The 71,323-nt window shown below is 42.1% G+C and overlaps 4 protein-coding genes across 11 annotated transcripts; 1 reads left to right on the top strand and 3 right to left on the bottom strand.

Annotated features, from left to right (window-relative positions):
* Window positions 1-12,159: 12,159 nt before the first annotated feature.
* Window positions 12,160-29,461, bottom strand: arfip1 (ADP-ribosylation factor interacting protein 1 (arfaptin 1)). Of its 3 annotated transcripts, XM_083980805.1 has the most exons (10): window positions 29,196-29,461; window positions 27,535-27,923; window positions 22,704-22,805; window positions 18,829-18,937; window positions 18,192-18,293; window positions 16,857-16,969; window positions 16,305-16,526; window positions 15,587-15,744; window positions 14,432-14,606; window positions 12,160-14,335 (listed from the first exon to the last, which is right to left on the bottom strand). In XM_083980805.1, exons 2-10 carry the CDS (start codon window positions 27,919-27,921, stop codon window positions 14,180-14,182), a joined length of 1,524 nt encoding a protein of 507 aa, XP_083836931.1. In that variant the 5' UTR covers window positions 27,922-27,923; window positions 29,196-29,461; the 3' UTR covers window positions 12,160-14,179. The 3 variants fall into 3 exon arrangements, with proteins under 3 accessions (XP_083836931.1, XP_083836932.1, XP_083836933.1); XM_083980806.1 differs by lacking the exon at window positions 18,192-18,293; XM_083980807.1 differs by lacking the exon at window positions 27,535-27,923.
* Window positions 29,462-30,499: 1,038 nt separating this feature from the next.
* Window positions 30,500-55,408, top strand: fam193a (family with sequence similarity 193 member A). 5 transcript variants are annotated; one of them, XM_083978951.1, is made up of 24 exons: window positions 30,500-30,913; window positions 32,614-32,688; window positions 34,324-34,566; window positions 37,222-37,397; window positions 37,514-37,681; window positions 38,103-38,349; window positions 38,955-39,079; window positions 39,256-39,403; window positions 39,533-39,607; window positions 39,706-39,780; window positions 39,872-39,984; window positions 40,782-41,024; window positions 42,361-42,523; window positions 42,734-42,886; window positions 43,613-43,891; window positions 44,244-44,466; window positions 45,491-45,850; window positions 47,690-47,972; window positions 48,649-48,835; window positions 49,389-49,628; window positions 49,741-50,734; window positions 52,620-52,701; window positions 54,310-54,411; window positions 54,987-55,408. In XM_083978951.1, the coding sequence occupies exons 1-23, from the start codon at window positions 30,677-30,679 to the stop codon at window positions 54,401-54,403; spliced, it is 4,983 nt and encodes a 1,660-aa protein (XP_083835077.1). In that variant the 5' UTR covers window positions 30,500-30,676; the 3' UTR covers window positions 54,404-54,411; window positions 54,987-55,408. The 5 variants fall into 5 exon arrangements, with proteins under 5 accessions (XP_083835077.1, XP_083835080.1, XP_083835078.1 ...); XM_083978954.1 differs by having other exon boundaries at window positions 42,740-42,886; window positions 45,491-45,802; window positions 54,310-55,408; XM_083978952.1 differs by having other exon boundaries at window positions 42,740-42,886; window positions 54,310-55,408.
* A 4,558-nt stretch (window positions 55,409-59,966) lies between these two features.
* tnip2 (TNFAIP3 interacting protein 2) lies at window positions 59,967-63,274 on the bottom strand. Of its 2 annotated transcripts, none has more exons than XM_083974827.1 (6): window positions 62,579-63,274; window positions 61,958-62,260; window positions 61,759-61,848; window positions 61,393-61,656; window positions 61,167-61,283; window positions 59,967-61,049 (listed from the first exon to the last, which is right to left on the bottom strand). In XM_083974827.1, exons 1-6 carry the CDS (start codon window positions 62,894-62,896, stop codon window positions 60,741-60,743), a joined length of 1,401 nt encoding a protein of 466 aa, XP_083830953.1. In that variant the 5' UTR covers window positions 62,897-63,274; the 3' UTR covers window positions 59,967-60,740. The 2 variants fall into 2 exon arrangements, with proteins under 2 accessions (XP_083830953.1, XP_083830954.1); XM_083974828.1 differs by having other exon boundaries at window positions 59,967-61,046.
* Window positions 63,275-68,379: 5,105 nt separating this feature from the next.
* sfrp2 (secreted frizzled-related protein 2) lies at window positions 68,380-69,768 on the bottom strand (the record flags this gene model as incomplete). The annotated part of the gene is made up of 3 exons (XM_083974899.1): window positions 68,380-68,684; window positions 68,891-68,971; window positions 69,264-69,768. The coding sequence occupies 3 exons, from the start codon at window positions 69,766-69,768 to the stop codon at window positions 68,380-68,382; spliced, it is 891 nt and encodes a 296-aa protein (XP_083831025.1).
* Window positions 69,769-71,323: the final 1,555 nt, after the last annotated feature.

Below are 71,323 nucleotides of genomic sequence, written 5' to 3'. Positions count from 1 at the left end.
TGAAGAAATTTAGAGACAATGTCAATAAGAAACTTGTAAACAGCTCTTTGGTTGCATGAATGTCTTACAAAGATGATGGAAGTGTTGCTCTGTCATTGTTTGGGCTGAGTGTTATTATCCTCACCAGGTTTATTTCAGACAGTCCTCAAATCCCTTTTTGATTGATTGATTAGTTAATGCACGTTTATTTCAGGTTAGTCTGTTGTCAGGTCTAAAGCTGTTAATCTGAAGACCTCTGATCTTAGAAGCTGTGCCATAATTAACAGAATAGAAGTGTAGAGAAACTATATATGCAATACTATTTTTTTGTTTTGTTTTATTCTCCTGGCTTCTGAACATTTGTCAAAAAAGTAAAAATCCCCCTGAATCAGCTAGTCAGTGTGTAAACTGAAACCTGTATGAGCTTCATTTCAAGGCCTCAGAGGTAACAATTGTTGGGAACCACCGTTCTGTGTAATAATAATAATGTCACTGATTAAAATGCTGATTATAAGGTCCAGCAGCTTCCTTCCTGCCCTTAAGTAAACACTCTGGGAGAAATCTCTATAAATGAGTTTCAGAAAAAGCTTTCATACAAGATAAAGTGTCATTGAATGGTTTGTTGTGAATGGCAATGATAAGGTAACAGTCAGGAGATCTCAAACCAATAAAACACTAACGGGAAATGTCTGTGTCCAAAAGCACCGAATAAGAAGTCCTTTCTGTAGATGTGGAGACGACAGGGAGCACTGCAGCTGTTCTGGCCCGAAACTTTCACGTCATCCGCTGTTGGTTTCATAACAGACAAAAGGTGATAGACAGAGACCTCTGGCTGTGTGCAGGATTTTCTTTTTTCTTCCTGTTCTTGTTCTATAAAAAAAAATCCATTCTGCAAAACTGGGAAGGATTTAAACCGGAGGTAACTGTCAACAAGTTTCCAGGGAGCCATCAAGTCTAAAACAAACACAATCCACTTTAAGTCACAAATTTGTAATGCTGAAGGTCAAGGCGCCACCGCCCGCTACAATAATCCCCTGTTGCTAACTTCCAGTTCAATTTCCTGAGGGACACTGAAGCCCCCGCGGAGCCGAGGTCTTTCACTCAACACCGTAGGGGCAAAGAGGCGCGTTCACGGGGATTTGGCCGATCCTGCTCCATCATCGTCACCATGGGAACGCTCGTTAGCAGAGAGTGGTTTTGCGTAAGGCTCGGCGGGGTGTCGCTGTCAGACCTGTTTGTTTTTGATCCCTGCGACCACCTTGATCCCAACGCGTCTCAAACAGCGGTGAAGAGTGGACAGGTAGTGACGGGGTTTCAGAGGCACTGACACTTTTTTTTCCCACTCATGACTTTGAGTCTGCAACTAGGTATGATTTCTGAAAGGATTATGTCTTCTTGTTCTGGCAGTCCAACTTTAAAAAAGGTGATATTATTGGTGATATTAAAGGGATACTGCACCCAAAATCGAGAATTCACCAATTTTCTGCTCACCGTCATACCAAGGAAGGGTTTGGAGAACTTTCAGAGTCATCAAAACGCTTTTGGAGTTCCAGGGGGGGTCCGACTGGAAACGGATTTTCATATAATGGCGGCGGATAGAGTTCACTTTTGAATCGTCCAAAACACACACTATGAAACATCCAAATACCTCCATACTGCTCGTCCGTACTGACCCAAGTGTCCTGAAGATGCCACATGAAAAAGTTGCGTGGAAAAAATGAATTTGATCTCTGTTTTTAGCCTTGTTGTAGTAGTAGCTCCCAGTGGCTCTGTTGATGTTTGTGCGCATGCGCGAGATTTGCTGCAAGATGTTCGTTCGTCGTTGTAAACCATTGGATGTATGAAGTAAACATGGAAGAACATCTTGCAGCAAATTTCGCACAGCCAGTGGGAGCTACTACTACAACAAGCTAAAAACAGAGATGAAATTATTTTTTTACGAAAAACTTTTTCATTTCACGGTTTCAAGACACTTGGGTCAGTACGGACGAGCAGTATGGAGGTATTTGGATGTTGTACTGTATAGCATGTGTTTTGGACCATTCAAAGGTGAACTCTATCAGTCGCAATTATATGAAAATCCGTCGCCAGTCGGATTATTTGTGCTCCACGTATAAAACAAAATGTACAACATCTAGTTCCTGTTGGTCCATCATGGAGGAGGGACCCCTCGGCATCTTCTTCTAATTGAAACTGAGGGTATATGGAGAGAGGATCTTGAAATGGATTTAGAAACGTTGTCAAAATGTATAAAACTTCCTGAGGCAGATTTGTGATTTTAGACTGTAGACATCTAAAAAGCTGGAACCATTATTAGCCATGGCAGCAAATCACATGGTTGTAAAGCGGGTAAAATGTTCACATCTTGAGGTTTCCCATTGAAGAAATAACCAAAACAATCGTCAACATGTGCTTTGTGGTTCAGAGTCAAATATCTTGACAACCATTGGATGAACTGCCCTGAAATTTTATGGAGATATTGATGATCCTTATAAAATAAAATGTGATATCTTTGATCGCCTGACCTTTCATATATTGCCATCATCACATCAGCATTTCAATTTCTCTAAGTATTATTGGTTTATGCAAAACTCCAGTGCTGATTAGAAAATGTGGGTGGGCATGCTAAATACTAAAGCAGCATAAGTTAAAGTTGTGATCACCCTGAAGCTTCAGTGGATTTGTCTGTGGGTTTGACTGCCAAGCAGCTCAGAGACTAAAAACTGCTTAATGCTTCACCCCGACACCACCAACAGCAACACCAGTGTAGGTCCACACACACACAGGGAGGTCACAAAGGGAATAATATCCAAACGGCTGCTATTTGAGGGCTTTTGTGTCTAAAAACTGATTGAATTGATCAAAGAATTATAATCAAACTAGATTAAATGTTTCTGTATCATGCAGCAGCTCAGTGGTCTGTGGGACTCACTGGATAAAAAGGACTTTGTGTCCATTTGGGAACCCTCTTCACAGCAGCAGCTTATCTCTTCAATTTCCATGTCTTGTTTACAATGGAGAGGAAACACAAAGGAGCTGAGCATGATCTCAGAAAAAACACACACAGATACACGCTGCCCGGGCTACAACTGCCCCACCGACACCAAAGACAAAGGAGTGGTGCTGCCAAAAATTTTCTGTTCACACACACAGGGGAAATGAAATGACACCTTTTAGGTGCGTGTAGCAAACAGTGGCAAGCGTTTACTGTACGGCAGCACTTGGCAACAGCACAGGGACTGCTGCAGTTCATCACTCATTCAGCAGCACAAGGTGACAGACTGCAGCAGGGTCACTAATGTATTCAATCCATATAACTCAGGCCTGTTACGTAAATCACATTAAGCCTCCCAACAAAATGTCTCCATGTCAAATGCGGTGTATGTCAAAAAAACTGATAGGATCTGTTTGACAACTTCATATAAATTTCACATCTCAAAGTTTGTGCTATCCCGGGGAAAAATATGCGGTGAACTGCAGGCTATTTATCACCGTGTGCCGGTGGTGGTTGTGTAATACACAAATGAGCAGCAAGAAAGCCATAACGAAACACACAGGGAAAACGTCGCCTCTGGTTGGGAAACACCGAGGACAAGGAAACCTATTATTGAGGAAAATCCTGGATTTATCAAATATTTTCAAAGACTGAGCGCTTGGTACCTTCATGACGGTGTTTTCTGACTGAACCCTGGCAGAACCTGGCTGAATAAATTATTCATATCCCACATGAATAAAGTAAACTCTCTCCCAAACCGAACTACGGCTGTCCTCCTGAGCAGATAGCCACTCAGGGACGCTGACCCAGAGTCACCTGTGTAAACTTAGTGGTTTTCGGGAGGTAGCCTATTGGATTGGAACTGAGGCTTTACACACAATCGGAAAAAAGAAACATAACTTATGGATTCTCCCCTTCTCTCTCTCTGAAGTCTTTAAAGGACACATTTTCTGCTGGGTGGCCATTTCACACAAATTGCTGTTAACTTGCTCTTTGCTCTTGCTTAATTAGCTCATGTGATAATCACCTTTGCCGGATCAATGGCGTTAAAATGCTCAACGCCTTCAGCTCTGGTCCCTCCATACAAAGCGATCAAGATGTGGACTCCGGATGAGCAGCTACATCAATGAACATGTTAATGCACAAGCTGTCAAATCAGATAATCCTCATCAATCCTGTATTCCCTCCACTCACCCCACCGTCTCTGCTTATCTCTAAACTTTTTTGTTCAAAGGTTGTGTGAGTTCATGACACAGCTCTGCTCCTCCTTTGCTCTTTTATCTCGTCCATCCCTAATTCAATCCACAGTAGAAGAAGCCAGAGACCAGTATTTGATGATTAAAACAGTACTGCCCGTGACAATAAACTTCAAAATATAGTTGCAGAGTGAATTAGGCTACATCAGCCTAATTTAGGGTGACAAATTCGCTGCACGTACAAGTTGCCAGCCTCCAAAACAAACAGCCGTGTGTGATACAGTAGGGCTCTGCCCTGAGGATTAACGCGGCTCAAGCAGAACAGAAACAGTTTCTTCATTCTTCAATCTGCAGAATCGGTTTTAAGGAGATTATTGCATGGTGTTTTTTTGTCTGGAGAGAGAGGAATGAATTCCTAACGAGGCCAAGGTACAGTTCACAGCACCTCATGCCATGTGAAACTAGACCTGAAACACTGGCACAAACTTTGCTCTTTCTAATCAAAAGTTTATCTGCTGCAGGTCAGCGGAGGATGCACTCGGTCTTCTCCTTCTTGACATCTGGTTATGCAACCGTGCTGACGCATGGGACACAAGAAATCAGATGAATATTCCTTGAAGCTCCGCTGCAAACAGCATCTTTGAAATGTCAGCAGTGCTGTGTCCTCTTAAATTGATTGAAACCCAGTTGGCGTCTTGCTCGATGTTCACCATGGCAATTAAATCCACCTAAAAACTGTCCCCGGTGTTACTCGACTGTGACTCAAAATTGGCCTGCAATTCACAAACCGTCGCTATAAATAGCTGCGCAATCTCCCATCCATCTCTCCCTGCATCACAGTCCCATTCAGTGTGAGAGGCTGGAGGTGGCAGTGATGTCTTTTATGATTTAAAAAGCTGTAACAACAGCTCAATTAGCAGCTTGTGTTGTTGTTCTGTGATTGATAGAGAAGAATGGGATGATTCATACGTCATATTGTCAATCTACTGCTGCTTAGTAGGTGTTTTTCTCTGTCAATAGATGAACAACAATGAAGACTTTTTTTTTTTAACAAACTGGCAGAAAACTGTCAGAAATTTGCCAACATGTCTGTGGTTACTTTGTGGAACCAACCAGGACTGAACCAGAGATTTATCCTCAGGGTCTTATGAGAGAAATGTGGGTTTCTGGGTTATGTAGTACAGCCTGGACCTTACAAAAACACTAAGTGGGATATTTGGGACACTTAACGTTCTGATTAATGATCATGTCAAATAATTTTGACATTGTGTTCTGCTGCTTTACCCTCAGCCCTGTCTAACGAGGCAGAGAAATTAGCTGCAGACTGGATTTCCTGGAAATAATGGTGCTGTCAAAGTCCAAAACGTGCTTCACCAATAGCATGTATAACATGCTTCAGCTGCTATGATAATATGTACTTAACACCAAGTTTCAGAGGTGGAGTGATGGTGCTAATATTTTAAGTTAATAAGGTTCACAGTTTTTCCAGTCTGTCTAAAGGTAAAAGGTGTTTCTTGGTGTAATCATTCCTCCTGGTTATACCGGCCAACTGAGGAACTGTATACTGTACTTTCAGTGTAAGTGATAGGAGCCAAATGCACGGTCTGCTACTTCCATGTCAAAAATATATCTGAAGTTAATATGAGACTTCAGACATCACTCTTTCAAAAACCAAGTTAATATCTGATATTTCAATTTCCATATAGTCCAATGACAGTAGTTTTGACACTAGTACGAATATATTGTTTTAAAGGGAGACTGTAACTTTCTGCTCAACTTTAGCGACAATTTTGCGATGTCAGCAAAGGCTAAAATACAGACAAGTACCAGTAACACAAATAAATAAGTGTCCTGACTCAGTGATGTGAGTTACATGATAATAGTTATCTGAGCTTTTGCTGATAGATGCTAACATTAGCCGCCGTGAGCTGCAAACAAGGCTGCAGCGGCAGCAGCAGCAGCAGCAGAGCCACTGAGAGAGGATCTATGTTATTGATTATGAATTTAACTTTTCATTTGTAAGAGGAAGACTGTGTTTGCTGCTGTGTGTGTGCCTTCTATCTACCAAACCAACCTCCTCTCTAATTACATTCTCAGCATTGTACATTAAAATCCTCTGCTTCCATACTCTCTGATGCGCAGAGAAATAATGTGTGACACTCTGCAGACTGCTGAGGCAACAATTATGCCGAACCAAGCGTTTTTATATAATAAGAAGCCTTTGCAAGTACAAAATTACTTACTGATAAAAACTGGGGGGAAATTATTGATGATTCATGACATGCTGGAAATAGAAGCTAGAGATTAACAAAGCTGCCAACACCATCACAAATCCTACTGTAGCTCACATCAGCTCTGAATCATAGGGTCACTGTGCAATATAACAGATGTTGTTGTTTCATGCTGAAGGACAGCCTGTAATGGAGATCAATAATTACTGAAATAAACAGACTGTGAACACCAAAACTGAGCAAACTGCGGCCGCAGTCCCTTCACTGTGCAATGGGTTTGTAACCCAAACACCTGCAGCGTCAGCGGAGGAGGGATTTTGTAAAGACGGTGTAGTGCAGATGCAGTTGCCCCCAACACAACATACAGTATCCCCCTGGCTTGGCATAAATCTGCTAATAACAGCCTGTGTCTGAAACGAGGATTTCTCATTTTAAAGATTAAAGCTGGCGGTTTTGCAGCGCACGCGAGCCTGCTCCGTCAATGACTGTTTGACAAAGGCTTCAGCTAAGACTAATATGAACGACCGTCTCAGCTGCAGCACAGGTTACATCACGCCTCGAGGGCAAACCTGTAACTGAGGAGGGAATTCACCTGGATATATAATCTGCATGATTCAAACAAACTAAGGAATCTGTTTATCCTCCTTATGACTGACTGAGCAGAAAAATGTTTTGAGCGTCCTAACCGGTTAAAATGTTGTTGGTAAGCAGCAGCAGGTCATTTTTTTTGAGCCACATTCTGTGTCAGCAATTAGACGAGGAAATCTGCACTGACACACATTAATCTTGATATAATGACAAACCAGCCTCAATTCAAGGAGCATTTCCATGGCTGCTGAAAAGCTTAACGGATTAACTGATTAGTTAATCAACAGATAATTAGTTGACAACAACCTTTATATGACTGATTAATCATTTCAGCTGTGTATTGTGGAGGAAAACACTGCAAAGCATGTGAGGATTTTCGGCTTTTCTCTGTGCTGTGTTTCTTTGTATCTTCAAGATTTGGGCTGTGGGTGGGACAAAAACATCAGCTGATAAAAAAGGGGTTCATTGATAATGAAATAAACATTAGTTGCAGCCTTTATTAGGCTTTAGGGATGTGGTGGTGATGTACTGGATACTGACATACAAAAAAAGTTAGTACCCCGCAGTTGGAAGCTTCACTTCACTGATATCAGATAACAAATAACATCATAGAGGATATTATCCAAACTGCTTCCTCCTAATAGGAGTGTGACCGTGCCGAGCCATGACACAGCATCTTCAAACATACTTCAGCCGCACATCACACGTCAGATTACGGAATCTCATAATCATAAAAAAAAATTACAAAGATATAAAAGTAAACCAGGCGAAACGAACCCCTCTGAGGCAGCCGGGTGATGACACTGCCTTGGTCTGCAGATCAAAAACAAGAGCTTTGAATCTTCTCCTGTTTGTTCTGGTGATCAGTGTCTGGCCTGTAGCAGCCCACTGCGACTCTATTACCTCTGCCTCTGAGCTCCAATTGTTGCTTCAGCAATCTGAGCCTCGGTGCGAGAGATCGGCTTCAGGCAAATCTCACTCTGCCACCTTTTTCTTTCTTTTTTTTGCATTGTGTGTATGTATAGTATACGTTTTAAAACCGGGTTAATCACCAACCAATTCCTTAAAAGCGACCGAGCCTGAGGATTGGAGCGAGGAGCAGCAGTTTGTTATCATACACAAAGGTGACAAATAAAGCAGGTGCTGCTCGTGCAGGTCACCATGGAGACACCAGCAGGAAAACATGGAGGGGAATGCAAACATGTTTACATGGCAGCGGGGGAAAAAGTGTTTGCCCAAGGGCACAGAGACAGAGCAGGCTTCATTAGAGGAGACCTTAATACCTGCGAAACACTACTTACAGGATCATTACAGACTGTGACTCTGCCAGTGAACTATGTACATAAATCCCCCCCAAAACAATGTTTATAAGGCACCACGTGTTATGGATATAGAGTTATTAGTTTGTTAATCCTTTTTTTTCTTCCTCCCTGCAGAAAACATTTCTTTGCTTTGTCTTTTTCTAAACATTCAAATGTGTTGAATGTTGTTTTCCTCAGTCAGTGGGTTTATAGCTGAGGGATCAGGGTGGTAACGCAGGGGTTGGGAGTGGGAGTTTGGGGCGTGACATATAGGAGACAGGCATGCAACTACAGACAGTTTCATTCTCTGCTTCATCGCCGTCTTTTATCTTTTCTCCATTCTTCATTGCAGGTCGGGATTGAATTTATAAGACAGGGACAGATTTGGAGGCAATAAAGAACTCTTGAGTTGACCCAAGTTTGCCAGCAGCCATTGAGCTCCTCCTTGCTCCCACACAAATAAATCAAGCCCCCCGATATCTTCCTCCTCGCGGTGACGTCAGAGAATTGAGTTTTCCATGTTACTCTCTGCCTCCACAGCAACCGGGGGTGACACCGCCCTCCCCCTTGACCCGACCCGGGGAGAAACCCTTTTTTTTTTCTTCTTTTCCACAGGGGTATTGTTCCCTATACACTTTGAATGGATTGCCCTCTAATTCATCTCAGCATGGATAATAGTGTACAAAAGCCAAGGAAGCCGGGGTCTGAGGTGCAGAACAAAACCGAGGGGCAGAGTTATAAAGCCATAGGCTACATGCTGAAGTAAAAAAAAGGGCCGGGGCAGTTAGATCTGTTAGGAAACCACAATAACCAGCACAGCATTAACACTGGGACTAACTCCTGTAATCACTAATGTAAAATGAAATAACGTCCATCAACATACGGGGCTGGAATTTAACATAAACACATTAATAGTCTTATTTGACAATCATAATCTGATCAAATAGTCTCAGTTTTCGCCAGTTTTATTTTTGTGTGGCTGCTTGTTGATTAAATTCGACAACTTTTTCTTACTGCTATCAGATAAAAACAGGGGTTTTGTAGGGAAACATGTGTGTATCGAGCATCAGGAAAACAATTAGTTTAAAACTAAACACTGAAACACGTAATCAGCTCAAATATTGAGATATTTTAAACTATACCCAGCACAAACACAACATTAACCTCATCATGCAAGTAGGTAAACTGCCAATTCATCAGCACTTCTATAGGCTACACGTGCAAAAAGAGTAGGACTGCAAAATGACAATTATAAGGATAGGCTATACGATTATTTGTGTGTTCATTAAAACAAACTCCAATGTGGCATAACTTTGCTTCTGTGTTATAAAACTATATAAATAAGTTTTCATAGGCATTATTTGTCCTGTACTAATATCACCCCATCACAATGTGTCGACAGACTTGAAAAACACTAATTTGTATGCACATTTAACACATTAGGTTACAAAATCTTTCATTTAATGTGTGGTAATGCACATGTGATAGTGTCCACTGTCCAGCACACACATTATCATCAGCTTTAGGTAAAGGCAGGTTTAAGATAGAGAGAAGAAGCTGACATTTCCTTTGTTTTCACTCTGGCATCATACAGTAAAGCAACAGATCCAGGCCTCAAACTACACTAAATCTTCACAGTGATGTAATTTTGGACGTGAACTGCATTGCAGGACACTGTGTGGTCACCTCACAGGCTCACACACACAGACAGATAACACCAATAAGGGGATTGGTCTTTGCTGTTTGGTTTAAAATGTCCAGTTTAGCTACATAAAGCAAAGACTCCACTTCTCACAGCTGAGTTACAGCATCGCACATACACAAAGGCAGACACACACACACACACACAGCATGATGCGGCGGCACCGTCCTGCTTGACTTACCGGAGGGATGAGCAGGCTCGTCGGGACACGTAATCCGCTCCGACGCCGTTTTTTGAGTTAGTGGGAGATACTTTTCAGAGGAGAAAATCTGTGTTGCGTTTCAAGTTATATCGGTGCCCGTCAGGTGCAGGCTGCAGCAGCACAACCACCGACACACACACACTCACACACACACAGTCAGACACAGACACACACCACCACCACCACTACCAGCAGCAGCAGCAGCAGCAGCGGCAGCAGGACGAGCAGGAGCAGGAGGAGCAGGCGGTGGCGGTGTTGCTGTTGTGAGCTTCCTCGTCCGTGATTGGGCCAGGTGGAGCAGGCGCGTTCACGTGCCCAGTAGCGCGCGCCACAGGGAAGCTTGTGACCACTGGTGCAATCACAAGGCTGCAACCAGTGGTGAGGAGAAGTAGGAGGAGGAGGTGGTGGCCAAGGTGAGTTTACTCTTTCCTGCACACTAGTAGGTGAGGACCTGATGCTTTTTGTTGCACATGACAGTGAACTCACCACACCCAACTATAACATCCAAATAATAAGGTGCTTAAATCACCGAACCCCCTTAATATAACATACATTATGGATTAAACATGATACACCTGTAATTTTCACGGCAAGTAGCCTAATATTTCAACTAATTGCTTATTCTTAAAGTATTAAAGTGTAGGACCTATGTGACATTCATACTGGGGCAGGTGCATGACAAAGCAGACACCTGAACACATCACCATACATCTAGAAATAATGACTGGCATTTTTTTTTCCCATTCATTTCTGGCATTTTATTGAGGAGTTTCATTGGGGATATAATAGGCAGATTATGAACATCTTTAAAACATTGCACTTTTACTCCACAACTTGGGTTAGTTTTGATATTAATATAAGATTAAACCTCTAAAATATGAAGCTACAACAGCAAAATGCTGAATAAATCGTTATCGTTCTTTACTAAACAGGTCTCTCTGGGAAACGAGACCCCATGTCTCAATGAGATAACCTGTACAGTATAAATAAAGGTTAAATAAAACAGTACAATACTTTAATATAAACACGCTCAAAGGCACCTTTATTAGACTGAATGTGCACTGAATCAAGGGTCTGATATTTCTTATATTTTACACCACTGCATTTCAGAGGGAAGTATCTGACATTTATCTGACAGCAGTTTAATGACTTTATATTCATCCAATAATTTTTCAACTTAAATAGGAAGAAAAGCTTTTTCACCCTGAGTGAGGACACATTGGATTTAACACATCTTAAGAGCTTTACACACTTTATTTCAACCTCTGTCTTGCTCCAAATTTTCACTTAATCACTGATTCATGTTTCTCTGTCCTCGGGTATTTTGTTTTATTCAAATGTTCTTAAAGCAAGAAAATTTAACCGGATTCGTCTGAGATTTGCTAGTGGACCGTGTCACTATAGGCAGAAACAAGGGCCATGATCTGTAAGAAGAAATTCACTAATTAGTTTGTTGGTTTTGTGTTGATCCACTGACAAACAATAGTAAATTTACCTAACCTTTCGTTTCTCTTCTGCCTTTCAATGAGCATCACTCTGACGTTATCTGAGCCAGATAACACAATCAGAGCCACAGTTCAAAGCTGGACTGACTTCAACATTTGAATCGAATGGCGTTAAATAAGCAGCAAGGCTAAAGATGAAAGATTACCAGGTTAAAAGTGCTGAAGGTAACTTGCCTTTTGTCTTCATCAACAATATCTGAAATTTTCTAATTATTATTTGGTAATTCTTCAATGCAACAAAATGTGCACAACTTTATTTGAAAAGGAACTAACTGATGAATAAACAGGATGAGGCAGAACAGATCTACCTTTTGTAAAACATCCTTGTGATGCTGTCGGTATCTTTTCTACTGCGGCCCAATGTCAACACATCAGAAAGCATCTTCATTAATGTTTCTTTGCCGATCCATGGTTGTGACTTACAAACAAGACAGACAAACAAAGACACTTAAAGAAAAGAAACTTTTATTTTCCCAAAGAGGTTACACAACATTCTGAATCCTTTTAAACTCAACATTTGTTAATGTTTCATTATTACAAAGGTAGAGATCTACTAGTACATACTAGTACTAGCACATCTTTCTGCAGGTCTTCAAGGGGAAACAAAATTGCTGCATTGGTCATCAACTACATATTCATGGTAAAATAGAGAAAAATTACAAATATATATCCACCTATTTCAGGGAAACAATAGGTTGTTGTACAAGAGTCACACTCTCAAACTGCTACAGTGAGCCATAGCAAAAGTACAAATCAACAAAGTGAGGACATGACAGCTGGTTCAAAACACCAGAGCACAAGAGTCCCCTTTGAAAAATATACTTTTATATATAGCCCAGTGAAGGAAACTGTTAGCAGCTCAGGTAAAGAATGCTGGTCTCTTTAAAATTTACAAAAAGACAAAAAGTCTCTCAAGTTAATTGTATTTTGGTTTACACCTTACAATATCATACAGTTCTTACAGTTCTCCTTGTAATTAGTCCCAAAAGCATACATGTGCATATGTGCAATATGGATAAATACCTTTGAGAACAGAATATCTTCAAATAGATTTACACTTTCTGAAGTTAATTGAGTTTTTTTTCACCTTTTTTTGTTTTGTTTTTCAAACACAGCTATCATTTTGTGTCATATGGAGTGTTTCAATGCGATATAGGCTTTGACTATATGCTTGGAGTGTGTGTCTGTTTGTGTTTTTGCATGCGCTTGGTCCATTCTCTCCCATTGAGAGTTGGTCCCGTAAACTGGTAGTGTTTCCAACAAGAAGACCAGTTAACATGGAGGGGGAAGAGAGGAACTAATGTACGAAATCAAGGCACGTTTAGTCACATAAGGCTGCTCCTTCGTTTTCTGTGGAATTTCATAGAATCAACACACTCATTCATTCATGTGCCGTTGATTTAGAAAAAAATAGGGAAAAGCTAAAAAAAACAAAACAAGAAAAAACCATAGGGCAATATTGATTAAAAAGTAGCATCTCTGTTCAAAAGGAGCTGTTTGACATTCTGGGAAAATTGGTTTGTTTCCTTACTTTCAGATCCACACCATACTCCATCGTCTGTCTGCTTAGTAAGAGGCTCAAGGCTGTTAGCTTAGCTTAGCATGAAGGCTGGAAACATGGGGAAGTTGGCAGCCTGGCACCGTCTCTCCCACTAAAACAACCTTTTTGTTTTTTTTACACTTTGGTTTTTGTACTCATGAGGTGTGTAGGTGTTGGTGTTGACAGTGCAAGGCTAGCTGTGTCGCTTTGCTTTCTGTCTTTATGCTAATTCATCTAGCTACGAGAGTCGTGTTGATCTTTTCAGTGCAATCAGACATGTTTCCCAAAATATCAAACCACTACTTCAGTCAAGAGTTTCCTCGTAAAACAAAAAGAAGGTCAATTTTGCATTTGCATGATTCAGAAATCTGAATGCAATTTTTTGCCCCATTCATCAAAACAGGTGTCATGTCAAATCTTCAAAGCTTGTGTGTCGCAAAAAGCATCTTCCTGATTAGACGTTCATAAAGCATTCATCCTCATCCCATTCAGCTGATTAGCATGATGTCAATAACTTGCGTGAATTCGTAGTTTGTTTTGATCCCGGTCGCTGCCCTTACACACCCAGCATGTCCGACGCGCTGGGATACAACATTCATATGCTGGAATATAAAAAGGCCATTTACAGTTTCCAGATGTGTTTACTGCAGCAACTCCTGTTCGACATTTTCGTCAAACAGCGTAAAAGTGCGTTTCCTATGATTTGAGTTAACGGCAACAATGTACAGATTTTTTTTTTTTTTTTCAAGATTGAGAGTAAAATGGATTGTGGGTCGTTTAATTTATTTTCCTTTTCTGCATTTCGCTAAAAGATTTACAATTCAAAGATTTTGAAAGGCAGTGACTGTGGAGAGGAGAGGGTTTTCCTGTAGTATTTTGTAGAATTTGACATTTCCTGTCAAAACCCCGGACTCGGCCTGTGCGGCTCTGAAAGGAGTGATTAGTGCTCTTCCAGCCAAGACGGACTGTCCCCACCTGGCATTTTCAACTTGATGTGGAACTGCTTGAGTGTCTGTTCCAGCTGCTGTTGGTTTCCAGCGTAGTATGCAGCTATGGCATTGTGGAACAGGATCAGCTGATTATGCAATACCTTCACCTGTTTGGGAGCAAGAAAAAAGAGACAATGAGCGCTTGATGATGAAAAGGTGCAGGTTTGTAAAGCAGAGCAGCAGGCTTTTGGGTTTCAGGTGACCTTGTTCTCCTCCAGGAACTTCAGCTTGACGGAGACGTCGTTGCGCATCCTCTCGTACTTCTCGCGGTGGATCTGGAACTGCAGCTGGGACTGCTCGATCTTGGGCATGGTGGTGGCGTCACGTGGGCCCAGATTCAGCTCCTCCAAATCTGTGCGGTACGCGTCATACTCCACCCTGGGGATGTGACATTGTGTGAATAAAAGCTTCACGAAATGCAAGGGCATGCACTGCAGTCACCAGAAAATGAACCAAAAAGGCAAAAAGAGTAGCTGCTGGAGCCTTGCTGCAGGGCCTGAGTTATCAATGTGTCACAGAAACTGCCTGCTATGTGAAAATGTTGCTCGTAATGAATTATCGGCAGACTCTGCAGGTCCTCTCAGTTTTTAAATGGAGCATTTCAGCATCTTTCAGATTTTTTGGTTTCGTTTACAGACATCCAGTGTTCACTTATGTGTTTTAGTGTCACGGCTCTCATCAGCATCACGCACCGGAGCAGGACCAAATGTCAGACACACACTTGGGTCATCTGACTGGTAAAAATGGTGGAGAAGGCGAACTATGCAAGTCCGGTCGCTTTTTCCCTGTTTTGCTAACCCTCCTCCCTCGCCATCTGGCCACGTGCATTTGTTTTCAATGAAGCTGATGAGGAAGCAATCCATATAAGTGTTACGATGCGTATATTTTTATTTGTATCATCTGTCATATACAAGAGATTAGGGGTTATGTGTCATGGTGCTGCCGAGACGAGAGCTGGGATGCGCTGATCTTGCAAGGTTGGTTTTCGGCAAACAGACTCTAGGTGGAAGGCAGAGAGCCTCCGATCTCCCCATAACAAGTCATTTAACCATCACAATTACTCCCAAACTGTCTAATAAATAAATAATTTAAACTTAATTAAGCATAGTTCCTCTTTAAAGAGTGAAACATGCTATGAACCATGAAATAAAAAATAATGCAGATTTCTGATATGGGTTGGGTGTTTGGTCCAGGTGGGCTGGGCAGAGAGGAATTCAAGCTGTGTGTAGTTCTCTGTGGGCTGAGCACAGATCAATATCCACACTGACAGGATAGAAATGTTTCCTTAATGAGTCTATACATTTTGTGGAATCGGGGCGTCACAGCAGAGTCATAACAACGATATCTGAACACATTACCTGGCTATTTCATATTGTTTGATGTTAAGCATGGTGTCTTCGATTGTTTTGTCCACAAGTGTGTTCACGCTGGCGATGAAGAAGTTGATGGCACCCAGCAGTGTCTCCCCATTTTTGGACAAAAGCTTTTGGGTGTCAGCATTGTAACCAAACTCCTCCTGAAGAACACAGTCAAACACACACATACAGGAATATTAGTGGGTTTAAAAACTTTATGAGTCCATATTCTCAGTACCACCCAAACACTTTAACCTGTGTGGAGGCCAAAGCTTCTATAGACCCATCCCACCTACTTGTCAAAAAATGTTCAGATACAACATAATAAAACAACAGTACAACATATAGCAAACCTATCTTTCATATAACTCTTGTTTATTCAGTTAAAAGTAAAAATAAAAAGGGTTACTGTATATGTAAATCCTGTAATACAATTACACGACTGAAAAGAAGTGGGAGAGGAAGTATAGTACCCATTAAGCAGAGTTGTCTTCATGTCCTTTGAATTCAATAACTTCCTAGTTTAGATTCCTGCATTGTCATGTGATGCTTCATCGAAATCAAATTACACAGTAACAATGAACAGCAGCCTATGGGATCAGAGCAGCTTCTTGGAAAACATAACTGTCCATTCGGCCTATAAGTCAGTACATATTCTACAGATTGTCTGCTGAGACCATAAGTTCAAAACGATGACAATGATCTAAATGTGTGGACTCACATGGAGTTCTGGCGACTTGAGGCTGAGGTCGGCGAAAGCGTCGCCCAGCTGCCTCTGCGTCTGCATCATCTGTGACAGCTGACCGGCCAGCGTCTGAGCCAGCTTGATCACGTTCTGGTACTTCCTCTTGTTGTCCCGCAGCACGTCGATCTGAGCCTCCAGCTCCAGGTCCACGGTCCTCGAGCCCCGTCCCAGCTTCTCTGACAGGATCTGCCTGGTGCACTGCAGCGGAGAGCAGGCATGTAAACAAACGGGTAAAAGGCTAAAACATTTTTTTTTCATACACTTTGGATGACTGTGGGGAGTTTGTGCTTAAGTCAAGACAGACAGAGGAAATAGGCTGTAAAAGAGACAATCAGAGAGAGTGGAGCCAAACCACAAAGTCTAAAAAGCAAGAGAAGATATCAGTTATTGTGGTTGTCAGTTTGGGGTAGAGTTCACTTTTTTCTGCCAACTTCATAACTCAGAGAAGATAAAGGTTGAAGCTAAGGCTGAGAAATGTAGCAGAATAAAGACGTGACATGAAAACAGATTTAGGACAGAGAGGATTACTTTATACGTGTTGATGCTCCACTTTCTCACGAGGTCCAGTTTTTCCATGGCTGGGTTCTTTAAATCATCCGACAGGACCACCGCTCCGCTGTTTGGCTGTGCTTGCATTGCGCCTGGACAATTAAAAGTCATTCACTTAGTGGGTGATTAAGTTATTGGATTTGAAGGCTAGACAGCTATGGTGAGATTTAGGGGAGGTACATTTTGAGTGTTAAAATGATCAAACAGTGTAATTAGATTGTCGTGTGGACACTGAAACCTCAGCAAGGACCAAATGCATTAGCTGACGCTGATGACATCAATGATTATTCAGTTCAAAATGAAAATACCATTAGTCATGACTAACCCATTTCAAAGTGCCAACAATCACAGTAAAAGTGACGAACAGTGCTTCATTGTGTTTTGGGCACAGAGGGGAAACACTGAGAGATATGGAGCCCCAAAACTGACAAAGTGTAGTAAAGGACTGTCTGACAAGTCAAAGACAGGACTGACAACATGAATAAATAATATTGTTAATCTTAGGATTTAGTGAAAAAAGAAATATGATCCTATAGTATACTTTTAGCCAACAAAGTAATGCTAGGAAAAGACAATTAGCTAAACTACAAAAAGTAGTTTGTTCACTTAATAATATCCAAAGCTTAAATGCTACAGCTACACTAGTTTGCAGCATATAAATGATTTACATTATGTATATCGGCTTTATAAAGATCAGTAACTTCAGTGAGGAAGCTAACATTAGTTAAAAGGCCTGATGCGACCAGTTTTCACCGTTAAATTTTCTGTTATGGTGACATAAAGAAATAGATTTTTAAAATGTTATATTATCAATTTCTTGCATCTTACTACATTTTATCACTTTTCAGGCTCCACAGAACCTATGGGAGTCTATGGGTGCCAACTTTTGCAAGGACAAAGGTTGCAAGCAGGAAAACCCCCTGAGATTAAATGTGAAAGCAGTTTTCTTTCAGGAGAAGCAAAAGGCTTTAGGCATCGAGAAGCTGCATCAGATCTAGAAATCTCGAACCTCTAGATCTTTAGGAAAGTGATTCTAAAAGACACATAAACAATTAGCCACTGCCAAGCAGAGAGGCTACTTTAGTTATCCCAGACTTATGCAAAAGGCAAAGTTTGGAGAACCAATAAACAATAGAGGGGAAGAAAAAGAAGAAGAAAGATTTGATTCGGGGCGGAGCACAGCCTGTAGGAACAAGGAGAGGGTAAGAAACTGATGAAAACCAAGAACGTTACAGAAGATTGTGGTTAATTTAGTGTGCAAAAATGGTTTGATGATTCAGTATCATCTTGTTCATGCTCCATCGCTGCGGGTACCTGTCTCAGCCTGACTATCGCTGAAGGAGCGCGCCAGGCGGCTAGCAACAGCCGAGCTGGGAGCTACAGGTTCCACGGGGGACGTGGGCAGGCTTGCTGACCCTGGGAGATATTCAGAGTTATGGTTCATTAGTATGTCACCAATCCCCGCCTACACAAGTGCAAAGGGGGTGGGGGATTTCTCATTGATGTTGATTTCCTGTGTGTGTTTTTTTAATTACGGTGGCTCACCCCACATTGCAGGATGAATGTTTTACTGAACAAAAGCCCCTACCTCATCCAGTGTAAATAAAAACGGAAAATAGCCATGGCAACATTGTGGTCAACGGGCTACAACAGCTTGCTGCTCTATGGGGAGATTTTTTATTTGCATTTGTAACAAGGATGTGATGATGAAAAGGAAAAGAGGGTTACAACCTGGAGATCAGAAGAAGCTCATTAAATTCAATTGGACGCCCACCTTTACAAATTCAAATGTCTGCCTTTCAAATATCACAGATTAAAAACCTAACGCAGCTCCACTAGGTTTGCCAACACGAAACGCTGCAAGCAACCGAATGATGTAACACGCTGACGAGGCCTGATCAGTTCGCTGCTTCACACAACACTCAACAACTTGGAGGAGAGGAGTCTTTACCTTTGTACGGTCCTGATTCAATGATGCCCTCTGTTGTCGAAGCAAAGTTGCTGGAGGTGACACAGGAGTCTGAGAGGTTTAGGGCTCCGGGGCCACCGGGGTAAGAGTCCTACGGAGATAATCAAACAGAGATTATGCCAACACTCAGCCATGGCATATGAAAGGTTTAGTGCACTCTGTGTATTTGGTGCTGGAGGTTTGTGGCCTGTCAACAATTCAAAGGGCACCCGCAACTCAATAATGTATTTATTCCAGACTGAGATATTCCTCATATTATTTGTGTTGACCACTCCTGATGCTATTTGTTCTATGTTATGGACTACAGATGGAAATAAACTCTCTGCTAAATCTGGTACACACATCTTTACATTCTTTTGTTTAATGTCTGTGTACACTGTCCATAAACCTAATAAAAGATTATGGAGTTAAGTGTGATATTCAAATTGCATGAGGTGCAATCTTTGTTGCATGTAATAAATGTCACATTATACCATAAATAAAGCACTGTGAGCCTATTATTCTATCATATTATTCTCCATAGCTGTTTGGTAGAGACCCCGGCAAAGAAACAAACATCATCATCTTCATTTATTCATTTTTTCCCCTTCTGTTTATTTGATTTGAAAATGAAATGTCAGGATTAGCATTTCCACTACAACTGTGACTCAGGTTGCAATCACAATATCTGTCAAAATAATCACATCATGATCTTTTTTTTTTCATTTTGCATATCAATCACCGCTGATTACGATAAACATAAACACAACTGCTTTCTGCCCTCTGGCAACTTTTCTATCGATTACATAGAGAATTCACCATTAACAATATCACAGAAAAGTCTATTTCCAGTAGTTCAACCCCAACCAAGTATTGAGTGCATATAGATGGACAGTTTTCAGAAGGCCAACATTTCTATATTAAAAATGCTTTAAAAAAATAAAAACCATTGCAATATTTCAATTTTGGAGATACTGATTTTTAGGTCTTCACTGTATGTTAGTCATAATTATTACTATTAAAATAAACTGAAGAAATAAACACATGGGATTTAACATCCCATTCAGTGTGTAATGGACATATAGGCCGATATAATGTGTTAGTTTCACTTTAATTGAACACATTCTACATCGCGGAGGCGACGTCTCTCCTTCACCTCTGAAACGGGGCAGAGCTCCGTGGGAGACACCTGCCTGACACAGCAACGGACAGCAACGGGGGGGAAAACGGCGGCGCCGTCGCACCGAATGCACGCGGATACGCGCCGCTTTGGGTAACGAGCGCGCACGTCGCGTCTACATTGGAGGTGAATAGGAAGGCTCTGGGACTGATTGACTGTGGACCACCACCAGTCTGATCAGGTCCATCACAGCACAGCAGCTGCAGCTCTGCCCCGCTGTCACATGACGCATATCAGCGCAATCTGTTTACAATTAAACCGACATCAGGAGAACAATGAGAATTATGATTAAAAAATATCTTTATTTGTTTCGAATTTTGGCCCCTGGATCATGATTTGGGCGCATTCTTGGTAAAAAAAAAAAAATCCTCTAAAAAAAAGACAGTTGGGATGCATAATGTGTCTCATAACAGTATACTGTGCGTCACGTTATCGCCCCCCCCCCCCCCCCCTGTACTGAGCTGGCCGGTACTGGGTATAGCGTCCTGCTGATCACCGCGCTGAGGCACCGGCCGGTCTGAGCTGCGTTCATGTGCCGACTTTAAAACTCTCCAGTCAGTGACCTGGTGGCGGCTGTTTTGGTCGTCAGCATTTTATCCACGCAGCGACCGTCCACGGCTAAGTGGTGTTTTATTCTAGGGGTCGGTGGCGGCTGTGAGACAGCAGCGGCTCCACGGTGAGGGGGGGGGGGGGGCAGCTTCTGCTCACCTGACTCTGTGCAACTTCTTCATTAAATCCAAACAGTCCGACACAGCGACGCACTGCTCCTCTTTGACTCTAGAGTCTCTGTAGCTCATCAGCCCGGAACTCGCCTCATGGACCAGAAGCGACGGCGTTTGGCCTCAGACGTCTCTGACTTCCAGAGCAGCTACAGCAGCGTTGTGACCTCAACCATGGTTGGTGAGAGCAGAAATGTTGTTGTAGGCCTGTGCATATTATCATTTGTCCAGGTCATAGTATTTCAAAGGAGGTTAAATCGAAAGCAACTGGACTTATACTGAGTCTCCACACCAGATAGTTGGACCAGTCCCAGCCTGGTCAGATGCTACATGAACTGATGAAGCCTCTTGGATGAAGGTGAAACGTCTTCCTAGACTTTTTTTTCAAAGGAGGTTAAATCGAAAGCAACTGGACTTAGTTATAATAAGTAAATAACTAAGTCCAGTTGCTTTCGATTTAACCTCCTTTGAAAAAGAAAAAAAAAAAAAAAATTGTTGTAGTGAAATTTTTTTTTGAAACGAGTGAAAACGAGCGCTAATTCGCGTATCTCGCGTATCTCGCGTTTGGTTGCGCGTAAAAGCTCGCGCGAAAAAAAAGCGTTCCTCGTGTTTGATGAAATAGACGAAGACGCGAGGGTCCCGTCGCCATAAAAGAATCGGGTGTATTGCGTCGCAAAAAAAAAAAGTCGCGTCTACCGCGTCTCGCGCCTAATCGCGTCTTTGCGTCACGGCCTTTTACACCGCGGACGTAACGAATAAACGGTGACGGTGTGAACCAACAACATAGAACAGGACCAGACGTGGCGTTGTTTCCTCTTTTCACCGACAGCTCCACTCTCCCTTACTTACACTAACTACTGTTATTGTTGAGGCCAGAGGATTGTGGGATTTGTAGTTTTTGACCAATCGCAGGTTGTGCTCTTTCTTTTTTGTGATTTTCCTGGTTCACACATGTTTTTTTTTTTTAGGGGCAAATGCGAGCGAAATGCTCGCCCATGGTGGGCATACGAAAATTTAAGAGCTGTCTTATTTAAGTCTTGAACACAATAATTCAACAAATTTAAGACATTTTAAGGCCTAAAAGTGTGTAATGGACATATAGGCATAATGTGCTATAACCAGAGACAACCATGAATGAGTTCGCCTCAGTTTCACGTGATTGTCACTGTCAGCCTGTTAGAAAAACATTTTACTGACCCCAGCTGAGACCCCCCCCCCCCCCCAGCTGAGACCCCCCCCCCCCCTCCCAAAAACAAAAACTCTTCGGATCTGAACGATTCACACAAGTCACCTAATTGGTCATGAAAAAAGCGAGTTTCGCTTTTCGGCGCGCTGTTTGCATCCCTGGAATAAGAGTCAATACTCTTGTATTCCCCGGGCAGTTTATGAATTCCCATCTGAACTAATTTGATAAAGATGAAACCTTTTGAAGCTGCCTACATGCTGCTGTGTCTACTCTGCCACAGACTGTCAGTGTGACAGTGAGCCATTAGGAGGAAACATCTGGAACCTCTGCCAGCTCAGACAGATGGATGAAAGAGGTTGGGCGAGAGCGACCTCCTAAAGTGAAAAGACTTTACAATGAATCGATCTCACCTTGAGCGCCCGAGTACATCACCGCTACACAGCCTGAAATTTGCCTAGATCTGTCTATTTATCATTTGCAACATATTATTATGCAAATATTTGAATAATCAATAAATAGTGAGTTGTTGTTCAAGCATACATCTTATGTCTGCTTCCTGTTTTCTAACATCATAAAGAGAAACTGATTGTGCAAACTGTTGGTCATTACAACCTCACTATTTTGCAAATTTGGGGTTCACTGGTAATTTTGAGTAGATAGACACCAGAACATCGAGTTGTGACCTTGAGGGTCTATTTTAGGTTTTATCTGGGAATCCAGAACTTTCGCTGTCTCTATAGAAGATAATCACATAATTTGAGGAGCAGTCCTCAAAAGTACCTATAAGTCTTACCCTCTGGAAAACTGTCTCAGGGCTCTGGTCCAGGTCTCCATTACTGGTGACTGGAATCTCAGCGGCTGAGCTTCTGATGGAGTCCTCAGCCATTGTGCTCTCCTATAATGAGGAAGGGGAGATGAAGCAGGTTAAGCAGGTGGTCTGAGCTTCCCCCTGTCAGCCTCAAAGAGAGGGATCACCTTAAAGAAGAGAGGAGTGGAGATCCACTGGTGGGCCACAGCAGCTGTGGACTGCCATCTTGTGGACAGTGACGTAGTGGGAACCAGTGGATTTAATTATGATAATTCTAGCTGCTCAGTGGAAATACAGTGATGACGACGTGGCAAATTTAAACTGAATATCTCAATAACCCTAAAACATAAACTTATGATATGACCTCATACTTAACGCACCTGAACAATAAGTATGCCTATTATACACACTATGCAGGACATAGATTAAAAAAAAGAGAGAGATTATGCAATCTAACTGTTCCTTCTATTCATTCACGGGACAGGATGAGGAGCTCAATAAGCTTTATGTCAGTAATGTTGCTGCATTACAGCATTTCCTGTAGCATGAGGTTCTTGAGCAAACAACTGCCATTGGTTTTCAACACAGTTTCACTCCCAATACAGCACAAATGTCACCATTCTCACACTTTACATACATTTTCCCTGGTTTGATGGAGTATTATAGACATTATCTTATATCAAGTGTGCTTTAAAGTTAAGGCGACACACTCATGATGCCATGGAAAAAGATTGTCTCTTACATCTGTTGCTCTCCATAACAATGCTCTTGACAGATTTCCTAGTATTTCCTATAAAACACAAAGCTTCTTGTTTTATAATGGCTCTGTGTCTTTAGTGACCACCGTGAAAGGTGACTGGGATTTAAATAGAGAAACAAGGAAATATGAAAAGACTGAGATCATGGTCCCTGTGGATTAAATGACACAGTGAGTCATTGGCCTGCTTAGCTACACATTTACATGTTGGCTCCTGACAAGCCACAGGGTGGAGACAACAGTTTGTGGCCACGTCGAGTTCTGTTTAGACTATAATAAACTGGCTGCCTGTTGCAGCGAGCTGAAGCTACAGCTGCGCTAGTTTTAGTACATTTTTTTGGATCTAATCACTGTGGACTTGGGAACTAGGGCAGTTACTTCACAACTATATAGCTGTGTGTGTGTGTGTGTGTGTGTGTGTGTGTGTGTGTGTGTGTGTGTGTGTGTGTGTGTGTGTGTGCGTGTGAGCCTTTCAAGGCCTAACAATCTAAAGCTGGTTAACACCTGGCAAAGACAGCACCACTGCGTTACTGCTTTTTTTTTTTTTTTTAATATAAATAAATCTTCATTTGCATCTTTGAACACGATCCGTCGCCTATGGACCTTAACCAGAGTGTAAATAATGCAAATAGCTGCCGCATCACCAGGTAACAGGATATTGGTCTGGTCTAAACTGACTGACTGGTTTCACTGTGTGAGCAAAAAAGTGAGTTTAAATCAGGGGGTTATAATGTACTGATAACACATTAAAAGTAAGCAAATTTACTTATTTAACGTATGACCACGAGGTACAACTCCTCACAGGAATGTGTAAAAAATACCTGATTCTTTTACAAGCCATGAATGAATAAAGTTGTCCAGGTATCATTAAACCTTGGATGATAAACAATTGGTAATGAGAGAATTTCTGTAGTAGAAGGTAGCCCTTAAAAAACAGGCAGTGTCACCTTCATAGGAAAATGTTAACAGTCCAATTGATTGAAAATGTATATTAATAACATAACCTTATAGTTTCTTTAAAAAGTTTAACTAAAGCATTGCATTAAAAGAGGGTCAAATGACTGATAATACAAACACACTAAAAAAGGATGAACTGGTCTTGTAAGACAGACAGCAGGATATAAAGAGGCTCAGTGTGTTTGGATGTTTGTGTCTCTGGAAGTCAAAACATCTCTTTCAAAGCCTGAGTCCAGAAGCAAAGATGTCTGATAAACTCAACCAGAATATTATACATTAAAAAAGACCAAAGTAAGTGGACCTTAGTAAGTGTTTTGATGGTTTTGTGTGTGATGAAAAGACTTTACTTTGAATGTTGTCTTGTAACAGACACATAAATACTTAAATGCCATATGACGCCGGCATGCAGGCAGGCAGGCAGCACAGATACTGCTAAGCTTGTCTAACCACCTACTGCAGATAAGACGGTCCTGAGTCCTGATAGTCCTCTCCGACACCAGGCCTGAACTGGCTGTCTGGCACGAGGCACATCTCTGATACAGGCACTTGAAAAATGGTGTAAATAAAGACTGTAACAAAGTTTGCTGACCGGCTTTGTTTTGCCTTCATCTGTTTAGCTGCTACTCATAAATCTGGATTTAAGAGTCTTCTTGTTTAGCAAAGCATAATGGATCTAGTTCAACAATGGCCAAACAGATGATGATCAGGGGTCTCTGAGCCAAAACTGATCCCACCCTCCATCTGTAGACATTCAGCAGGAACAAGCTTGCTAATAGTGTCGGCCTAGCGGAGCAGGGATAGTAGTTAAGTGGCTGTGAATTAATCAGGCGCATGATGAGGGAGAGGCTTGGTGTGTCGTGGTTTGCCGTTCCCCACAGTTCAGTCTCCTGGATACCAGCTAACCTGATGTGTGGGTGGGGGGGGAGTGGTGGATAACAACAATGAGCTAGTTGTGCAATTAGCTGCAACAGGCGAAGAGGAAAAACTCATGTGTTGCCTCTCAAACTATGAAAGAACATGACACAACCATGTTGCACAATGCTGGGTTCAAACCTGAAAAGTCTCAAATTGCAGCTGTGCAATATTTAGAGTTATAAAATCAAGTAAAGACAAGAAAGATACATTTTTTTTGTTTTGTTTTAAATGTGTCTGATCTGATGTGCAGCAGTGAGCCCTGAGCCCTCAGACCGAGGAGTCACATATTCCAGCAACACAAGAAATGTGGGACTGCCTGGGAATGTGCAGCCGGCAGTACAAATCCGCCTCACTTAACCAGTCATGTGCCTGACAGCATGTAAGTCAAGGGATATATGTGTACACCCGATTTACAAGCAGGAAAACATTATGGAGGAATGGTATTGATTGCATCACACACACATTCACTTACACAGTGTCAGTGTCCGACAAAAGATGGCACAAATGATTGAAAAGGAGTGTACATATATATGTATACTTACTGGAATCAGGAAACCAACAATATCTCAAACATGTCATAAACATGTCATAACAATGCATATTAACGAGCACTGAGCACTTTATTAGGAACACCTGTACACCTTCTTGTTCACGTAATTATTCAATCATGTGGCATGAATAAAATCATGAATAAAATAAAATGAGTGTCTGTGTGACACTGACTCACATCTCAGCACCTTGAACTTTGAGGTTGAGTGGTTTTATGACCACATCAGGTTCCACTCCCATCGGACAAAAACAGTAATATGAGGCTGCTGCAGTGTCACCACAACTGGATATTTGAAACCTGTAATAATCTAGTCTAATAGTCGGATCAGTCTGGATCTCTGCGGCCAGGCTGCAGATGGACTGGAGGTAGTAGTGGTGTAATAATCAATATCAATCAATCATCATCTTAATGTTGTAGCCAATCCAATGGCTACATTTTACTCTTATTTATCTATGGTAGTGTCTCATCTTTTATTCTAGTATTGTTGGCTCTTAATTCTTGTGTTGCTCTTACAAATTTTAGTATGCATTGGGTTTGTGCAATAGTGTTATTTATTTAGCCGACTTGTTGGTGCCGTTTATTGTCTCATGCTTTATATTGCGATGTCACCCTACGATTAGCGCTCTTGTTGTTGTCATGTGTTTGTACTGTGACGTGGTTTTGTCTTGTACTGTGTTCCTCCTTGCACTATTGCCCACAACGAATTTCCCCCAGGGGACAATAAAGTATATCTTATCTTATATCTTTCCAGGTCGCCCTTGAAAATGAGATCTCGATCTCAACGGGTCTTTTTACCTGGTTAAATAAATCTTATCTCAATATTAAATGTGCATCTCTGTATGACCACAGTTTATCATCTTCTATAGCCACTTGACTTCCAGAAGGAAGATGCTCCATGTCACAAAGCAGAAAAACCACAAAAGTTATCTCAGTTAGAGTAGTTTCATGCACATGGTGACAACAATAAGGTCAGTGTAGCGTCACCGGTCACCAGATCTAAAAATTCAACAGAGGGCCTTTGGGATGTGGTGGAACAGGACACTGGCAGCTGATAAATTAATTTGCATAAATGATAAGATGTAGAATCAATGCCACAGAAAAAAAAACAGTATTAGTATGGTGTTCCTAATAAAGTGCAGGATGAATGCATTTCGTATAGTAAAGATAAATCACTTTGCGGTAAGGCAGCATTAACACACGGCAGAAAACAGAGCAAAGCTTAGATAGGGAAGATCACAGAACAACACACTACCAAACAGGAAGAAAAACACTAACTGCACCAACAGCAGCGAGCTACTCAACAATTATTTCTCTAAAAACCTCCAGCAAAAGCTGAATTAAATATGACCCACAACAACAGCAACAACAAACACAAAAGGGAGAAACAAACACAAGCACTTTCTGGCTAATAACTCCAGTTCATGTTGATGATGATTAAATCAGATAAAGTTTCACAACAGAATTCAAACCAGTAATAAATTGATTAAATAAGAAAGAGACCGCCACCACCAGAGCAAGTCAAGCTCAAAAACAGCAACATGAACAGACGCAGATGCGGTAAAGGAAGTGCTATAGATGATTTGGCTAGAAAGGCTGGCGCTGGAAGATTGATTTACCAAAGTGAAGGTAAATATCACCTTTGTTTCAGTGTGAGAATCTCCACCTTCCACTGGTGTCTCTGCTCGCTCAACATGATGATTTGTCTCGTGTCCCCCTTCGCCTGCACTGACAGGCGCGTCTGCAGCAGCACCACCGTCCCTGTGCGTCACTACGCCCTCACTCTGAACAGCCTCATCCTCCTCCTGAACATCCTTGTCACTGTTTGCTGCATTTTCTTCACTGCTGTCTATATCAACGTCGTACAGCTCCTCATCTGTGTAAGCTCTTCCCCTGCTGTGGTCTACACTCGCCTGCTTTTCATCCTCGCTCAAACTCTCCCCCGCTTTGTCCCCATCCTCACAATCCACCTGAGGGTCCTCGGCTGAGGTCCTCTCCGGTTCAGCCTCAAGACTAACTTCAGACATACCTGAAAATAGACAGATACAGGAGTAATGAATAGATCCTATTAAGCTATCTGACTTATGATGATGCACTTCCACACAAGCCCAAGCTTGTAATCGTTACATTCAAGAGCTAGACTTTTCAAGTATTAGGCTAATTCTTGTTTAATAACACTGTTACTTATGTTATTATGATTTAAAACGAGTTAAATAGAGTTATAGTTATATAGTTATAGTGATAGAAACAGTGATATAGCATAACTGATAAAACATTCTCATTAGATTGAAGAGTATTTGTTTCTACAGTGTGTCCATTATCTAGGATGTATACACAGGCCCAAGTTGAGGCTATAGTATCTGTATCTGCAAGGCATTTAAGTGGCTGTGAAACTCAAATAGATCAAATAGAAGAACATTAAACCTAGCAGAAATCACAAACCTGTTATTACAACTAGGTCTGAGATATTACCGGTAGTGCATTGGTTTTGTCAATTTGTAAAACACAATTATGATTGTGCTGTGCAAACATGGTTTAACTGTACATGGCTTTTGAGAGAGAGAGAAAGCCATCACTTGAAATAAACATTGAAGCATTTTATCTATTCATGAACAGATGTGAGGCGTCTGTTGGCAAGGCAACAGCTCAGGTGTGCATTTCCAGGTTTTCAGCTGCTCTCTGCAGGAAAATATGACGCATTTATCTCGTAGTCACAGATTCAGGTTTGGCACCGTGTTGACATCATATAGGCGACAGGGTGGATGCTAATACCTTAAACATTATAACTGCTGCTGCTGTCACGATGTTTGCTCATCATTACCCCCACCCCCACCTGTAACATCATCACACACCGGGAACCTGCTATTGAGGTTTAGCAAGGTTAGTAAGGTGCATTACCTGTTGCAGCACAGTCATGTGACTAACGAAGGCATCCATCCAAAAGTATTACAAATAACTTTTAATGCTGGGCATGTCACATTAGTAAAACATAGTTGTGATGAGAAAGTCAAGGCATTGTGTAAATGGGTTCATCTCCCATTGAGTTAGCACCAGGTTAGCACACATACGGCTGACCATCACTAATTTGAGTGGACGTGAACGCATCACAGCCGTTGACGTGTTGTTAGCTAACGTTAACGTAGCTAAACAAGATATCACAGATGACGAACTGATGAAAAACTTCACCAACATCACTTTTAATGGTCAAAGCACCCTTACTATTTCTGTAGATGTACAAAAGGACGCCATAAAGAAACTGCGATGATCAAAAAGGAAAAAAAAAAACTTAAGTTAACGTTACCTTTCCGTGGCCGTGGCTAACTATTTAGCAGTGGACTGTTAGCCGTTGTAGTAGTTGACTTAAAATCCCCCCTCAGTTCCTCCGAGCCGTGCCGTGCCGCGCCGCACTGGACGTTATCTTGGATGTTAGCGCGCCTGCTGTTAATGCTGAAAACGATACATAGATAGACTAGCAGCTTGTCATCAGTGGTCCTCGACTCTCCACCACCACACCACCACCACCTCACTGGGCTTGATGATTGAACCCCGGAAAGACTGAACCACTCTGCGGGCCCTCCTCGGCTGTCATCTGGTGCTGCGTTCGAGAGAACTCGGAACTCGGAATTTTCCCACCTCCTACTTGAAAAAAAGAGCAATCGAACGCCACCTCATGTGAGTTGTCTGACGTCACAGAACAATCTGCACCCGCACAGAACCACACCATCATTCAAGAGTTCATCATTTACTCTTTAGATTCGTTTGGCATGTGTACAATATCTGAGGACAGACAGATGGCCGAGAACATCCTTAGCACCATAGTTCAAGAGATAACATCGAGTACATTGTGGTATTGTCACTGCAAAATGTGAGTGTGCAAACTTCTGTGCTGTTGTCAGTGAAGCAGGAAAAAAACACACCTTCAATGGTAAAACATCGATTTGCCAATGCCAAAAATACATTAAAACTTTATGAAATATACAATATTCATTTACGCTTACAGATTTCTTACTGATGTTGTGGAATACAGCAAATCCATGTCATTATTTCTATTCGGTTTCAAATTATCTGTTTAATTATTCAATTTTATTAAAAAAAAAAAATCTGCCCTTTGTAATGTTTTAATGCCTTTCGTGAAGCACTTTGAATGCAAAGTTTTTTCCCGGTCCGCCATGTTTTTGGTTATGGTCTTGGTGCATCTCTAACTCTATGAAGTCGGAAATCGGAGTTTTCAACAGGGACATTCCGAGTTCCGAGTTGCCTCGAACGCAGCATTAGCCAGCCCTCATCATTTGCTAGATGCGCTCTCCCCCTGCTGTTAAAGTACGGTGCTTGCACTTGTATGGCTAAAGTGTAGGAAAAAAGTCTGTTTGACAAATTTTTAGCGATCGAGTAAACATATATTACATTTAATAAGATGTCTTACATGCGGGGCAAGCATTCATCGCCATTCATCTACCCAACTAACGACAATTTCCCCCCGTGTGGCCGGTCACAGAGCGATATTCGACAACAAACTCCATTACCCATAAGCCCCCGCGGTTGTGAGACGCACACGTTCCAACGCAAGCTGAAGTCTGGCTGAGGCAGTAGTCCAGCTAGAGGCCATATTGGAATCTATGAAGTCGGCTTTGCACTTTGATGGAACTGAGTGTCTGTCGTTTTGGGAGTCTCTCTAAATCGCTATCCCCGGAGCCACAACCCGAGTGATTTGCGCCTGGCATTCCACCCGAGACCCTGCCAAGTCTGGACGGCAAGTTGTCTCGCTTTGTGTGTGTGGCAGAAATGAGTCCCACCGATGCTAAACGAGGGGCTAAACGCAGGAAGAACAAGCGGGGCGGTGGCAGTAGCTGCAGTGCTGCTGCTGTCTGCAACACCAGCGGTGGCAAGGCCGGGGTTGCCTCCACGGCCCTGGGCTGTGCGGGACCAGCAACAACACCTGCTGCCTCTGTCGTCAGCTTTTTAACACCTGGGAGCGCAGGCAACGGGAATATCGGGTCCATCACGGGCATAAACGGAGAGGTAAGCGGTGTCACACAATGTTAACCGGTGCATGTCAAAACTGGGGGAGGAGGGGGGGGATAGGAGGAGGAGGGGGTGCGGAGAGAGAGAGAGAGAGAGAGAGAGGGAGGGGGGGACGACTACTAGCTAGCAGCGTTATCAACGACACAAATCTGATCTGGGCCCGATACTGATGCGAGGAAAGCAGCGAGCTAACTAACCAATAACCCATACAACGTAGGTAGAAATGACCGTGGATCATCCTGCCAGATTATAAACCACATACGCCAGTAATGTAGTCAGTGTTACTATTATTATGTTGTAACAAATCGTCGTAAACATAAGGCTGTTTTCAACCCGGACCCATCATCATTAGCCTAAAGTAAGGTACAGTATCTTAGCTGGATCGCCTAGTTACCTACAACTTTAACACACCACGAAGCACATTTATTTTATTTTATTATTATTTTTTTAAGCTAATATTTATCCAGATCCATGAAGATTACATTTGCCATAGCTACATTATTCGCTTATTAGGACTGTTACGTTAAAAACACACAGTTACTTGGCTTATAGGCTGCTGCTGCTACTGCTGCTGGTGCTGGTGCTGGTGTTGGTAGACAGATAAACACTAACTAATGCTGCTAGCTAATGCTAACAGTTCAGGGTACTAACAACTCCACCTTGGCCGGGCCTCGATGTGTGTGTATGTGTGTTTTTTTTTTTTTTACAAGCTGATCTTTCACTTTCTGTTATTTATGAAGGTTTAATAGCTTATAGCGTGATCATTTATGATAGAGAAGATGAACAAAAATGTGACAAACTTCACCTAGCCACGTTAGCTTGGTTATACACCAGAAGTTGGCAATAATGCAACAACAGCACATTATTAACACTGTTAAAAATGATCAGTCTTCTTTTTAAGGGTTGTTAAAATCATAAACAAAGCCTATATATTGTGTAGTGTTCCTGTGGTGGTGAAATTAGTCCTTGTTAATATTCTGTAAATGTAATAATGTAACTTAACCACTTCTTGTATTTGCTCCTAGGATGTTGTGACCTCTCTCCACCAAGACAGATCTTTCACATCACAAGAATTAGTCACCCTTATTCATAAGAAAATTATTCACTCAGAAATGCTGCTTAAAGTTGGTATGTCACACTGACACCAAACTGTAAGATGTCTGTTTACCTACATTAATGCAGATGTTTGTCTCTTCAGGGCATTCATTTGATGTAGTTTTGTCTCAGCTGTTCACTTACTTGTGAATTTGTATATCATTTTAGGAACTGAATGACCATTTTAACGCTGATTACCAAAAAATGTACATATATAATAAGATATAAACTGGTTGCATGGCTGGATGCCACTAGGGGCAGGTGGGAAAGTGTTCCACTGTTATTGGGGGAATTGACTCAAATCCGCCGTGAGTCACACACACACACACACACACACACACAGCGTTTGCATAGTAGCCTACCTGTCTGCTAACGTAGGAATATCCAGGCCTGGCTGTACTGCTTATCAGTTTTCTGCCTTGCATGTGCACCACACACTCACACACTCACACATCAACACATGCAGTACCCTTAGTTCACACGCTCACCATCCCAAACTACTTTCCTTGTATTAACTTTTCAGCAGATGTAATAAATCCAGCATAATGGGCGTAAAGTGGTCAGTTCTTTGTAACCATTGCGTTGTGTTTTTTGTCCCTCAGGTCAACGTGAACAACAGCGTTACACCACAGTTTACAGAAGGACCAGTGAACGCTGACTTCTCCGGAGTCCTACAGGTACATTTATACTGATTCCATGAGAAAGCCACTGTAAAAGTGTACTTCTTAAGTTGTGCTTCTATTGCCAGACAATTAACATGATGACACTAAAGATACCAAAAGCTTAGGTGCACTAGGAGAAGCATCATACAGAATATATCTTTACTTAGCTTTAAATCATTTCATTGCTTCCTATCACAGGATTTTGTCCAGTACTATGACACGATTTTCACAGATATCCAGCAAATTAAATTCTGTGGATATCCAAAACAAAGTTGTGTGTTTGGCCACAGCAGAATATCAAGATGCTGCAGCATTTGTGTACGACTGTGCTACATATCTGGAGCAGTGAATCGCAGCTTTCAGTGATCAATTACACCACTAATTTCGGTGTTGGCTGCACTTTTTGTTTTCCTTGCAGCAGTGTTACAGTGTTGGGCACTCAGAAACAGCTGTCCTTTAGCATTCAACCCCAAGCAAACACGTGCCTCAAGGGGGTAAATTTGACATAAACAAAACTTTATACGATTGCTTTGATTCTGGACAGGGAACGTAATGGATTAATATATTTAGGTATAGACAGGAATAGTTAACCTGGAAACCACAGCCTCTGGAGGATTGCTGATGATATTGTATTTAAATATGACCTTTTCCCGCTAATATGTGTCATAATGTAAGGTTACATGATACATGAACCATAATGTTTTTTTCCCCCAAAATTATAATATCACAGATCTTAAGATAAGAACAGAAGTACTATCATATCCATAAGTGAGCATGTTCAGATACGTCGTCATGTTTACATACGATACAGTTAGTAAATAGGCTTTAACTACATTTGTGTGTGTATTTTTGAGAAAAACCTTGTGCTAAACAAATAATGATCAAGTAATTCACCTCAGGATTTTTCAGAATATACATGTAGCTACCTTATGTTTTGTTGTTGTTGAAATATGATGGTTGCTGCACTGCTGAACTCTGGTTCACACGGGTGAGAAGGCTCATTGTCGCAGTAACCTGAAAGTATAAATGTATTAAACGTTGTCAGGTGCTGCTCTTGTGGTATCTGTCACTGGGTCATTAATTACTACTGCTGGAGTGGATGGATTTGAGAAAAACCAACCACAACCACAGATTCAGCATCTACTGACACACCTGTAAAATGTTGCTGAAATGGCTGAAAAATCAACCCTTTTAAAAACAAAAAACAAATAAACATATTGCTCATTGATGCACAGTCAGTCAGTACGGCCGTCATAAATTGAAATGTCTAGCTGCTAATCGTGTTTGGGCCGCTCTGTGGTTCGCTCACTGAAAGGTCTGTGTGCATTAGGAGACGTGTGGAGCGCAATAAGGTGGTTTAGACGTTCAGAGGTCCCCGATTGTTAAGGGCTTCAAATAACGGTGTGATCTGGCTCAATATACAGTAGTGAAGCAGCTGTCAATCAAACCTAAATTCCTGTGAATGACAATAAACTGGGTAACTGACTCTAGAAGTTATATTGCCTTATAGACCTTTCTGTTATCCTTTCAAAATAAATTGTCAGGCCTTTTTTATGAACAGTAATCATATTGTAAATGTTAAGCTTATTGCATAGCTTATGGTGTTTCTTTTTCTCTCTCTGCTTTCCCCTGCTAACACATCCACCAAAGACCCCATTCACGTTTGGCTTGAACCAGCGGGCGCCCTACACGGCCGGCGATCGCTGCCTCTTATGCCGATGCGAGCGTAAAGACAGTGCGGTGCCTTCGGAGGCAGGGATCTCAGGCCAGAACGGTACAGCGCAGCCCGCCAAGACGCCCAGTGCCCTCCAGCTGCCTTTGTGGGTGTGCTCCGATTGCAGGCGCACGGTAGAGAAGGAGGACCGGCACACGGCGCTGGAGCAGTCATTGGGGGTAAGTCACCTGGGTATAAAGCATTTAGAAACTCTTTAATAGGAGTGTGTGAGGAAGTGTTTGTGGCTGCAGTGAAAGGATTGTAAATCCTCTGCTTCTCTGCATGATTACTGATGCTACATATCTGAAGTTTAACTCAGACAGCTGTGGCTGTTTGGTCTGCCAGTGGATGGTGTAACTCTTCTGTTCTCTTGGCACCTCTCGTCCTCTTGCCAGGAAGGTTAAAACAGATGCAGCAGTCACATGCGGCAGCTGTTGCTGTGCAAAGAATGCAATAAAGGACGTCATCAAATTAGATTTTTCAACTTGGCGTCATCATGTTGAACTTAGATCATGGTATCTAGGTTAAATATGCAAATGCTGTCAAGTTCAGAGAACAAGGAACACCGCTGCAGATCAGACACCTTCAATGCAATCTGACACAAATCCATTCAGAAATCCATGCTTCCCATTTAATACTTGGAGGATTTCCTTCACCTTTGCTGTATAGATACCATTAACTTATAAGGTTAGTACATCAGCATAGAACAATCTTTCTTCTTTTTATGTTGGGCAGCCCGTCATATGTGCTCAGCTGTGTCTCTGTAGCGACAGCACTAATTTAGCAGCGGAAAAATCTCGTGATTCAGCGCAGCGGTTTTTTTTTTAACGTGGAATACAAAGTCACTTCTATTCCTCGGATTGTGCTTAAGGGTGTGATTATTGGTCGTAATTGATAGGGGTATTTATAATGAATGATCTTTCACTTTTGTTTCCTTTTTATTGCAAATTGCTTCTTTTTTTTTTCTTTGTTTTTTAATACAATATCTGGTTTGTTGAACAGTGAAACGTAATGAGTAGGACAGGGAGTTATTTGTAGCAAGAATTGGTAATGTTCAAGCCCCAAAGCATTTCTCCCCCACTGGTTCAAAGTTGTAAAGCTAGCAATAAGATGTTATGTGCATTAGTTACAGGATTAACTCATTACTGTACAAATGCACACGTGCAAGTGAATACTTACAGAGCTTTTCAAAGTGCAGGAGAGTGAGCCTCCCCTCAGGGAATATAAAGACAGCCGAATCCCCGCCCCGCTCTACTAAATGCCTTCATACGTCTTTTTAAAACAATGTCTTTTGAACACGCAAAATTTCATATGATATATTGAAAGATGCCAAACGAAATCTTCAATGTGCACCAGTCTTCTCTCATGTTATGGTCTCCAATCGTGCATATATCTCTTTCATCCGTGCATCCATCCATCGGCTGCTTATCTGAAAAGGATTTTATTACCCTGATTGGGGGGGCAAGGACAGGCTGGTTGCCCTGTAGACAACTTTATAAAGAAGTGACTGTACAAATCACACGTGTCACAAAGAATACTCCTGTATTTTGTTCCACTGAACTCATCTAAACATCTAAAGCGTATTCTCAGCTCACTCTGCTTTTGTGCGTAACAGTGTGTTAGGTGTTGTGCACTGCTCTGCACCGGGGTGTGTCACTCTCTTGTTAATGTGCCCTTCAAATAACAAACAGTGAATAAATAACTAATAAAATACCTGCCGCACTGACGAGTCAATCACTTTCAAGATAGCTGGTTTGCTAACAACGTGCACGATCACACCTCAATTTGAGATCCACGCTCCCATGTTGCTATTAAAACAGCGTAGGCTGTGGATGTGTAAATGACAACCGTGTAGGCGTGAAACCGGCAAAAGCGTTAACACCTGGTGTAAGATAGAGCTGTGCTTCTTTGATGTGCACCGGTGCTCGATGTGAGGATGCACTGTAGAAGGAAATGTAGATAATTGTACTTCTTCCATTTTTTCTTGACTCTTGTCTCATTGTAGGTTCTAAAAATCAATCCATGTCGTTGCCACACGCATATCTGAGCTAACCAGATGTTTACAGCTGTTTTTGCTAGTTTATTCTTCCCCTCACTTTGTAAACTAAAGTAGCATAATTCAAATCCTGTTTTCAGACATCAAGTCGCTGTAAAATGTTAGGCTACCTTCCCAAGCTCGCTCACATCTTACGGATTGTGCTTTATATTTAGCCTTGTTGAATCTATGGGGGGTTTACGTTTCCTCAATAGTGGGCGTGTGATGTTTTACTGTTGAGCTTGGGTTTGGTTTCCTCCTAAATGTATTGTTCCATTGCATCCTCATTCACAAAGTGGGAGGGCACCGTGCTGCTGACTCACAATATCATGGCACTGTAGTAAACAAGGCCAAACCACTTGAAATCCTTCACGGTGATGCAGCTGCAGAAAGTTTGCATTAACAGACAAATGGCACATAATTATAGCATAGGTCTAGAAAGTAGCCTAGAAATAATTAGAAACCACTGGCTCTGTTTTTGAGTCATTGAGGTTAGCAAAGTCTCTTAATGCTGACTCTGGTAAATAAACCTGACATTTTTCAATATGTAGATTAAAAAAAGATGTCGAACCTTATTTACAGTACAGTATATGCTCTATTTTTGGTTTTCTGTACCTTCCTGTTGACATGGCCAGTGTCAGTGTGCTAGTCATATGGTTGCAGCGTGTTATAAAAAACACAGCATGGCCATTTATAAGTCTTTTTTTTTTTTTCTTTTTAAAAGCTTTGCTCACTTGCATCTTGAGCAAACTGAAGATTGTTTTGTATCTCAGACTGCTGTTTTTGCTATTTCACACAGAACCAGGACTTCCTTTTGCACATGCCTGTGGGTAATGGAAACCTGGGCCAGGAGGCAGCCACAGTGGACAGACTGACCGCTGCTGCGCCTACACTACCCATGCTCCCTGCCCCAGACCTTACCGCACCGATGCCTGCTGATACAGTGTGCAGCTGTGAAGCCTGCAACGAGAGACGGTCAGTTCAGATCGATCATCCCCTGAATGCGAATCCAGATTCAGTTGCATTTGTTTCATTCTTTTGCATGTGTGTGTGTCAGTGAAATCTTCATGAATCTGTATCCGCACCTACAGGGAGATCTCTGCTGAGTCAGAGAGGGAGTCACAGCAGCTGCAGAACCACTGGTCGGAGGTCCGCTACCTGGTGCGCTGCATCTACCGCCAGACAGGAACACCACTAGCAGATGACCACGACCAGCCCCTAGAGAGAGACAAGGAGGGCATGAAGGAGCTGGTGGACAGGTATGAAGACAAACACAGCTCTGCTTCATATTTTTTTTTAAAGGGTATGTGTCCACTAGGGGTCTCTCCTGAACTGCACAAGTCTCTGTGGATGGAAGAAACCAGCCTCTGTGAAAGCAATCAGAAACCTGTGATGTCAACAAACTGACACTACTGCTTTCTCTACTGTTATTGTTCAGCCTCATAAAAGGGACTCTTTACTTCCTTAATATGACGTTTCCTGTTGAAGCGACATGTTTCACGGTCATTCCGTGACTCATTGACGGGAACATTTTATACTGTAGACAATGGGGGATAGAAAAGCAATAAAACCTGTTTCACGCCGTAGGAACATCAGGGGACATTTCTGAAAGTTTTCTCGGTTGGACTTTTTAAAAATGTACACTCACTTACACAGGATTGCTTTATTCTCTACCTGTAGGCTCTGTGAGAAAGACCCCTATCAGCTCTATCAGCGGTTGGAGCAGCAGGCTCGTGAATACGTCTTGGAAATGAAGGTGCGGCTACTGAAGCACCTCTCTGCAGGCTCCAAGACTGCGGGACAATCGGGGAGCGTGGCTGCAGCCCAGGGTCCTCCTCAGGCCCACCAGTTCATCTCCCTGCTGCTGGAGGAGTACAGTGCCCTCTGCCAAGCTGCACGCACCATCAGCAGCTTCCTACTCACTCTGGTCAGTCTGTCCTCCAGAGATGACTGTTTCAGTTGTCCTGTAGGTGGCATCAAACGCTCACTTTTTTTTCTCTCCTCTGCCCTCTTAAAGGGATAGTTTAACATTTTTGGCAAATTGTCCCATTCCCATAATCCCTATAGTCTTAGCAGTAGGTTTGTTACCTTTAATTGTCAGTGCAAGCTATTTTTAGAACGGCGGAGCAGAGCCGCAAGCTGCTCAGAGCTACGCCACGGAGGCTAATGGGATTTCTTGGTTTCCCTCATCAAACTCATCAAATAAACAATCCAACAACTCCAAAACGCTCTGGTGGACAAGTTGTGATCTGCACCTTCACCACGCTATGAGATAGACAGAGTTGTTTTCGAGGTAAATTCATGCAAAACCGCTGATGTGCGTTCCCGTCGGGTGCAGTTTTTCAGCAAGCAGCCTCTGCATTTGCCTCGAAAACAACTCTGTCTCGTAACGTTCTGTTATTATCTCATAGCGTGGTGATGAATGAAACTGAACCATAACTGTCACATATATTACCATGAGATATCCATTACATTCGTAGCCTTTGTTACTGTCATTGTCATGACTGTAATCCAAACCTTTCTGCCCCTCAGGAGAATGAGCACCTTCAGAAATTCCAGGTGACGTGGGAGCTGCACAACAAGCACCTTTTTGAGAATCTGGTGTTCTCGGAGCCGATCTTGCACAGCAGTTTACCTGCACTGGTTGCACAGCTGAAGTAAGACATTTTTGTTAAAGGAAATATACCATTTACTTTGACTGAGACATTCATCATCGGGATTTCTGTGCCACTTTAGACCCACGTTGAACTTAAACTAATCCTTTCCTGCCCTATTCAGCAATGTCTACTGTATTTTTGTCTTATTTCCAATCCCCACTTCTTTTCTGTTACAGACATGGCACAGCTTCCCATGATTCATACAATGAAGACATGTATAGGACCTTGTTAGAGAGCTATCAGCAGCTACAGCAGGAGATGGCGTCTGTGGCTGCTGAATGGCAGGAGTGTGAGAAGAGGATTGATGACTACGTAGACGAACAGGTACACAGCATTCATAAATAGATGCATTTGTTACAGAGAATAATGTCGCCTTTGTTTTTTTTGTTTTTTAAATGTGGTTCTTGATCTAGATGCATCAGTTTACGCTACATGACTGTCACTGTTTTGCAGCTGCTTTTTAAGGTGGAAGGTCAGAGTCTCACCAACCAAAGAACAGAGCCACACAAGTCCTTGATAAGCAAAAACGTAAGAGATTTTAAGATCGTATCTAGATCCAGTCAGACAGTTTTTCTATTTATAATTTTTAGAAGCCAACGTTTCCTTCATTATCTGCTCATTTTCAGACTTTGAAGACTAAGCAGCGAATGCTGAAGGAAGACTGGGAGTTCTTTAAACAGAGGAGATTTATAGAGGAACAGGTACACCACAAGAAAATACAGATTCGATGGCTGACTTCAATGTGCATGTCTCTGCTCCGGAGCAGCTTTTTTATTTTTGTTCTATTTATAGTTACCCAACAGTAAGAAGTCGCCCAGCGGAGACAACAACTTCACAGACACTATGAGGATGCTCTCATCTCGTCTGAGTATCCCAGACTGTCCAAACTGCAATTATCGTAGACGGTGAGTTTTGAGGATTAGCTGTTGTGTTATTATCTGGCCTGGGATCAGCTGTTGTTCACACCGAGACCTTTTTAGAGGAAGTGGTCTGGAGCTAACAGGATCTGAGCTGAATCTGATACAGCTACAGGGCAGACTCTGCATGTATGACCTAATAGCTCCCAGAGCCAGGTGCTCTTTACAGGCCGGGGAGACAATCAGTAATTGGTAGCTGCTGGTCTAAGAATGAATCACCGTCTGAAGCAACAAAGTAGAGAAGTATGAGAAGGAGAGATACATAAAAATTACATTGTGACATGAAACTGAAAAAAGAAAGAAACAAAAACATTGATATTTGATATCGGCTTTACTTACAAATGAGAAGAAACTCTTTTTTCTCTTTTTTTTTTTTATTGTAATGAATATTTTGTGTCAAATGTTTTTCAGTTTTTGAAAGATCTCACCCCCCACCTGTGAGTTGACAGGAAACTGACACCGCTTAAAAAAATACATGTTAGTGTTTTTAACTAACGTGTGGGATGATACTGTGAACCAGGTGTTGGTGTACGACAAGCATTGTTGCATCTGTGATTCAAATTAAAATGAACTAACTCCGCCCCCTTTTTATTCCCAGCATTTCTGACTTGGCAATTACGCTATTGTTCTCTCCATATAATTGTATTAACAAAATAAAAAGTAACGCGTTGAAATGTGAATGAATGAGAGTTTATAAAGTGTGAATTTCAATACTACTAATTGACGCATCGCTGTGACGATTGTCAATATTAATGCTTGTCCTCATCGTCCACCCCAACCAACAGGTGCACGTGTGATGATTGCAGTCTCTCGCACATCTTGACCTGTGGCATCATGGACTCTCCCATCGCGGAGGACCTCCACATCAAGCTGCCTCTGCAGGGGGAACCTCCGCGGGACTACCTGGCGGAGGTTCACCCTCCCAGCCTCTCCTCCGGCAGCTCAGCATCTGGCTCCAACTCCAGCTCTCCCATCACCATTCAGCAACATCCCAGGCTCATTCTTCCTGAAGGGGATACCAACACTTTGTAAGTCGGCCGGTCACAATCACAAACTCTTTCAGCCACAGCTTAGTATCCTGTATATCATGTTGGTTGCATCTAGGCTCGTCACGATACCAGAGTTTCAGTAGTTGATACCTGTACTATACTGGTGAATTTCCTTGATTCTCGACACTCATTCGATACCACAATAAAAAATAAAAAAAAACCATGTACTTCTACATTTTCTACTTGATCAAAACAACAGTTTCACATCAAACTTTCTTGTATTTAATCTCCACTGTGCTTCAACAATTGCACAGGATTTAAAGAGCAGGCAGCAACATGAAGTAAGAACATTGTTAAAATGGTAAAAGAGAGGGTATCGAATAATTTATTAGAGGATTACATGATAAAAGGACAAGGACAACGTGTTTGGCTCTTCGTCAGGTCAGTCAATTAAAGCAGTTGCTTTCAGGTGTTCTTCATATGGTTTTCCAAGATCCACCCTCTTGGAAAACCATATGAAGAAAACCTGAAAGCAACTGCTCTAGGATGAAAGGGGGCAAACCTGAAGGTGACGGGCACATGCTCCGACTTTAAGTTGCCTCACTGTGCGATAAGACGGTGGAAAAATTTGACAACCATTCATAAATACAAACAATGACATATATTATTTGATAGCCCAAATAAATACATAATCACATAAATATACTCAGTGGGAACACCATTCGTAGTCGAAAATTCATCATTATGAGGAAATAGAGTAAAAACAACACCAAACCATTATCCAACATCACATAATTACATCATCAATAGACACAGAAAAACATTAAAATCCTGCTTCAAGCTTTTGTGAGGGTGACTAAAGAAAAAGTCTAATATCGTACTCCTAATATGACTTAACACAAAGCCATGGAGTCGTTACTGTGTCCTTCAATTAGTTAAACAACAGAACTGTTGGCTTCATTTCTTAACTTTCAGGGTCTTTTCACAGATGTGAAAATGCATTTCATTCTCCAGCCAGCACGGTTTCGCGTTTACGCCGCACCACTGTCAGAGCGCCATGTTTCCATGACGACTGAGAAAGAATAGATCCGTGAGAAAGACGCGTAGCACGTTATGTTCACATGAGCGTACACCAGGCATGAGGTCCGGTCGCGTTCACATAACACGCGGACCGCGAGTTCGAAGTTGTATATCCGGTACTTACAATACCGAACAAAAGCAGGTATTGATGTATTTCTTCGCTTGTTGGCATCAACTTGGTTGCGAATATCGGTTCTCATGACGACCCTGGTTGCATCTAATAAGTGTCTCTGCTGAAAAACAGTAATTTCCCCCCATAACTTCCCCCTAACTACTCATTTCCCTCCTCTTCCAGTATAAGCGATGATGACGAAGTGCCTCCATTGTCCAGTAAATTTGGGGACATCTACCCTATGACTGGTTATGAGGAGAACAACGTTGTGACCGCTGCCGTGAATGGTCTCCACGGCGACATTAACATTAACGGGGAAGGGGAAAACGTGGCACTAAAGGCAGGGGTAAGTTCTGTGCTGTCATGATGCTGTGAAGTAAAATTAGTCGTGAATTTCCCGGCAGGGTTTCTGGATGACGAGACCAATATTCATTATGAGTGGGTTACCGGCAATTCGGGAAATGTATTTTGTGTGTGTGTGTATCATTTGCTTATTCATGGTTCATTGTGATTGTAATTCACTGCATTTCCTAATTCTCTGTTTTACACACTCTAGTCTCAGTCTCCGCACATTACCAGCAGCAGTAGTTCATCTGAGGGGGACGAGGAGGAAGCTGATGGTGAGGTCAGCGGGGAGCCCCCAGGGCAGCAAGAGGAACTTTCCTCAGGAAAGACCAACAGTCCTCCACCCGCTTACAACCACCAACAGGTAATCGCACACTGTCTTTGTCATCGTTTTCCGGGAATGTTGTGAATGAAAAAGTTGCACACACACACACACACACACAGATGGTACTTACCAAGTCATATTTTTCCTGGTCCTGATCAGAGTGGTTTCGTATTACAAACTAGTAGTGAAACCTGCTGAGTACAGAAAGCTGCTGGTAGATGTCTCCCCAGGGTCATTATCTTTATTGTATTTGGTAACACTTTATAATAAGTACACACTATTAAGCATTAGTTAAGCATTCAATACTGGATTCATCATTTATAACACATGAATACTCATTAGTATGTAGTTTATAAACACAGTTAAAAATGTTTTACTCATCATTGATAAGCACTAGCTGTATTTATAAACTACATACTAATGAGTATTCATGCGTTATAAATAAAGAATTCAGTATTTATAAATGCTTAACTAATGCTTAATAAAGTTTTACCTATTTTTAATGGAAATTAATGAAAAAGTGAACAAATCCTCAAATTGAAGAAGCTGGAGAATATTTTGGCATTTTCTGATGATCGACTGAAAATAAAAGCCATGACAAGTTCGATCAACTAAAGGCTTTACATACTTAACAGCATAAATGAGAGATATATATATATATTTTTCATACATGCTGGGGGTGTTATTATCTCACATTAGGGAACGCAGCACACACTTCAGAGTGAAAGCAGACGACATGTTGTGAATGTGTGTCACCACCCTCAGGTAGAGCAGGTCCAGCATGCCTGCGAGTGCCACGTATGCAACCAGGACCCCGGCTCCTCCACCCTGGGCCTCGCCACATGCCTGCCCCCCAGCCGGCTCCACGCCGCGCCTCCCCCCGCCGTCGGACACCAGTTCTTCACAGACAGCAAGGCTCCCCCCGCCCACCCCGCCCTCCACCTCTACCCCCACATCCACGGCCACCTGCCCCTACACAACTTCTCCCGGCCCCTACTGCACCCCACACTCTACCCACCCAGTTCTCCTCTCACACACAGCAAGGTGAGAACGACACCCACGAGGCATAGACAACGTAATAGATTACTTTCTTTTTTTTAACATTGTGTAAAATTGGAGATGTCTCTTTAAGGGAAAATGTATTCATTTCCTTTTCACTGGGTTTTTTTTTTTTTTTTTTTTTTTTTAAGGTTCCTGGAACAACGCTAAGCTTAGGTGTATGTAGTTTCACTTGTCACTTGTTTCACTGTCGTTTTCATTGTCTGCCACAAGGGGTCAGACTGAACCCAACCTGACACAAATGGAAAGGAAACCACAACTGAATTGTTCATCCCATAAAACCAAGCTTTGTTTTGTAACATCTTCCCTTTTTTCCCCCTCCTCCCCCACCCTAAAGCCTTTGCCCCCAAACCCAACATCAAACCACTCAGCAGCCAAGCAGCCAGCCTTTAGCCCATCACTACCTGAGCACGTTTACCAGAACTGCTTCGGCAGCGCAGGTGGAACGGGCGACTGGAACAGCTCGCTGCAGTGCCTCTCGCTCAAGTTTGAGAATCTGTGGGACGCTGCTGTGATGAAAAGCTGGAATCCATCTGTGCTGTTGCCTGAGTCCCTGCCAGGTGAGACGCTCGAAAGAGAAATAGGTTACCCCAAATTTCCACTGGAAACAAAAAAAGGAAGACAAAATTAAAAATCATCTGATAGCACACTAGGGATGTCATGATGATTACAAATTTTCTTGGTACAATCACGTTGTTACGATTATCACGATTATTATGCATTAATTAATTTCACAACACTATGAATGTGTAAAATCAAATATAGCCACAATATAATTACATTACTCATTGTTTACACAAAATATTTCAAGTATCTATTAATATATGACCAATTATTAACCCCCCAGGGGAAGTGTTTTAAAGGGACAACGAGGAGTTTCTATTCGGTTATAAAAAAGTTTCACGTTAATGTGGATGAATCTCCGCTACCCACACTTGTTAATGGGCCCATTTTCGATAAATATATCGTTCTGTCTCTATCGTTATTTTGTTATTATTAGTGGTGGCGGAGATGCTGGTCGAGCCAACCAGCGTTTTTTACTTTCGGTTTCGCAACGAGTCATGAGAATAACGCAACTGAATCGCCGTTTATGGTCGGAACTACGACGGTATGTGAACCTCTTTGAACCTCTGACTTTAATTCTTGATGAATGAAAACATGAGTCCGTCTTGCGCTGGTCAAAGAATTTCACGGTGCGCGCGGAGGCTCATAAATGTAGTGTGAAAACGCTTCGCTTTTCCAAAACTCCTCGTTGTCCCTTTAAACATTTGGTGAATTTGCTGAATATTTCAGTTTATTTTAATCGTTTTTTGTTTTGTTTTGTTTTGTTTTTTAAATACAAATGACACGCTAACATTTAAATTCCTACCATTTCAATGTTACGTTAGTTAAATGGACCAGTATCTGAGCATTTACCTTTTATTTTGGTGCACATCTGCTGATACGGTTCCGACATAATCTTTTTGGGAAGTGGCGGTATTTAGGAATCTTTATGATTAATTAATTGTCACGTTTAATACTGCAAGTCATCGTGACATCCCTGTAGCACACGCAGTGTCTCATATATCTGCTGTTAATCAACAGGTGACATGCTTGGACCACCCCTCGCCGACGTCCCTCTCCCTCCCACGTCATCCATCGGTCCCCAGGGGGAGCACCCCTCGCTGCCCACCCCTCTGCCCCCTCCCTCCTCCTCCTCGTCATTGTCGTCGTCCTCTTCGTCGTCGTCGTCGTCATCGTGCTCCTCTTCGGAAGCCAAAGAACAGAAGAAGAGCGGCGCCAAGAAGAAGTGTCTCTACAATTTCCAGGATGCCTTCATGGAGACCAACCGAGTAGTGATGGCCACCTCCGCCTCCACGTCCTCCGTGTCCTGCACTGCCACCACTGTCCAGTCAAGTAATAACCCACCCATCCACCTAGCATCTAAAAGACCCAACTCTTTAGGTAATATAGGAGGGTAGGAGCAGTGTTTAGGTTTGTATTTTATAGATGATGAGCCCTTTTCTTGACTAACCAGTGGCCCGCTTAGAGAGAGCAGAGTGATAACTGGGATGTGTTAAACCGACCAAGGGGAAAGTTTCACAAACTGCACCGTAAGAATGAATTTTCAGGTCGTGACAGTGCAGATTTTTGGTTACATCATCAGAGTAATCATTAAAATTTGCAGTGGGTTTTTTTTTAATTCAGAAAAAAGGGTGAAGTCCACACACTGTTAAAGCTCCTCAAGTGTTTATAATAGGCTAGGGATCTACGTTAGATGGCCAATATACACATCAATTAAATCCATTTGATCCAACAAGTACACAAAATTACAGCCTCGGATTGTATTGTAACTTACTGTACTATTACTATTAATATTACTATTGTAATATTAACAAATTGCCATTTAAACTCTTTAAAAACCCAAACAACCAAAAACAACCTTGAACAAATACTGAATGAAATGATACATAGTGAGCTCACTTTAACTACCGTTCACAAGAAATTCACAGCAAGTTAAACACAGAAGTATGTGGCGACAGTGGCGTCAAAAGAGGAAGACAGCACCGTCACTCGTGGTGGACTTGCTTAAAGGTCAAAGTGAAATATTAATTTTATGCAATGAAATGTTAATAGTCTTTTTTTTTTTTTGCTAAATTTGAATTTGGATAAAATAACATGTGAATCAATGGAAACTATGTCTAAAGACTCACGCCCCCCCGCAGCAGCAGCACCACCACCACCCACATAGCGCTGCTTGAAGACGTCCCTCCAGTTACAACATGTAACGCCCCCTGCTTACCTTAGCACGCAAGCAATTTAGGCTAAAAGTAGAAGCTAGTTAATGTCACTCAGGAACACTGTTGAATAATAATGAATAAAACTAATACAAGTGAAAATCACAGTGACTGCTGCTTAGAAATAAAAAAAAGTTTTAAATTCAAACTTTAACTTAAAGGGATAGTTCAACATTTTGGCAAATTGGCCCATTGCCATAATTGCTATAGTCACAGCAGTAGGTTCGTTACCTTTAATTGTAGGTGTAAGCTATTTTTAGTACAGCGGACCGCAGCAGCAGGCTGCTCAGAGCTACGCTATGGAGGCTAAGGGAATTTCTTGGTTTCCCTCATCAAACTCATCAAATACAAAATCCCAAAACTCCACAGCGCTTTTGTAGACAAGTTGTGACCTGCACAATCACCACGCTATGAGATAATGACGGAACGATACGAAACGGAGCCGTTTTCGAGGTAAATTCATACAAAACCGCTGATGCGCGTTGCGTTCAGGGACAGTTTTTCAGCAAGCAGTCTCCGTATTTACCCTGTATTTACCTCGAAAACGGCTCCGTTTCGTATCGTTCCGTCATTATCTCATAGCGTGGTGGTTGTGCAGGTCACAACTTGTCTGCAAAAGCGCTGTGGAGTTTTGGGATGTTGAATTTGATGAGTTTAATGAGGGAAACCAAGAAATCCCATTAGCCTCCATAGCGTAGCCCTGAGCAGCCTGCTGCTGCGCTCCGCCGTACTGAAAATAGCTTACACCTACAATTAAAGGTAATGAACCTACTGCTATGACTATAGCGATTATGGCAATGGGCCAATTTGCCAAAATGTTGAACTATCCCTTTAAATATTTTATTTGAAAAGTGTGAATCCCAGTTAATTATCTGCTATTACATGATGTCAGATTATACGTGACAATGTTTTGTAACAAAGATTTTTTTTTAATAGTTTTTTTGTTTTTTTTGGCTTAAGACAAACTAGACCAAGGTCTCATCCAGTGCATCTTTGTCTCCTCTAGATGATGTATTTCACAATCTAGGTAAAGAGGACCACCGGCAGCCCGCCCCAGTCGCCCCCAGAAACGGCTCCACAGGCTTGACCTCCCTCCCTCCGCTCTCGGGCCCCGCCCTGCCCCCAGCGCCCACCACGCACCTCCCCACCATGGGATCACAGCCCTTCCCAAAGATGGCCGCCCCCGCCCCAGACTTCGTAGAAGCCCACCAGGGTTTGTGTCTCCCGCCTGCAGAGCCTCCAGCCTCGTCGACAGACGGTCCCGTCAGTGCCCCGCCCAGCGTCTGCAGGTAGGTCGTCAATAATAGATAGATAGATAGATAGATAGATAGATAGATAGATAGATAGATAGATAGATAGATAGATAGATAGATAGATAGATAGATAGTTTTAGGACTATTCTTCCTGGGGTCCAGACACTCATATATGACAATCAAAACATAATACAATAACTTACAGAATTAGATAAATGACAAACAACAAAATAAAACAAAATAATAAGAATAAAAATATTTTATATATATATTTATATATATTTTAGATAGATAGATAGATAGATAGATAGATAGATAGATAGATAGATAGATAGATGTACTTTATTAATCCTGAGGGAAATTCAAATGTGCTCAACTGCTCTCATAGAACCAGTCAGACACAGCACAACAATAAAAACAGATTATAAATAGCTAAAAATCTAATAAATAATAACAAGAGTACATACACACTCCTCATCCTCCCCCCGCCTCCTCCTCCCACTCAGGGAGTTGTGCAGTCTAATGGCTCGAGGGACAAACGACTTTGCGTATCTTCTTGTTGAGCAGCACAGTGACCACAGTCTGTTGCTAATGAAATGAAATAGAACATAATATTAACATCTGGCTTACTGTTTTGAAAAGTTGATTTTTAGTGATACTAAGTATATAAGTATCTGCAGGACTCAGTTTTACAAATCATCGTGTCTTTCAGTGATCCTGACTGTGAGGGCCATCGCTGTGAGGGGAACGGGGCGTACGAGCACCAGCCGTATGACGGAGAGGAGAGTCAGGACGAGGACAGTTGTTCTGAGCACAGCTCCTCCACCTCCACCTCCACCAACCAGAAAGAAGGAAAGTACTGTGACTGCTGCTACTGCGAGTTCTTCGGGCACGGCGGGGTAAGACACCTGTATTTATCATCAGGGCTTTAGTTTAATTGCTAATAATTAATTGAGTTCCTTGTACAATTTTGCATTTCAGTTCTGTCTTTTTTCAAAAATCAAAAGAAGCTCCAGCACACTGTCTCACTCTCGATTATCATTTTATTAAAGCAACGTTTCGGTCGGTGTGACCTTCATCAGGCATATTGAAAAACATCTCAACATTACATATATACATATATATTCCCGGTGGGTGCGACTGACCAATCAGAAGAGTGGGGAGCTCAACTTTTTGATGAGCATCACCTGTCGGAGGGCAACGACACTCAGTTAACATACAGAACACATCACAGAGTCTTACATGATATGAAAAATATTTACGACATTTAAAAAAAAACTATAGTCTCAAGCGACAAAGATTGGAAGTGTGTAAATAGGGGCAACTGTGCCAATTATTTAAGGATTAAAAAAAAAAAGAGTCTAGTTTAGTATATCGACAGTTCTACAAGTTCTGTCTTTTTTTTTTTTGGATGTACTAACTGATTGCATGTTTGCCTGTTTCTAATGCCAGCCCCCAGCTGCTCCCACCAGTCGAAACTATGCAGAGATGCGGGAGAAGCTGCGGCTGCGTCTGACGAAACGTAAGGAGGAGCAGCCGAAACGGGAGGAGCAGCAGCCGGTGATAGAGCGAGACAGCGGGGTGGAGGACCACAGGCGGGTGGAGGACCTGTTGCAGTTCATCAACAGTGCCGACAGTAAACCGGCCTCCAGTTCTAAGGCAGCGAAACGGGCCAGGCACAAACAAAAGAAGGTGAACGTCTCGGTATACGTCGACGCTATATCCATTTAGTAGATTATACAGGTGTCTTTTATTGTGTTTAAGTTGCCGTAATGCTAAAAGTGTCCATCTCCTTGTGCTCCAGATGGAGGAGAAGGCCCGTCTGGAGGCAGAGGCCCGTGAAAGGGAGGAGCAGCTGCTGTTGGAGGAGCAGCAGCGGCGGCAGGAAGAGGAGGAGGCGGCGCTTCAAAAGGAACTGCTCCGGCTGCAGGAGCTGCAGCAACATCGCGCGGCCAAGAAGAAAAAGAAAGAGAAAGCAAAGGAAAACACCACACCCCCTCAAAACAACCCACAGCCCCTTAAACAGACAGCGCAGAACGTTCTAGATAACCTTCAGAATGGAAAATCGCAGCTGCTTCAAACCCTTATCCGCCTCCCCGACCAGAGGGAGGCGAGATTCGACCCCGTACCCCAGCCCATCATCACACAGCACAGCCCCAAACGCACCGCCACGGCCGCCGACAAGGGGCTTTCCGCTGAGACCAACCCCCCAAACTCTCCAGCCAACCTCCACAACGGCACTTCTACGCCGCACCTCGAGGTCAGTAACAGTAAAGTTAAGGCCAAACAGTCTGCTAAGGTGGCCACTTGTGAGGCTGCAATAAAGAAAACCCCCGAGGTGCCCAGGAGCTCAGACGTGACTGCAAAGCTCACTAACGGCACCGCCCTCGCCGCCCTCGCCACCATCACTACGACGACAGACACCAAAGCAACACAGATCAGGCCCGCCGAGGCTCCGGCTCCTCTCCCGGCAGCCGAGCCGAGGAGGGAGGACAGGAGTAACAACAGAAGTGCCAGTGGGAAAAGGCAGCAGCAGCAGCAGCAGCAACACCAACAACCACAGCAGCAGCAGCAACAACCACAGCAGCAGCAGCAGCAGCAGCAGCCCCCGACCCAAATAAAGGAGGACAGGAGAAGTCCACCTGTGTCAAACCCCTCCCCGTCTCCCCCTCCGGCCCCCCAGTGTGAGCAGCAGACCCAGCAGAACGGCAAACATCCCAGTGCAGAGTCCCCACAGCCCAAAGGCAAGACCAAGAAGAACAAGAAGAAGAAGGGGGACAAGATGAACACTTCAATAGGTTTGTATTCTTCTCAGCATTCACACACTGGTTCAACATCAGTAGTTTGGTCTAGGGATGGACCGATTATCGACATGGCAGATAATATCGGTATCGGCCGTTTTTTCACCGATAAAATAAATGTATTTTTTAAACGCACTCCTTCGGCTCTAATGTAGCCGTCTCTCTGGCTGATTTCATGAGTCTTGGCTGTATAGTCCGAGTCGGCAAGCAAGGAAACGTCACTTCCGGTCAGGGCCGTGGGGGAAAACAAACCGTTTTCCCCATACACACTCATGCAAAAAGGCGGTATTTTAAACCTTTGTCAAACGCTTGTCCGCTGTCATTTCTTGGTTTGAATCACTTGTATATGCTGTCAAAGGGCTATATATTAAAAAACTTATCATGATCGGGTCGATTGTTGTCCGCATATTTTTTAAAAAGTGGATCTTTCACAGTTGGTCTTCCCCCACAGCGTTGAGTCTAGGTGGGTGTTCCCTTGGTCGCCGGCTGTAGACACTTAAGATAAAGCTCTTTGTCAGTACATACAAGTGACTGAAAGTAAGACATGACAGCAAGAGACAAACACTTGCCGCGTTTTTACGATATAGATCCGGCCGGCGACCAAGGGAACACCCACCTAGACTCAACACTGTGGGGGAAGACCAACTGTGAAAGATCCACTTTTTAAAAAATATACGGACAACAATCGACCCGATCATGATAAGTTTTTTAATATATAGCCCTTTGACAGCATATACAAGTGATTCAAACCAAGAAATGACAGCGGACAAGCGTTTGACAAAGGTTTAAAATACCGCCTTTTTGCATGAGTGTGTATGGGGAAAACGGTTTGTTTTCCCCCACGGCCCTGACCGGAAGTGACGTTTCCTTGCTTGCCGACTCGGTCTATAGCAATCTCCCGCCCACTCAACCAAGATCTGTGTTGGAGTTTAAGTATTATTCTACGAAAATTAAAAGTCTTTTTTATCACAGATATTCACAGTGTACAAAAAAGAAACAGTTTACTGTATTCAGTCTAATCCCAGGTGTGTTATTCTAAATTCTGACACCAAAAAGTTCATTTTTTACTGCAAATGAATATCCTTCTAAATATCAGTTATGGGTTTCCTTGATTACTACCACTACTAATAATAAATAATAATAAATATTTTATTGAGTAGGGACAGTGCATATTAATGAACATTGGTATAAAATACTGTTGTAAATATGCCGGATTGTAGCCGAGTCGCTATTTTACGTCCGTAGTCCTAATAAATAAATAAATAAATAAAAATACAACTAACAGTACACCACAAGGAATAAAATCAATACAATAAATAAAATACAAATGGCGATATACTACGCAAACAGGAATGGCAAAACAGCAAATAAAATATAGAACACGGTACACAGAAAGGGCAAGACAATGATACAGCATCCAAACAGGGCAACAAGTGAACAATCAGTCAAGTCGCCCCTACTAATAATCAATATCGGTATCGTCCCTGAAAAAAACATATCGGTCGATCCCTAGTTTCATCTTTTATCTCACTCGTGTCCAGCTGTTTAACACCACGGATGTTACACCAGCATCTATTATTTCCTCACTTGTGTCTTGTTGTGTGGCCTTTGTGTTACAACCACTGCATAACAGCGTGGTTTGTCAATGTGTGCACGCTGCAAACTGCTGCTCCCACTTGCTCTCACTGCTTCAGGGGCAGGAAGTACGACAAGTTGCTTAATGTAGATTTTGTTTTCCTTCCTCACATACATGAGTGTTGGACGGCGGCCCTGCGCCTGTGACCGTTGTGTCAGCGCTGAGGCCGCAAACGAAAACCTGACGAAACGCGATGTAAACACTCGAGCCCTCATCATGTCTGTGTTTGATTTGTTTTTATTTTAGATGACGTATTCTTGCCCAAAGACATCGACCTGGACAGCACTGAAATGGACGAGACAGAGCGGGAGGTGGAATATTTCAAAAGGTATGCAAACCACTTTTCTTATTATATGGGGAAATTGTGAAATGTCGTCCATAAGCGACTTTGTGGAGCGTGTGACCATAGCTGGTGCTGTTGAGTAATGTTTTTTGTGTTTTTTTCTTCACAAACAGTCCCTGTTCTTGTTTGTGTTGCATACGTGTGACCTCAAAAGTACATGCAGAAGAACAGTTTCCTCAGTTGTTACACTCTGACTGCTACTGACAGACAGTTGGATAGTTATGAGACACGTGTGTGTGCCAGCAAAGTCGAGGGAGAAGTCGTCTCCTTGGAAACAAACATGGATATAAACAATGCATGTTTTGAAAGAGCAAAGCCGTTTTCTTTAAGGCACCGTGTAGGAAATAAATGTATTCATCATTTTTATGAGGCCTCAGGAATTTGCAAAAATGTAAACACCTATGTAACTATGTAAGATTTTTATTAGGTTGAAATGAGTCATTTATTAAACAGCTTCTGAGTAATTGTGATGGTTAAAGGGATAGTTCAACATTTTTGAAAATTGGCCCATCGCCATGATCCCCCTAGTAATAGCAGTAGGTTCGTTACCTTTAATTGTTGGTCCAAGCTGCTTTTAGATCGGGGGAGAAGAATACCGAGCGGCGCAGCTACACTACGGAGGCTAATGGAATTTCTTGGTTTTGCTCATCAAACTCAGCAAATACACAACCAAAAAACTCAAAAACGCTGTGGTGGACAAGTTGTGACCTGCACATTTACCACGCTATGAGATAATAGCGGAAAGTTGCGAGATGGAGTTGATTTAGAGGCAAAGTCGGACTTTACACTCTAGACGGCTGCTCGGCGGAGTGATTTCAAAAGCGCCTGTTTACTGCAGATACGTCCGTATACTACGGCACTGGCTGAGGTGCGCACACTGTGTCCCTCCGACCAGTGGTTCACTGAAGAAAGTAGTTCCGAGTATTTGCTTCACTTCTCTTAACTTTCCGCTATTATCTCATAGCGTGGTAAATGTGCAGGTCACAACTTGTCCACCACAGCGTTTTTGAGTTTTTTGGTTGTGTATTTGCTGAGTTTGATGAGCAAAACCAAGAAATTCCATTAGCCTCCGTAGTGTAGCTGCGCCGCTCGGTATTCTTCTCCCCCGATCTAAAAGCAGCTTGGACCAACAATTAAAGGTAACGAACCTACTGCTATTACTAGGGGGATCATGGCGATGGGCCAATTTTCAAAAATGTTGAACTATCCCTTTAAACGACTTGTTACGGGGAGAATGGAGGCTCTCTGCCTTTCACAGAAAACCAACCTTGCAATGTGTCCCAGATTTAGTCTCAGCAGCACCACAACACATATCTTGTAATCTCTTGTTTGTGACAGATAAGACTACACACACACATCCTAACACATATATGATAAATCACCGCTCCACAGATTGCCTTCTCGTTTGCTTCGTTGAAAACAAATGCACATGGAAGGGAGGAGGGTTAGCAAAACAGCAAAACAGCAAAAAGCAACCGGACTTGCATAGTCTGTCCCCTTTAAAACTCCACAGGGCCATCATCAGTATCTAAAGCTCAGGTAGTGTGGCAGCTCAGTGATTCTTTTTTTCTTTTCCTTCTTCTGTCTCCTCAGGTTTTGCTTGGATTCTGCTCGTCAGACGCGTCAACGACTTTCCATCAACTGGTCAAACTTCAGTTTGAAGAAAGCTACGTTTGCTGCACATTGAGGGTGTTAGTGAGTGACTGTCAGGACACAATCAGTACCTTAACAGCTATACCAACCCACACGTTCCCCACTCCCCCCTCCCCCACCCGCCGGCCCCCCGCCTCTCTCTCCCCCGCCCGCCCGCCCTTGTACCTCCACCCAACTGTTGTCCTCTCCCACAACTTCTCTCCTGCTGTGCCCAAATCACACCCACGCTGCCTTGCTTTGTTCTCGTCGCTGTGTGGTTCCAACACAGACCCATCTGGACCGATCCACCCGCAGAACTAAAAACAAAAACGAAATGAAATGACACAAAAAGAATCACAAAATGCTACTTTACATCTGATTAATTTTCCTTGCGTGCTTGTGTGCTTTTAGTCTGAGTTGGGCATTTCTCTTGACTGAATAAGCCATGGTCTGAAATTATTTTCTTATTCTGGCTTACCTGTAGTCAAAAGATGCTTACTATGTCTGGATGGTTTCCTTCCAAGAAAAAAAAGAAGAAAAGAGACAATGGAAACTACTTTAAAAAATGAGAAATGTAATGAATTAAAAGCTGTATTTGAGATATTGTGGCTTACTATCCCATTGTTTCCCGTTCCTAGCACGGCATCTCATCCACATGATTGACAAGGGAATGGGCTTGGTCAGCTGGTTTCCACTCCCTGATCCCCCCCCCCCCCCTCCCCCTCACCACCACCACCACCACCACCACCACCATCACCACCACCCTATTTCACAGAAAGGAGGAAGGCGTAATACTTGACAATGTTCTTTTTTGGTTTTTAAGTTCTGTTAACAAACTGTTGAGTAAAAGTGTACCAGTTACAGTTTTTGTTTTCTTGATTTTTGACCTGTAGCCAGCTTGTATCAGAATACTTTCAGAATGAAATTGAAAAAGAACAATACTCACACTATCAATCTGTTATAGAGTGTATATTGTATTAACACTGAAGCCAAACTGGCTACTTTTAACATATTGTTAAGTAATATTAAATCTTGTCTTTCTTTTTTGAAAGATGGAATACAGTAGTATGGCAGGATTATGTGTCTTGTGTCAAACCTTATTTCCTACATGCAGCAGAAATTAACAAAGCACATAGACACTTGAAAACTACACATACATTTAAACACATATTCACTTTCAAAACCAACACCTCTCTAATGTCTGCCCATGAAACGTACGGCTACAGGAAGGAGCTTGATTAACTTCGCATCGTAGCTGGGTTAAGGTCCAGGAGGCCCAGGGGCAAAGATTTGTTGATGGGCCAATACCCAACCCTACTATACACTTGTGTTTCCTTTATTTCACTTATATTTCATCAGGACTAAACACCACATAATAGCTGAAATAATTTGTAAATGAATTAATAGTAATGATGGTTTTGATTGAGCAATAGGTCATCTTGCAAGCAAAAATGCAAAGATGCAGCTTCTCAAGTGGGAATATTTTTATTTGTTGTGCTTCTGGGAACAATGACAAGTATTTTTCCATGTTTTCTGTTATTGATTTTTTTTTTTTTAAAGCCGTTTGCAGCCTTTAAATACACTTTCGATGTTTTAATAGTAGCTTGCACTTGGGGGATAATTGCAAGACAGTGTAGCTCAACTAAAACGGTGAAGGTATCCTGGCTGTCCAACTGTTACTAAAACTAAAACCAATCCACCCATCAGCTCCTCTTAAGTTCACACATAAACCCCCCAACACAGTGTAGAAATAATATATTTTCTGCTCTGAACCAGGCTGCTATCTTCTCTTCGTTCACAGCCTTTGTGCTAAGCTAACCTGCTGTTACCTTTGGTTTCATTTTCAACAGACAAATGTGGAAGCAGTATAAATCTTTACATCTAGCTAACTTTGTAAGCACACAAGTGTATGTGTGTATTCCCAAAAAAGCCTAAATGAGACACTCATCAAAGCCATTTCACTTCAACATGATCTTTCCTGTGTGACCAGACAATAACATGAAGCATTTCCACTGTGGCAGGAATTTTACCTTTTGTTGTTGTTGTCTGCGGCTGCACAAGGTTGCAGGGTGAGTCACACCCTCGGATATGTGTTCCTTATGGGAAATCCACTAATTGATAGTCATAATCAGTGTCGAGGGCTAGCGTAACTTGAGTCATGTAGATCCTGAGCTTGTTTCAGTTCTACGTTAGTAGGCCGCTACCACTTAGACTACTTAAGACATTTACATGTAGCTCTTATTTCATATATGTACATGAAACTCTAGGGAAAATTGAACTGAAGCAGTTATGAAATCAAGTACATTCCCTCAGGGTGAAGCGAGTGTGAAATGAGGTCATGCTTATCTAGATGTAGATGAGTTAATACATACCTTTCATAGTGTACATCAGCTGTGGTAATTCAGCTTATAGTGTTTTTCCACCACTTTGTTTTGAATGAAAAAAAAGGCTTAATGACATTTTTGTTAACTTTTTAAAAGTTTTTAATCCCTGCTGCTGCAGTATAGCACTAAAACCTTAATTATGCAAAACTTCACTTTCAATTTGAAGCTCATTTTATTATGGTAAAATGATCTGGTTTCATCAAGAAAATTAGATTCTTCTTCTTGATTTTTTTTGTTTTGTTTTTAATTGTCCAAATATTGTGCCTTGAAAGTACTGTAAGTTCATTTGTTATATCTAGAGGCAACTGGATAATGTGGAAGAGGAAGTGAGTTACTGAAATGTTCTTCACAGTGACCGCTTCCTCTTTACTTTTCCAAGAGTAACTTTCTTAAAACCCAGGGATTTCACTCAGAAAAATTACCGCTCTCACAAATTTGATGAATGGAAGAAGTGTGGCAAACGCAGCTTTTGTGTAAGACAAGACAAAAAGTTATTTTTTTTTCTTTTGCACCGCAGTAGGTATGACTCATAATTTATTTCAGCTATGAATGACTGTCTGGCTGTTTGTAGAGCGCGCTCGCATTCAGTCACTGGTGATGTAACATCGGATATACCACATTTAGGCAAATGCCCCACAAAACTACGCAAATGTAGACAGGACAAAATCACCGAGCAAAATGTCTTGAGAGAGGTAAACGTAGGACGTAATCTAAATAAAACTCCCAACATAGCACAGATTTCTGTTTGTTTTTTTCCCCCTCAGGATGAAGAGACAAGAGCCACTTAAGCCCTCAGTTGATAAAATATGTATGTCTGTAGAAGCCACTAGAACAGAAAGAAAAAAAGAAAAAAGCTCCATCAACATTGAGTAGATTTGAAATTTGCTGGTCTTGGCTGGTGAAGGAAAACACAATGGTGCACTCAGCAGTCTGACAATGACAGGGGAAGAGCACCAATAGGATTATTAAAAGGGATCAGAGCTGCCTCGTAGCTTGTAATCAGAACGCTGATCTTTTCATTGTCAGCTGCCTGGAGCGCTTCAGGATCACATACATTTCCATGGAGGGAATCCTCCCCCACCCCCACCCCTCCGCTCTCCTCCGTCTTTCCTGACAGCCTGCCACACCACACCACACTACTACTGCTGCTGCTGTTGATGATGGCCGAGCCCTCGGCCTTCCCTCCCTTTACCCAGAAGCCTTAATGAAACAGTCTGTGTTAATACCAGCATAAGTTCAATTAAAATGATCCACTCAAGTCGACAGCGATCCATTTTCTCATAAGCTCGTCTGCTTTACTTTTTTCTTTTTTTGGGAATTCCCTCCTGAAGGCGGGAAATTCCCATTCTTTTAGGATATACAGAAGATTAAAGGCCGAATCTATCCATTCTTTATTTGCCTGGATAAGTGTCAGGCTGAAAGTTTGTATCAGTACATCCTGGTGCTTTGAAACCCGGCTCCAACAGGAACTAATCTCACCACCGTCACCTGACTTTTCTTACTAGGTCTTTCTTAGAAAAGTTCCCAAACACTCAGGTGGGGACTTATGACCTATTTTTTTCCACTCTCACATTGGTGGGTAGAGCGTTTTGTATGTGTCTGTGTGTGGAAGTTCAGTCACTTATAGACCCTTTTGTAAATGCGTAGGTGTATCCTGCTGGCTGTGGTGGTGGTGGGGGGGAATCCCTAGCACCACAGCTCATGGCCTTTTTAGGGCTTTTGTGTATTTCTGCCCGTGTGCATGTGGTACTCATGTAGACGAGATACTAAAAGTTGCCCTTTAGAGCCAAAATTGGAGCCAGTCATTTTGTGGGCAGATGTATTGGAGGCCGGGCTGTTGTGTTATAAGCAGACGTGTTAGAAACTAATTCAGCCACAACTATTGTCCCCTTATCTGATGAGTAAGTCATCATGTGGTGTCATTTGAACACTTTTGGGGTGAGGGGGGGAGGGGGGTTAGGTGATGAACCAACTCTCAAACCTCTTCATTTTGTTTGCAGAGCGATATACTTGACTTTAAATCTTAATATCCTTTAATTCTAGTAATGGTTTAAAGGATTTAAAAAAGAAGACCAAGAAGATTTCTGAGATTTTCATCAAAATGTGTTTATCTTTTATCTTTGCTAACAAAGAGTTAGATAAGAAGACAATTCATATCACTCGTGTCTGTACTATAAATATAAATTACCCAACAGTTACACAATAGTCTTTGCATGTTTATCAGTGAGTCAGGTCAGATGTTTCTCCCCCTGTTTCCAGTAGTTGTGCTATGCTAAGCTAACTGAATGGGTGGTGGTGGTAGTATTGATTCTCTGATAAGAAAGTCAACAAGCTAATTTCCACTCTCTTTTAAAAGCAGAGATAATTTTTTTTTTTTTTTTTTTTTTTTTTTTATTATTATCTTATCTAAATTTAAAACCACAGTGGTAGGCCTATCTACAACCGTGTATAGCTGAATCGCAGCTACATATATTGTACCTAACTTTGGTGACTGAAAGTCTCACAGTCATACTTTAAATATCATTCGATCAGAAAACAATGCAGCACAAGGCATATGTCACACATAAATACCACTGCTTTGTCTATGTCTATGTGCGCTGCAACTGCCTACTTCCTTTTAGAAGAGGGGATGTCCAGCTTCCTGTGCTTACTACACCAAACCCATGACAACTGATTCACCAGACGCCACTGTTTGTGTCAAAATGATACTTCACAGCCACTGACTGTAGAATTTTTTTTTCTTTTTCTTTTCCTTCTTCTTTTTTTTTCTTCTTCTTTCAGTCACAAACTGATCTACAGGCAGTTGTGGAGGGTTCAGGTGTAACTTGAGCTGCCATACCCCTGTAGTGTTTGCTTCAGCCACACAACAGCTGGGAATCTGGCTGTCACAGTACAGCGTGCCCATTCAGGCAGAGCTGGGAAGGGGTTTTCCACCATGCACACACACACACACACACACACACACACACACACACACACACACGTGACACAGATGGACACACAAACACACACTAAATGACATGCACACAGACTTACATTAAGTAGCGCCAACATTTTCGTGGTTAGGTTGTGATCTGTGGTTACAGCTCCAGGCTGCAGACTGTCACAAGAACTAAAAAGCACACAACACAATAATAAATATATTGAACGCTGCGAACGATCAAAAACAATCTTTTATTACAAAAATAACGTGCTACCTCCAGAAAAGCAGCACCAGATATCAGGAAATAAGCATATTGTCAGTTGGGATGCAGTTTTTTGCACACAGTGGATTTTTTTTTCTTCCAGTTTTGATGCATTTAACATCTTGATCTCAACAGTTTACCAGGAAAAGTATACATTTCATGGCTTCGGTGGAAAAAGGGCAACAAATCATTGGACTGAAATCCAATTATAAATGCAAAAAGAATAAATATTAATATAATAGTTATATATTTTAAGTCCATTTTAATATATAATTTACATAACAGAAATATGTAAAGATTAATAATAAAAAAAACTACTAATAGCACCACATTATCAACTAGATATAGATATTTAAATCCAAAAAATAAGAAGCTTATCCATTATGAATCTTTGAACTGTACAATCCTACGTTTAGTTTTTGGCTATATCTCGAGAAAGTGCAACAGGTTTGTAATTTGACACATTGAGGTATATGACATTTGATATATTGCATTGACATCTTCTTCCCCTCCACAATAATCTCCTGCATTGCCACAGGAGAAGACTCAGAACCTGACACTTAGAAAAAAAAAAAACTACACAGACTTAGAAAGGCCCGATGAACTTATTTGTCTTGCGACAGGGGGAACTGATTGTACAGTTTTGCTTCCCTATGTGTAAAAAAAAAAAATCTGAAGTCAGTTATTTAATGTGTAGTCAAGCCTCTCCAAACTGGAAACTCCACTCAGGTTATTTTCTGCCGTGTAGTGCTGCTCATCAGTGTTCGTTTACTGTCAGCAAAGAGACCACCGTCTTCTTCGAAATGAGTGTTTGTTTCTCTTTTTATAGTTTGACGCACTCTTCCCAGTGTTTCAGGTACTCTGCCGTCTGCCCGTCGTTGAACTTGGCCTGGCACAGCGGGCACTGCAGCTCTGACTGGCCCGAGCACTCGGTCCAGGCGGGGCTCGGCGTCGCTGCTGCTGCTGCTGCTGCTGCTGCTGCTGCTGCTGCGGCCGCGGGCTGCTGCTGCGTCTCGGCCGCGGTCCTCAGCAGGTGCTCGGCGTCGTCCTTCTGCCGCCTGGAGGAGGAGATCCTGTGTCCTATGTGTACGCGGCACATGGGGACTTCTCTGCTCTCTCTGCTAGCTCCCTGCTGACAAACCACGAGACAAATAAGATGTTTAGGGATTGCACCAGCCACACTATAACTAACATAAGGGAACGTGTTAACCATAAAACGGAAGTATGTATGTAGGTTGGGCTGTCTCACCTGTTTGTGTAGCTGCTGTTTTAACTGACGAACCTGCTCCTTCAGGTCTTGGATCTGGCCTTGTGCTCGCTCCCTGTCGGCTCGCTCTGACTTGAAGTCCTCTGTATAGATGAGAACCTGAGGAAGGAGAAGAAACAAAACTTTAGTCCTCAAGTTTCTCAAAGTTTTTGTTTTCTTTCTTCTTTTAGATGCTAATAAAAGCCGTAGGTGGTTAAACGGTACCGACCTGCTGCTCCAGTGTCTGGATGCGTTCTTGGTCTTGCCTCCTTGTCTCCTCTACATCTCTGCCCAGCCTTGTGCACTCGCTCATCTTCTCCTCCAGTAAACCATTGAGCCTGGAAATCTCCTGATGGAGCATCCCACTGTTGACGGAGCCCATCCCAGGCATCAAGCCGTGCCCGGTGCTCTCCTTCAACCGCTGGCATAAACCTCTGATGTAGTCCTCCCTGCTCGAGTCATACTTCTGCCACTGAGAGTTCAGACCTTGTACCTGGAAAGGGGAGAAATGACAAAGATTAGGCTGATGTGTGATTTATTAGATTATTTAAAAGATCATGAAAGCATATAACTTCCTTGTTGTTGTAACACTTACATATAACACTCGCTGCTTTAGCTGTTTGTTCTCCTCGTGAAGCTGGCGGAGTTGAGCGGTGACACTGCTCATGTCAGAGGACTCTGCTGTCTGTGGAGAACGGTGAGAGAAGTTATAGCAGGCCATACCAAGTGAATAAATAAAGACCCCCAGGCTCCCCAGCTCCACCAGGTAAAGCATCACACACACACACACACACCTCCTTGGGCTTCTGCAGCTGGGTCACCTCCTCCACGTCTCCCTCTCCCCTCTTCTCTTCCCCTAGCCTCGCCAACAGCTCCTGGCACACCTTCACGGTGGCGCCGAGCTGCCCCCGGAGCTGGTCGGCCTCTTCCGCCAGGGAGGTGCAGAGGACGGCTCTGGTGGCCTCGGACCGTTCCCTCTCCTCCAAGGCCGACCGCAGCCTCTGGATCTCCTGGTCCTTCTCGTGGTCTGGCTGGCACCTGACAGTCTCCAGCTCCAGCTCCTTCTCCCTGAGCTGCATGGTCAGTCTCTGGATCTCCTGGGAGGAAGACAAGGGTGACGAAACTGAGCATGAGCATGAGCACACCACTTTGCAATGTGTCACTGCAATATTGTTTACTGAAGATGCAATAAAACTAAAATGTAATATCCTTATTATTCCCTCAGATGTTTGAAGATGTGAACACCATAGTAGGTTGCAGGTCAAAACACAACTCAGGCAGACTTCAAATGTTACTGAAGGGGATTTTAAGCTCTTCAGTTCCTCACATTGAAGGGCTGTAGCTACAATGTGAGGAACATCATGCAGATGACACTCATCTGCATGGAACAACATAGTAAAAACCTAGAAGTTTACCTCTTCTTGTCGAGATGCCTTGAACTCAACATCGTTCCTCTTCTGCTTCAGTTTGCATATTTCTTTACATAAGCTCTCCAGCAAAGACTTGGACGGTCCTATAACCACAGGCTCCTTATCTCCCACCGTCATGTAGATCCTCTCGTATCTCCCCAGCCTCACTTTCAGCTCGGCAATGATGTTGTCCTTTACATTAATCTGTTTGTTCAGGAGGTCGATTTCCTGTCGGGTCTCATGATAAAGAGTGTTCAGGGTGCTGTAGCTCCGGATTTTGTCTTTCAACAAGTCGCTGTCCGTGTTCATACTGAAGTTATCCATTACGAGCTCGGTTGGTTTAAAAAACAAAAACAAAAAAAAACACAAAACAAACAATATAAATATGTATATTTTAATAATCCAACATTTGGCACCTCTGCTTCTAACCTTGTGTCTTTGGAAATGGACCGAGTCGACGGTCTGAGCAGTGTCGAGAATATTATAAGAGTCTGGGGGGATTTCCTAGGGAACTTCCCCACGTACTTTTTGAGCTTCGTCAAACTGAGCCCTGCCTGCTCTCTAAAGATTCATCGTCGACCGTCATTTGGGAGGTAAAACGCTTTTATAATAACCCGTTGGCACCAATGGTAAAAAGAAATACACGGGATTATTATAAACTTTTAATAACTACAGGTTAAAGCGTTTTATTATGCAAGCTTCCACCGACGTCTGGAAAACTACTTCTGGGTGCGTGCTGCGTTCATGACCGTCGTAAAATAAAGAGATAAAAAAAAAAAAAAAAATCGACACTTCAAGCAAGAGGCGCAGTTATTAAGTGTTTCTGATAAGAGAACCACGTTTTAGTTTTTGTTTCATAAATGAAAAGGGAAGCAAAGTAGCTAAATTTAAAAACCACCTGAAAATAATTGTCATCGTGGGCTTCAGGGGAAAGTAACCACAAAAATGAAGTCCCCCCCCCCCCCCCCCCCCCGCCCACCACCACCAGGCCGCCCCACAATATTTTGCAATCATAAGTATTCAAACGCATCAATTTTCCCAACGGTAGTTTACACAGGATTTTTACGCATCCCACCCCCTAAACGTCACACCAGGGCATTTGTATTGTCATAGCAAATTCCCCATATAGCCCACGCCAGTCATTCTTTAAGGGTTGTTCATCTTCACCCTATAGGTTGTGTTTTTTCCTACATCCTTGAAGGCAACATGCTTCACTGGTTCTTCATACGGATACAACCTGTGTGTGTGTGTGTGTGTGTGTGTGTGTGTGTGTGTGTGTGTGTGTGTGTGTGTGTGTGTGTGTGTGTGTGTGTGTGTGTGTGTGTGTGTGTGATTGTATCCCAGCTGTCCAGACTATTACATGATTCATACAGTATGAGCTATGACTGATCATTGGCTGTCTCCTTAATGGTTCTCTGGGGTATTTCTGCCTTCTGAAACTTTGGAAATATATTTCACTGCAACTATGTAGGCTAGGAATTAAAATATTACAGCAGATCTTAGTGCCATTATTACCTCATGCTGCTTTAATTTTTTGCCTGTGATGTCACTATTTTAGTAAAATTCCCATCATATCAACCATTTTACAGGGGGAGGAAGCATGTTATGAGTGTGTTATGTTATTCAATTTGATTTTATTTGCATATATATCAAGGAACTTCACAGGGAAAAGTCAATATTATACTTTATTATGAAGTGAAACTCAACTGTTTTGACAAAGATTATAGGCCACACTCCCTTTCAACAGGAATAAACCCATAACAGAACCAGGCTCATCGTGGGAAACTGTCTACCTCAATCGATATGGTTTGAAAGGGTACAGTAAATTGATACGGTGGAAATAATATTGCACATAGGCCATTGTGTTATCAATGTAACTAATAAATAACAGCAATAATATAATAATAAATGAGTGCTGTTGTGGCACATTTGGATCGTGCAGTACCCACGACAGAAAGAGACAGAAAGAGACAGAGAGGAGAAGCACAAATTTGGGGGTAAGAAAATAAATGTAAATCTAATGACACGATTGAAGCATAACATCTCCTTTCAATGTCAAACTGACGGACTAACTACTTATTTTCATTCTTCAGTTAATCTGAAGAGTACATTTCCCAACCTGGCCTAATTATTAATAAAATGTCCTGGTGACACGTTGAAATGTCATCTTTGTTGAATCAATAGTCCAAAACAATATTTAACTTAGAATAACACAATGAAGAAAAGTTAAAAACCACCAAAACATGGCCTTTGAGCCAAGGGATATTTGCTGTTGAGTCACTGGCTTTGCCTCAAAAATAACCTCAAAAGTTGACATTTATTGCTGTGTCTACCACTGTATCTAATAATAGATTAACATACAGATCTAAAATGGATATAATTAATTCCAAAAAGGAAATAAAACACCAATTTAACATTGGACGTTAAGGATAACATCACTTGTTGCAAAGACACTATTAGTTTGACATGTATAGCTCTCACAGCGTTAACATTATCACATGGGGAAAATGCAACATTTCTAATAGCCTATGGAAGAAGTAGGCTATTTAAACGCCTTAAGGGGGGACACTACATGTGAATAGGGTAGAGTTTTTAACCAACAGATATCACCATTAAACTTCCCAAGTTTATCACTTAGTACATTCAGACAAATGTTTTTCGTACTATTACACGTTTTGTCAAATTTAAATATGTAAATGAGGCAATATCAAATGAAATATGCACTAATTTGCATACATTTCCAGGACCGAAATCTAAACAATGGATAAAGTCCCTCTCAAAATTCTTGTTTGTCTCAAGACAAATGCCGTCAAGTAAAACATAATTCCCCCCACTGAAGTATAATGCACAAGTATGAACAGAAAATGAAGATACTCAAGTCAAGTGCCTCAAATACCCTTTTCCCTTTGAATAAATGCATGTCGTTTCATTCAGGGCCTGTGTATAAAGCCATCAGAGCTGCAGGCCCCTGACTATGCTTTGCATTCATGACAATATCACACACGTATTGCCTTTTGCAGCAGCTTTTTTTTTTTTTTTTTTTTACAATCCTCTATTAATGTTTAACGAAATCTCCTTTGATATTGGACCCTGAACCATACGAACATTGTACCTCAGCGCCTTGTTGGGTCAGAGTGAAACCCCAGTCTAGACTGTAGGAGGGTTTAAAGACTTTTAGGGCAGACATCGAAGAGGCCTCATCTGTTCTACTGGCCGGTGGGGAGTCCCAGGTATTTCTGGATCAATCATGTTATAATGTCACACAGTAGCTGTAAGTGACTCATGAACGTCACATGGTAGTCATGTGACAGTTGTCAGAGGCACATGGATCAAAGTGTGAAGTACAGAAGTGGATGTCAGGACAATGTATGAAGTCTCTGATATAATATGTCACACAAGTAAAGTGGGTTCTCTCCTCATGAGAGGAAATCTTTCAGATTACACCACATTTCTCTTGGTTCACACCTTGATTCATCCGACAACCCTCTGCAGCTCATGTGCCACCAGTGTGATTCACCTAGAGAGGTGAAAATGTCCGGGACTCCCCACCAATCACCAGAACAGAGGAAACCCTCATTTTTCTTGACTGTACTCCTCCAGTCCAGAGTGATTCATTCTGTCATGTCGGTACAGTCTGAGTCATCAAGGTAGTACAATACCTGGATGAATGTGAAGAATGTCCTACCTCGGGTCTCATATCAAGTGGAGGTGTTTATAATGCTGACAATTATTAATTCATCACCAACAGTTTTTTGCAGTCGATTGAATCATTCAAGTCATTCTCAAGATTAAGAGACAAATTCTCACGTTATTGGATGATATACCTTTGACCTAGATTTGGACCGTTGGTCACACAAATAGACCAAAAATAACCTCCATAGATTAAGATGCAATTGTAGGCTATCTGTTGCTTTTAGGTATAAAGATTTCTCTTATATGGCGGGGTTTATCAAAAATCAACATCACAAAGACCTTCAGCCACAAAAAACCATGGAAAGTACTAAAATGTTAAAAAGAAATACAACCAAAGAAATAAACTAAAAGAGCAAAGAGGATATGTGGACTATTTCTTAAAAATCATCTCATTCATACCCAATGCTTGTCAGCACTATGAGCAGCAGTACAAAAATTTCCCTTAGTAGTCAGAGTAGTGAAAAGCAAATGGGTGTCAGGAACTCGATGTGTGTCACGTTTCTTAGATGTTTCTTAAAGCGCGGTCAAAACGAAAGAAAATAAAGGCATGTATTCAAGCAAGCATGAAAAGTCGATATTCAATATGACTGAATAGCAGATTCTTTCAGCATTGAACACTCAATTAAGTTAATCATAGTACAAATGTTTTAGAGGAATGAAACTGTAGATACTAACTTAAATGTTTAAAAGCATCAAACTGCAATTACCACTGAGTTCCACTAGATGGCGACATTTAATCAATAATATAAGCAAGTTTATTTATTATTTTATTTTCTGTGGTCTTTTTTTTATTGTTATTTATTTATTTAAGTTTCTGCTGATAGTCAGGTGTGAACTTGAACACAACACTCAATTCAACAACAAAGATGTTGGCAGCTTTTAATGGCTGGAAACTTTATACAAGAATAAAGCATAGTATTTGATATTTACACAGTAATACTTTCAAAAAAGAAAAAAAACACAACAACTTTACATTGCACACATACACACTGCCATGTGGTTATTTGCGCTTATCAAGTTACTGCTCATGAAAATCAACACTATCAACCATAACTCAGATATTCATCATTAATACCAAAAGAAACCAACTTGTGTAACTCATCAAACAACAGGATGAAGATGCAAACCAAAAACTTTACATGTGAAAGCCTGAAGTAGAAAAATATGTATATTTTATCATACTGTGGTAGAAAAGTATGCAGAGGCTCAAGTACAAAAGTTTTTTTTAACCAAGAATAATAAAATGTGGGACAGGAAGAGAATATAGCCAGCTATCTCTCATTTATGCTTGAGAAAATGGTGGGAATACAAAAACACAAACATTATTTTGTCTTTGAACGTCACACACTATGCACAGCTTCACTCAGTATGCACCACACACGACTCCATCTTTGTAAGTGTGTCTATAGAGCTAGGACAGATGAGCATCCCACCATAGGATCTTAACTGTGGAGCAGCGAAGGCATTTGATGTAATGTAAGGTTGTTTTTTTTCTGTAATATGAGATTTTAATGGAGAATTGGAGGAGTTAAACCTGATTGAGCTCAGCCCCTTAAAATAAAGTAGAAAAACACTACTTTTTGAAAGTGGAAAAGAAAAGAAAATCATCCTATTTGCAGAATTTACCAATACACCATGTCTGTTAATTAGAGTTCGCCATTTTTAATTCTGCTTTTCCCTGTGACTCCCCGGGACCAGCTGAGTGCAATTAACTGCAATTAATGAGGTGACAGCAACAACAGAGAGTTATACCGTATGTCTGTTATTATTCACCTTTGTGTTTTCACTGTATATACTTTGCATTATTAGCAACTAAAACTTGAGTTTTTATACATATTCACTGCTTGATTAATGTATATAGTTTGTGTGTACTGCATAGCACCTTCCAGAAAAAGACTGATAAAATATGAAGCCCTTAGTGCTTAGTGATGCAGATTTAGTGCTTTGTTAATGATAAACCAGTGAGAGCCACATGCAGGTCAGGGAAGCATCTTTGCTGAACTCTAGAGAGTGAAATTTGACTGCACACCAATCATGAAAATGTGAACGGGGAAGAGCTCAACTGAACTTTATCTTCAACACATGCTGTGTGTTTTTTTTTTTAAACCCCCCTCCTAGCACTGAAGCTTGCGGAAGCTGCGAGAAATCCTCTTAAACTCACGCTGGCCCTTCTGCCAGCGCTTCAGCGAGGTGATGACCAGATGGCCGTCCATCTTCTGGCCCATGACCAGGTAGGCAGCGTTGATGTCGTTCATCTCCTCACAGATACACTGCAGGCCGTCCTTCAGCCACAGCACCGTCTTCTTCAGGTCGTGCTCCGTCACGCCGTTCAGCTTGTAGATGGTCTTGCTCTTGGTCTCTGGCACTATCTTGGTGTCACCGTTGATGTAGGAGATCTCCTTGACTTTGATCTTTAAGGCTTAAAACATGCAGCAGAGAGAGTGAGGGTCGGGGTTTTGACACAAAAACACTATGCAGATCATACTTTTTGACATATATGCATCTATATTGTTAATCACAATTAAGTAAAACACAACCAACAGTGATTTCCCCTAATGACCTCCTGGGGTCTCTGAGCTTCACTATAGGAACTACTGCTCTAATAAAATGAATGGATGGACTTACCAAAGTCATTCTTACACAGCTTGTCAACAATTTCATTGTCGTTTTCATCTGTATCGTTGCAGGCATCACACACTCTGGGAACTACAACAACAACAAATAAATACAACTTGTGATATAGTGACAATAAACATGTAATGCTCAAATAAATATCAATTTATTAAATACGTATAAGGCACAACAAGATCTGACCACAGATTATTTGTCTTAATGTAAGAGAATAAACTGGATTAAGATATCAGCATGTTCACATGTAAGGAGCTGTAAAAGTCCATACATGATCTCTTATTAGTTATGTGCCAGTTAAGTGAGTCTGGCACGTGCGCGTAGGATTTGGAGAGATGGTACATTTGCCTACAGATTAACAAAAGCTCACCTTCCCTGGTGACTGGCACAAAGTTGTCCATGGGTGCAGGTGGTATGCACAGATCATTGTCCACCGGGAAGCGGTCACAGTCCAGCACCTCCGGCCAGGGAAAGCCAAATTTGGACATCACGGGCGCGCATCCGAGCTTGACGGTCTCGCACAGGGACCTGCACGGCTGAATGGGCTCGTCCATGTCGTCCAGACACACGGGCGCGTAAAGGGAGCAGAGGAACTTTCTTATGTCGGGGTGACACTCCAGCTCCACCAGCGCGACCCAAGACGAAGTTTGCTGCACAACTTCATTCATGGTGTCGTGTCCGAACAGGTTCGGCAGGCGCATCTCCGTGTACTCTATGTCGTGGCACAGTTTGAGGGTTGCAGGGATCGGCTTGCAGTTGTTCTTCTTGTAGAATAAGTCGTGTTGGCCGAAATTGTATAATCCGTGGATGGCTTCCGTGCAGGGCATCGCAATGAGCCACAACAGTGCCACCGTGGTGGAGACGAGGACTCTCATTTTGTTTGCGCGTAAAAGCTGCAGAGATATGAACACGGGAGCTTGATCAGGGGCTGTTGAGCATCAGTCAGCGTGGTCGGAGGAGCTTCTGTCAGTGACCAGCCCCTATTCTGTACCGAGAGGTTTTTCTTCCAGGCATGTCTGGGTGGAGTCTGGATGTTGTGCATAAAGACCGCTGCTCCATTCAGCGCACTCACTCGGTTTCCTCATATCAGGTGAAGGTTGAGGATAAATCTGTCTTCCAAGTCAAAGTGAAAAAACAAAAAACAAAAAACAAACTCTCTCTCTCTCCTCGGGGTCTGAGAGACATTTCTGATTTCTAATTATAACACATCGTATTTTATCACCTGTGGTTTTCTTAACAATTTCCCTCTCTATTTCATCTCCCGCCCTTCATGGAAATCATAACAAAACGTGTCTGACAGGTTTTACTCATTACGCCCAAATCAACAGAAATATATCCTGAGTGATCCTTTGACTTCGCTGCGTTTAAGGCCCACGCTGTAAATAGTTTGGAAATGTTGTCAGTGGGGGCATTTAGCTCTGTTCAGTGGAGCGTTAATTTTCCATCATTAGTAGTATAGTGGTGAAATCCTCTGGGCATGTCTGCAGGTTCATACCACATGATGAAATATTGTTCGCCCTGGTGTGAGAGGGAGACCTCCGCTCAGCACACCCAGGGGTGAAACCAAATCTGCCTCCTCCTGCTCTGCAGCTCTGGCTCCTATCCGCTCTCAGACCCCCTTGAGCTACGGTCTGGTCTGCAGACAGGCAGTGTGGTTCTTCTCAGGCTCGACCTTCCTCCTGGTGAAACAAGTGAGCACTTCAATGTTGGATGTGAAGTAAAAGCCCCTGAGGAACTCCATGTTAAAAGGGTCACTTCACCCACATTACAAAAGTATATCTTCCCATACATACTACATACATCCCCTCTTGTTGTTTCAAGATATGCTGATATTTTTTGGTTTCATTACCCAGGGCTTGGAGATATGTTGCTGAGATTTCTGCACAATGGAGCTAAATTGAATTCATCTTGCACCTTCAGCAATATGTTTCCCCCCTTTTTTTTTCCAGAGGCAATGAGTGCGCAAAGTGGCACATGTGGATTCCTGTATTGTCTCAGAACCTCCTGCCCTCTCCACTCAGCAGCTCCTTCAATCATTCAAAAAAGGTTATGAGTCATTTGTTTTAAACATGTGGAAAAAAAGTGTTTGAATTGAAAACACAGTTGCAGTTTATTTGCTCCGAATTAAACTTGTCATTAAAGTTTATTGTCCCACATGTGCCAAGATTTCTTTTTTCTTAGCAGACCTGAACAAAGAGGATATTTTGGCAAGAGGTTCCACTTGTTTTTTCTTTTCCGTACGAAAACAAGACAGAACCTATGGCGATTTGGGTGAAACCAGCATGTCTAAATAGTCTGCACCCTCAAATTGTGTGTTTAATTGTGTTGCTCTTGGAGATACAGTGTTTCCCAACTCCTTAACAAAGGAGTCCTAATTAATTATGATACTCATTGTGACTCATCATGAATCCATGATGAGGCCTCCTACAC

The sequence above is a fragment of the Trachurus trachurus genome, assembly GCF_905171665.1.
Source record: "Trachurus trachurus genome assembly, chromosome: 1".
In the NCBI taxonomy this organism is placed as follows: domain Eukaryota; kingdom Metazoa; phylum Chordata; class Actinopteri; order Carangiformes; family Carangidae; genus Trachurus; species Trachurus trachurus.
This window is presented reverse-complemented; position numbering and strand designations above follow the sequence as displayed.

Coding starts and splice junctions, on each gene's coding strand:
- fam193a (XM_083978951.1), top strand. CDS start 30,677: ATGAGTCCCACCGATGCTAAACGAGGGGCTAAACGCAGGAAGAACAAG. Junction 32,689..34,323: donor ACTTCTCCGGAGTCCTACAG/GTACATTTATAC, acceptor CATCCACCAAAG/ACCCCATTCACGTTTGGCTT. Junction 48,836..49,388: donor AGTTCTTCGGGCACGGCGGG/GTAAGACACCTG, acceptor TTCTAATGCCAG/CCCCCAGCTGCTCCCACCAG.
- tnip2 (XM_083974827.1), bottom strand. CDS start 62,896: ATGGATAACTTCAGTATGAACACGGACAGCGACTTGTTGAAAGACAAA. Junction 62,261..62,578: donor AGGCATCTCGACAAGAAGAG/GTAAACTTCTAG, acceptor TCTTCCTCCCAG/GAGATCCAGAGACTGACCAT. Junction 61,657..61,758: donor TAAAGCAGCGAGTGTTATAT/GTAAGTGTTACA, acceptor TCCCCTTTCCAG/GTACAAGGTCTGAACTCTCA.
- arfip1 (XM_083980805.1), bottom strand. CDS start 27,921: ATGTCTGAAGTTAGTCTTGAGGCTGAACCGGAGAGGACCTCAGCCGAG. Junction 22,806..27,534: donor ATTCTCACACTGAAACAAAG/GTGATATTTACC, acceptor TCCTCATTATAG/GAGAGCACAATGGCTGAGGA. Junction 18,938..22,703: donor CTGAGACAGTTTTCCAGAGG/GTAAGACTTATA, acceptor TTATCTCCGTAG/GACTCTTACCCCGGTGGCCC.